The sequence below is a fragment of the Lontra canadensis genome, unplaced genomic scaffold, assembly GCF_010015895.1.
Source record: "Lontra canadensis isolate GAN:19392208 unplaced genomic scaffold, GSC_riverotter_1.0 scaffold45, whole genome shotgun sequence".
Lineage (NCBI taxonomy): Eukaryota > Metazoa > Chordata > Mammalia > Carnivora > Mustelidae > Lontra > Lontra canadensis.
Window position 1 is genome coordinate 10,479,261 of NW_022631039.1, and position 60,948 is coordinate 10,540,208.

Genomic DNA, 60,948 nt, shown 5'->3' on the forward strand with positions numbered 1-60,948 from the left:
CGTCCCAGAACAAAGCTCACTCCCTCTCTCTCTCAAGAGTGAGCTTTGTTCTGGAACGTAGTTAAGTTACTTGGAAATAGTTTGAGATATATATATATATACACACACACACACACATATATGTATATATATACATATATATGTATATGTATATATATGTGTATATATATATATATAGTTTGATATATATATATGTATATATATAAAGAGAGAGGGAGAGATATCTATAGATATAGATATATAGATATGTCTTATTGGAAGAATATCTAGCACCCAACAAGGTAAATTCACAATATCTGGCATCTAATTAAAAAAAAACTGTACATGCATAGAGGCAAAGACTACATCCCATCACGAGGAGACAAATCAATCCAGTGAAATGACACAGACAGAATGAAGAGATGAAGACATTAAAATAGTTACTACAACTATACTTGATATGGTCAAAAGATAGAGGAAAAATATAAGCAGACTTAGAGCAAGCACAAAAGCCATACAAAAGACTCCAACAACTTCCAGAGATGAAAAGTACGCTGGACTGGATTTTATGTAAAAATGAAATAAAGAGTACTAGGTGTAAAAATGACGTTAAAGGCATAAAACATCTTTAAAAAAGATTTTACTTTATTTTTTATAAGATTTTATTTATTTATTTGAGAGAGAGAGAGAGAGAGAGACCGAGACCTGAGCTGAAGGCAGATGCTTAACCCACTGAGCCACCCAGGCGCCCCTCAAGTGGGATATTTTGATTTTGTCTTCATCTTGGCTTCTGCTCCTTTTCTATTGTGCTAAAATACACAGAACATAACATTTACCTCCGTAACTGTTTCTAAGTGTACCTCTTAACTGGTAATCAACACCTTCACACTGTCATGCAGCCACCACAACTGTCCATCCCGTAACTCTTTCTCCTTGGAAGTCTGACACTCTGTCCCCATTAAACACTGACACCCCAGCCTGGCAACCGCCATTCTATTCCACTTTCCGTCTCTATGATTTTCACTCTTCCAAGTGCCTCACATAGATGGAATTGCTCAGGAGTTGTCCTTCTGTGACTGGCTTATCTCCCTTAGCATCATGTCCTCAAACTTTGTCAACACGATACCATATTGCAGGATTTCCTTCCTTTTTAAGGCTGAATAATATTCTACTGTATTAATAGACCCCATTTTGCTTATTGCTTCATTGGTTGATAGGCACTTGGGTTGCTTCCGTGTTTAGCTTTTGTGGATGTGACGTACAAACATCCATGATGAACATAGGTGTATAAACACCTCTTTGAGACCTTGCTTCAATCTTGGCTTTGGTCTGTTGGGAACTACCGAAACATGAAGTCCGAGAAACAGGAAATTCATGGAGGTTTAATTTCAGTTCGGAGAGTCTAACCTGCTTATTTCTAAGTTCAGTTGAGAAGAGGGTCTTTTGATATATTTTTAATCTTTGTTTTGTAAATTTCCAAACATACACAGAACTAGAGAGAAAAGGGATGCCTGGGTGGCTTAGTTGGTTAAGTGCCCTTCTTCAACTTAGGTCATGATCCTGGGGTCTAGGGATCGAGCCGCACCCACCCCCCCCGCCTGGGCCAGGCTCCCTGCTCAACAGAAAGTCTTGTTTCAGTATGCATGTGATGTTCTTTTAATAATACCCAATATCCTTAGAAGTTCCTGAGTACAAATAAGGAAAGCCCAGTGTTGTTTATATGGAAAATTTTAGCCCTGGAATTTTGCACAAATACATACAATATTCAGCAATAGCCCTTAAATTGACCTCTAGGGACGCCTGGGTGGCTCAGTTGGTTAAGCGGCTGCCTTTGGCTCAGGTCATGATCCCGGCGTCCTGGGATCGAGTCCCGCATCGGGCTCCTTGCTCGGCGGGGAACCTGCTTCTCCCTCTGCCTCTGCCTGCCTCTCTGTCTGCCTGTGCTCGCTCACTCTCTCTCCCTCTGTCTCTGACAAATAAATAAATAAAATCTTTAAAAAAATTGACCTCTAGTTTTGGGAATGCTTTAAAATCTTTACCTACACGGAGAGCAAAAACTAGACAACTATACCATCATTAAAATTTTGGCACATCTCAATGTGTGTATTGATTTTGTTTTCCAAAGATGAATAGGAGAACCCAAGATTTCAGAATTGTCATCCCCCCTTTATTTATGTTTATAGTTAGACTCACTTTCTCTCAGTGCACAGGGTATGTGCTGTCCAAGTGCCCAATTGTTATCACGGGCTCCCAGGGCACTGCTGAGTATGTTTTGTTTCCTGAATTTAATTTTCTTCTGTTAGCATCACCATCTTTCATTTGGGGAGCCATTGTGAATCGTTAGTAAAGGCTCAACTCCCTTAAGAAGCAAAACTCACCGCGTCCCGGTTTTCTAGACAGCATGCTGCAAGATCACCCCCGGGTGCTTAATAATTTAGTCTTTTGGGCGAAGTTCTCGTTAGAATAGGTCAAAAACATGAATAATTCAGGCGTTTGCCAATCATACTGCTCAGTTGTGCTGATACTGGCCAAAATACAGCTGAAGCACTCACAAAGAGGCTCCAGGTGACACGATCAGGTGGCTGGGTCACGATGACACCAAATTTGGTTAATGGGAATCCCAGGTCAGATCCAGTTGGTATCAAACTACAGACAGAGCCTGTCACATTCTGCAGGTCCTCCTAAGTCCGCAGTGCATCCTGCAAGGGACGTTTCCTGCTAGGAAACCATGCTCTACATCCCTGTCCCCCTCCTATCTCTCCAACAACACACCGAGATCACCCCAACATTCCTCAAACCTCAAACCTCTTCATTCTCCGCCTTTGGCCTTGCTTCTGCCTTCACTGAGAAAATAGAAACCATCCGAAGAGAGCTTTCTGCCCTCCATCAGACCCCAGCACCTGTCATCCACACACCTGCATCTGTGCCTCACCTCTAAGGACCAGCCACATCCTCTCTAGGCCAGGCCCTCCAAGCACACCTCGTTCCCCATCCCCTCCTGCCCACGCAAGTTCACCTCTCCACTCCCCACTCCCTCCGTCTCCTCCATCACTGGTTTTTTCACACGAACATGCGGTTCCTGATCCCATCTTTAAAACCAGTTCTCAATATGGATAACAGATAAGCTGTCCTATTCAGGTGGTTATGGCAGATTACCACAGACCAGGGGCTTGAACAACAGAAACTTATTTCTCATAGTTCTGGAGGCTAGAAGTCCAAGACCAAGGAGCTGGCAGACCTGGTGTCTGGTGAGAACCCTCTTCCTGGGTCACAGCCCGTCCCTTGGCACTGTGTCCCCGCAAGGCAGAAGGGGGAAAGGGAGCTCTCTGGGATCTCTTCTGTAATGGCACTAATCCTATTCATGAGGTTCGACTCTCATGACGTAAGGAATCACCCCTCAACGGTCCTGCCTCCAAATATCATTGTATTTGGGGATTCAGTTTCAACATTTGAATTCAGGGGGAGATGCAGACATATACAGTCCACAGCATAAACACATGAAAAGATGCTCGCCATCATTGGTTACTAGGGAAGTGTGATTAAAACCCCAACAAAGATGTTACTGCATACTGATGAGAATGCCCCAAATTAAGAAGACCAGCCATGCCAAGAGGTGGTGAGGGCATGGAGGGACTAGAACTCTCGCTCCCTGCTGAACTCTTTCTCTGACTGACCAGGAATGGGTTGTCCAAGCGATAACGGGTTCTCGTGGGCTCTTAGGTTCCTTTTCCGTAAGTTTCTCCCCGGAATTTAATATTCTTTGAAAAAGAGGCTGGTGACAGATACCCTATGACTCAGCTATGCCATTCCAGCCTCCTCCACTGAAGAACTGGGCTTCCTGAAGCAAGCCGGCCTCCCATCCTGGTAAAAAACAGCGAAAACTAGGACAAGCTCCTCTACCTTCATAGCACGTTTCCTGACAGCAATGGGGACCGGCCCCAAGGCTGCCATGTCTGGAGACTTGTCACCAAGAAGTGTCTGAGCGTTTTCCCCTAAAAATCTGTCCTTGAAGTTTTTGCCATCTGACCAGCTCTGTGCTGTATTTGATCAGTTTATTGATTTTTGACCAAGGGTAAAAAATATACATAAAAAAATATGTTATATTAGATATATCGTCTATATTAGAAGAGCCCCAAACTGCTCAGGCACGTATGAAATGTCAGAGGAGAAGAGAAACAAAATGCTTTCGAAGGCTGATTTTTTCATGAACAAGAAATGTGAGCATCTCCGTCTCCACTTACCGCTGGGTTGGAGGTAACATTTAATGAAGACTAAGTGAGTTAATTAAGGAAAAATGGCAACTAAACCCAACATAATAAGAAAGGGGCCATGTCTCTTGCTCCAGGGTGCACCTCCTGCCTTCTGTGAGGCAGGTCATCTGGGGATCCTCCTCGTGAGGAGACATCCCCTCGTGAGGAGACATCCCCTCGTGAGACTCAGATCCCCAGGAAAACAGTCCAGTAAGACACCCTGGAGGGAGACGACATTGTTACCCGAAGATGCCGCAGACCTCAGCGGTCAGACACTGGTTCCAATCTGAGAGATTGTTCTAAAGCCTCAAGAGCCTCTTCCTGTCCTTATCCAGGCATGGTCTTGAATAGAAAGGTGATCAGAAGACGTGGAAACCCATCCTCACCCTGATTTTTCCAGCTGTCTGACCTTAGGAGTTCCCCTAAGCTCTTAGAATGTCAGCTTACTTGTTTACTTGGTAAATTTTTAGGGAGTGCCTATTTGGTGCCTGGCACCAGGAATTAAAGTTGTTAGTTAGTTGATTGGCTAATTAATTAAATAGCCATTCATGTAGTGTAGAAATAAATGGAAATATAAAATGTGTATAAGCATCACAGAGGCCCTAAGGTCTCACCAGGTCGATCAGAGAAAATACATACTGGTCTCTGCTGCCTGTTCCAGGGACAGACCCAAAACCCTTGTAAATTCCTAAGTGACAAGAGCACTAGGAGCACGCTCTGTTCTAATATTTGTGTTTGACCCTGGTTCCTGACACCGGGCTCCGAAATCCTTTGGAATTTCCCGGGTGTTAAGAATGTCTTTTGTTCTAACAAGGGAGACTGTGGCTGGGTTTCTGGATGAGTCTTGCTCAGCAGAAAGACGCAACCATTTTTAGAAGTTTGACATTTTCAGCGCCCCACCCCTCTACCCCAATTCTCCAGAGAAGGGAGAGGGGCCAGAAATGGGTTAATGATTGATTGTGCCTACACGAAGAAGATTCCAATAGTGTGGGATTCAGAGAGCTTCTGGGTCAGTGAGCACACGGAGGTTTGGGGAGAGGATACACCTGGAGAGGGCACAGAAGCATGGTTCCCCTCCCCCAGACCCTGTCCTGTGCATCTCTTCCATCTGGCTGCTCCTGAGCAATATCCTTTCATTAATCTACTGGTGTTCTAGGAAGTAAAGGGTTTCTCTGAGTTCTGCGAGCCGCTCTAGCAAATTAGTCAAACCCGAGGAGGTAGTCGTGGGAACCCCTGATTTAAGCCAGTGGGTCAGAAGCACAGGAGACAACTCGGACTTGTGACTGCTGGTGCCTGAAGCAGAGGGAGGGGGAGCCTTGGGGAGCGAGCCCTTAACCCGTGGGCTCTGATGCGATGTCCCCGTAGACTGTGTCAGAATTGTGCTAAATGACAGGGCACGTAGGTGGTGCTGCCCAGAATTGTTTGGGACAGGGAACACCCCCGCCCTGGTGTCAGAAGCATTGTGTGTCATAGTGGAACAGCCAGGGCAACACGGGGAACTAAGGTTTGTCCTATATGGTGGGGGAGCCCTTCTCTTCCTGGGGCTGCACGAAGCCTGCCAAGCCCTCGTCAGCTAAAGGTTTATGTCCTAACACACTCAGATGCATTTGTCCTCAATTCCACTGAGTAATTAAAGCAAATTTCTAAGAGGAAGAAAAAGACATAGATGCTCTCTAATCTCCCGGAAGACTTTCAGGCATTCGAAGGGACGGCAAATCCTCTGAGTGCCCGGAAGGATGGGCTTTGGGGTGGGGGGTACAGGGTGGGTTGAGGCCTGAGGCCCTTTAGGAATCCAGAGATACCCAGAAGGCCAGCTGGGCCATTCCTGGAGCCAGGTGTGACTCATCCAAGTTCCAAACAGCTGGCTGATCTTGGACCGTTAGCCTTCAAACTATCAGGTCCTTAGAGAAAGCTGGAGGAAGAACAGAGAAGAACTAAAAAACCTAGCACGAATTAATGTTGCTGCAAGTGGGGTGCTGGGCCCTCTAAGATCGTCTTCTGACCTTGAACTTCCTGCAAGGTCACAGGGGTGCAGTATCCCAAAACACGACTGTCATCTCCGACTGTGGAACCTTGAGGACAGCCTCAGGCCTCGTCTACACCCCTCGGAAGCCACCCATCCCGCAGGCCTCGTCTACACCCCTCGGAAGCCACCCATCCCGCAGATCTACCCTTCCTTCTCTGAGTGCTTTTACCTTCACCCCTGGCGTTCGCTGGCCCAGGGTGAGAGCCCTCTCAACACACGTGGGAAGGGCAGGCAAGGTTAAGGAGCTGCAAAAAGGTACATTGGCACTGTCCTCCCACCTTGACAGGTGTGTTCTTATAGCACCAAAACAATCCTTACAGCATCTTTGTTTCTTAATATTTGTGGCAGGCTGATGTTTGCAGAATTCCTTACATACTCTCGGGACAGCCTCTCTGTTGGCAGAGACCGGGAAGGGCTGAGCATATGAGACTTAACAGTGGTTTATAAGTATAAAATATTATTGGTTTATATTAATACAATAATATTATTATTATATATAGTATATAATTATTATATCATAATAATTAATATATTAAAATATTAATATTTTAATAAATAATAATATTATTAGCTATTGGGTGGCTTTTCTTTCTTTTTAGAGACAGAGAGCAAATGTGTGTGGGAAAGGTGGGGCAGAGGGGCAGAGGGAGAGAGAAAGAGAGAATCTTTTTTTTTTTTTTTTGACAGAGAGCACAAGTAGGCAGAGCAGCAGGCAGAGGGAGGAGAAGCAGGCTTCCCGACAAGCAGCGAGCCTAACGCAGGACTCCATCCCAGGACCCTGGGATCATGACCTGAGCCCAAATCAAAAGCGGGCCAGTTAATGTACTGAGCCATTCAGGTGCCCCTTGATGGCTTTTTTGGCATGAGTGAAATAGAATATAAAAGATAATATTCTTTATTATTTTACATGTTTGGTGGTGTGTTGCTGGGTCAGCAGCATTTGAATGAGTAATAAAACGAAGACAGATATAATCCCTACATTGTTATATGTCAAACCCCATATAATTTTTCTCCCTTAATTGTAGCAAAAACAAATTTATGTAATATGATAATAAAATCTTCACATAATGAATCTTCTACTGTCAAGAATGAGCTCAATGGCTTAAAAAAGAGAATACGGTTGTATTCAAAGTATAGGACGCTTGAACATATTTTCATCAAAAATGTGTATGAGATGGGGTGCCTGGGTGGCTGAGTCGTTAAGCATCTGCCTTCTGCTTGGGTCATGATCACAGGGTCCTGGGATCAAGCTCCGCATTGGGCTCCCTGTTCAACTGGAAGCCTGCTTCTCCCTCTCCTACTCCCCCTGCTTGTGTTCCCTCTCTCGCTGTGTTCCTCTCTGTCAAATAAATAAATAAAATCTTTTAAAAAAGTATATGAGAGGTAAAAAAATTTAAACATCAAAATTATCCTTATGCCTTCATAAGATTGCTTTTCTTCCAAAAATTCAAAATTGGCCACTGAAACTGAAAGGTAAAATATGAATTATACTTATGGAATACCGAAAGTTTTGACCAAAATTATTTAAATAAAACTAAAATGTTTAATGTTTTAAAATGCCAATGGAATTTTGTTAAACTTTATGTTTTTCTAAAACTAAGATGATTCCCAGTCATAATAGTAGATGCTCGACTAGCTGCTGATGTAAAAAATCGATACCGTACTTCTCCCACGTTATGTGTATGTACATGCCTATCTGTAAACAAATTTAGAATAGCATGAGTCATTTGATCTTACAGATCTTCCTAAGACACACATCTTACTGCTGTAAATAACAAGCTAAGTTGTGAATACCTCTGGAACCGCACATTGAAACACCAAGAGAAGGGAAAAAAAGAGACATTCTGCACTACAGGGAAACAAAACTTTGTTATAAGAGAATCTGTCGTATTCACTGTGCTTGAGAGAAGGGATTTGATGACTTAGGATTTGATGTCTTCTCCTCCCCATACCCCCAGCTCTTACAGTTCCCGTCACTCAAATTTTCTCCTGCTTCCCTATCTCTGAGGTCAGGAGGGCACAGCCTTCCCGTCCTCACACGCTGTCATCTTTCATTCCGAGAACATGGAGCCAGAGATGTTAAGAAGCATTTCCCCGGGGCCTGAGCAGTGTTAGCCATGACTGTGGATGCTTACTCATGGGCTGCACAGGAACTCAAGGGACAGGAGGATCCGTATGTCCTTCAGGACATTTCAGTGTGTGCTTGTGATATGTGGGCACCTGTCATGCAAAGGGGGCTTCCTCCCCACCTACCTGGAGGGTACGCAGCTCCCTGGGTGTGTCAGCCTGCTCTGGGCACCATCGCTAAACACCGGCGGGGCGGCTTGAGCAATGGACATTTATTCTCCCACAGTCTGGAGGCTCCAGATCAAGGTTAATCAATATGTCAGCAGGGGCGCTTTCCGCTGAGGCCTCTCTCCTTGGCTTGGGATGGCCGACTTCTCTATGTGTCTTGGCATGGTCTTCCTTCTGTGCATACCCATTCCTGGTATCCCTTTGTGTGTCCCAATTGCCTCTTTTTTTTTTTTTTAAGATTTTATTTATTTATGCGACAGAGAGCGAGCGAGCCCAAGCAGGCAGAGTGGGCAGAGGGAGAAGCAGGCTCCCCACTGGGCAGGGAGCCCGATGTGGGGCTCGATCTCAGGACCCCGGGATCATGACCTGAGCTGAAGGCAGATTCTTAACCAACTGAGCCACCTAGGCGCACCCCCCCGATCTCTTCTTTTTATAAGGACGCTGGTCAGATTGGATTGGGCCCATCCTAAGGGCTTCATTCTAACCTAATTACCTCTTTAAAGGTCCCATCTCCAAATACACATTCTGAGGTTCTGGGGGTTAGAGTTTCAACGTATGAATTGGGGGAGGGGCTTGTTCCTGGGGAACACCTGGTCTACTTAGTACAGCCCTTTGCGGCCTGGCATCCCTGCTTCGTGGACCACTCCCACGCCCTCCGACCCTCCCCCAACCCCGGCCGGGGCAGGTGGAGCCGCACCCATGGCTTCACTAGTCAGCAATTCAAGAATGACTCAAAAATGTGCATGCCGTGCCTACACCTGTCCTCTGAGCTCAGACGCACGCATCCCCGTGGCTGTTTCCCTTCAACCTGGCCAGACCCTGGGCTCCCCGCCTCTGCGCAGGGCGACGCTGGTCCTCCTGGAGCCATCCCTGACACCTCTCTCCCTCCCTGCCCTGAGCCAGGACCAAACTCAGTCCATGTGCCCTCCTAATTCCTCTCAAACCCACCTACTGCTCTTCAGCTCGCTCTAGAATAAATAAGGAAATAAATCTTAAAAAAAAAAAAAAAAAAAGTAAATGCAAATCTAATTGGGTTTACTCCCTCCTTGGAAACTTTCATGGATCCCTTTTGCTCTGAGTGCCGAGCCCTTAACGTGGCCTAAAAGGTCTTGCAAATAACTCCTCATTTTTGTACGTATGCATTCATCAGTGATCAGTATGATTGTATTTTTCCTCTTTTTTTTTTTTTAAGATTTTATTTATGTATTTGACAGACAGAGATCACAAGTGGGGGGGGCGGGATCCCTGCTGAGCAGGGAGCCCGACTGGGGGCTCGATCTCAGGATCCTGGGATCATGACCTGAGCTGAAGACAGAGGCTTAACCCACTGAGCCACCCAGGCGCCCCCTCTTTTTTTTTTTTAACAGTCACATGTCTGGGCATTAGGGCATATGGGCTCGTGAGGGCCATCCCTCGAAATACTGCCAACCACACCAACCCCTGAATGGGTTGTTAGATGAAACGATCCAGGCAATCACTCAATAGCTCATTGTTTAAAACCCAGCACCTTGCACAATGCTTGGCCTGTAGAAGGCACTCAGCAAATATTGGCTAAACAAATGAGTATTGTAAGACATTTCCGGGAATCTACCCCAAAGAGAAAATAACTAAGGATGGTCTCACAGCTTTTGCTATGGGGATGTTCATCCCTGCGCTTCTTGTAAGATGTGAAAAAACCTAGAGGCCCAGTAATTGGGGGGTGATGACATTAGAGTCCCCCCCCATGTACAGAATTATACATAGCTCTTAAAAATCATGGTATATAGACTTATACTTACTGAGGAAGAAAATGTTCACAATATATTAAGCAAAAAAGCAGCTTACTGAAGTCATGGCTCCATTTCAATGTTTAAAATATTTTTAAAAATCAATATATCTTAAAGGATCTTAAAGGATATATATCTTAAAGGATCTCTGAACTATTATATCTTAAAGGATCTCTGAACTATTAGCATTGTTGTCTCCAGTGTGAATTACAATCATCTCTCTTCTCTCTTCTCTTTCTCCTTCTCCTCTTTCTTTTTTTCTTTTCTTTTCTTTTCTTTCTTTTCTTTTCTTTTCTTTGCTTCTCTGTATTTTCTACAAAAAGCAGATATTATATTTTTAATAATACTTTCAAACTCACTTAACCTTCATAAACACACATGGAAAAAGAGAGAGAGAGACTGCATATAAAACAGGCTTGTTCACTCATTTGCTGAATGTGTCCCAGCCTCACCACATACTGTGTTAGTGTTTGCAATCCTAAGTGTACATGGCGGTCGAGATAACATGTTTTGTTTAGGTCAAGGTAACCTATTTAAGTACGGTCCCCTGTCCTGCCCTTAGACAATCCCCCGCACCCACCACCGAGGAAACAAGTACAGAACATGCATGACCCTGAATGAGAAGGGAATCATCAAGGGGAACGGGTGGGTATACGCCCAACTTCCCAACTTCAGAAACAACCACCAGCTCCCTAGCTTAAAGAGATGCTCAGGACCACCCTGCCCCAGCGTGGCCGGAGTTAAGGGGGTGGATTGGGGTGACAACTTACCTATGCCGGAGAACCCACTGTGCTTTGTCTGATGGCTTAAAGCAAACTCTAACCTTTTCCTTTCCAAGTAGAAGAAGGGCTTGTGGAAACCCAGAAGTCTGGCTGGCTGTCTTGGGAATTTTTCTGTTGACACCAAGGAAAATTCTGAGATGAGTTCAGGTCCTGCCACTTAAGCAGCTAACGGACTTGTAGGATCTCTTAATCTCCCTTTTCCTCATAGGGATAATAATATTTCACAGAACTGTTGCAATGACTAATGCTGTGACATAACATTGGTAAACTAGGCAATGTTGAACAAATGTAAATCATAAGCCGGGCCGGCTTTGTGGGTGCGATCTGTACTTGGAAGGGTCCCATGCTTGATTTCATGCTCTGAAGCTGCCATATTGAAATTCTCAATTTGTGAACTAGGAAGCTTGCATTTACACTTTCCACTGGGTCCCACAGATAATGTAGCCAGTGTTGGTTCTGAACCTTATTTCATGGCCATACCCATAGGAGGTCACAAGGGATGTATCCTACCCAAGGTTTTGTAAAAACTCTAAATCCAGTGGAGGTCAAATCCTCAGAGACATGGACTGTCCTGCCATGCCTATGTTACTCATGTTGTTGTGAAACCTGCAAGCTGACCTTTTTGTTCAACCCTAAGACCTTGTAGTTTTTAGTTAGCAAACAGCAATATCTCCTCACTAATGAGTTTGTTCTGAGCTCCCACCGGAAACCTTATTTAACAAATTTTTGCCAAGTCTCTTTGGGTGGGAAAGGAAATCCTTCACTAGAGAAACATCTCATTTATAAATAAACACACCCCAGTAACTCTAGATGTCTCCCCATATCATCATACAGATGCATCAGCTAGATGTTAAAATTCAGATTTTGGGGGGTTTCCTACCTTGTCAGTCAGGTGCTGCTTTCCTATGCTCCTTGCTTTTTCATCACTGACATTTCAGAATCTCCGCTCTTAATGTTCTCAAATAATTTGCTATAGTCCTGTAAGACATTTCAGAGTCTTTAGACATTTTTTTAAAGATTTTATTTTTAAGGGGCACCTGGGTGGCTCAGGTTTTAGGCATCTGCCTTCGGCTCAGGTCATGATCCAGGGTCTTAGGATGGAGCCCCGTGTCGGACTCCCTGCACAGCAGGGAGCCTGCTTCTCCCTCTCTCACTCCCCGTGCTTGTGTTCCCTCTCTCACTGTCTCTCTCTCTGTTAAATAAATAAATAAAATCTTAAAAAAAAAACTGTGAAACTGAAAAAAAAATATTTTTAAGCAATCTCTCCACCCAATGTGGGGCTTGAACTCACAACCCTAAGATCAAGAGTCACATGCTCTTCCAAGAAAGCCAACCAGGTGCCCCTGAGACTCTTCTGGAATAGATGGGGAACAACAAAGCACGGGGAATGCTTTTAACCATTCTGGCCATTGTTTCAATAAGATTTCAGATTCTCACCCGGTCCACCTTATGACTAGTCATTGCCTCTCAGGTGAGGTAAGCCCTCTTATCTCCACTGCTGTACCCTTTGGTGCTAGTAAATGACAAACCTTGGAGATTGAAGGTGAAAATGACATACAAAGTCCCTACTTTCTAGGAGCTTCCATCTGGGGAGAGGAGATAAACAATAAGCAAGCAAGCAAAAAACAAACAAAAACAGATCATCTCACATTGTGGTAAGTGCTCTAGAAGAAAAAAATACAGAGGGATGAGATTGATGGGGCAGACAAGAAGGGCTCTTTGTGATGTGGCCAAAGGGGAGGAAGAAATTTTTCTCCAATCTCTTAGGCTCTGTTATTGGGACCTGTTAATTAAACCAATAAAAGAGACAGTGTAACAGGAGAAAAGGTGCAATTTTATCTTACCTGCATGGAATTCATAGAAAAGAGGCAAAACTCAAAAGAACAACTAGACATAGGGGCTTATATACCATTTAAGAAAGAGTAGCAAATTGAGGAGAAGTGGCTAGACCAAGGAAAGGGGATTTGGGCTCCTAGGGGTGATAAACCATGGGGAAGTGACTAGGAAATACATGGGGGAACTAATGGAGGATAAGGGGTATTTAAGAAAGTTCTGCTTATGCAGACTCCTCCCAGCATCAACTCTGTCCACAACAACGGGTTGCTCTCTCTTCCTGGTGCAGAGAAGTCACTTTCCTCTTGGGAAATATATGCTCTACTTTTAGGCAGATAAGCAGAGAGCAGCGATCTCTTCTTGCATTTTTTTGGTTTCTCAGTTGCCTTTGGCTCAAGATAGTCCAAATGGCAAATTTTGGGGTGGCCGAGTCTGATCCACTTTGGGGTCAGACTGGCTTCTCTTCGTGAGCTGTGAGGTCATTTCGCTCAGTCACAGGGTACAGCCACCTCTTAGCTCCTGTTAAACATCTTTCTCAGCCCTGCTGTGAATGCAGGAGGCATTCTGGGGCTCACCTGCTGGAAGTCCTGAGAGCCCTGTGATAATTCAGCCCAGAGGACAAAAGAGGCTGAAGCTGGCCAGTGCCTATTATTGTAGTAAAATACACACTACATAAAACTTACCATTTTAACCATTTTTAAGTGTACGACTCTGTGGCTTTAAGTGCATTTGCCCTGTTGTGCAACCACCACCACCATCCAGAACACTTTTCACCTTCTCAAACTGAACCTCTGGCCCCGTTGAACAGTAACAGAAAGAAAGGACTCAACAGAGTTTCTATGGCAACTTAATGTCAGCAACCTACATTCTTAGCAACCTACTTTCTTGCGACTGGTTTTCAGAAACGGCTTTTTTAAAAATTTGATGGAGAGCGAGAGCACTAGCAGGGGAAGCAGTAGAGGGGGAGGAAGAAACAGACTGCCCACTGAGCAGGGACCCCGATTCGGGGCTCGATCCCAGGACCCTAGGATCATGACCTGAGCCGAAGGTAGATGCTTAATCATCTGAGCCACCCAGGCACCCCTAGAAACTGCTTTTTAAGGGCTGGGCAAGCTGGTGCGGGTTGGTAATCCTGTTTTCAAATTCTTGTTGCTGTTTTTCTTTTCTTTTTTTTTTTTAATTTTACTTATTTATTTGACAGACAGAGATCACAAGTAGACAGAGAGGCAGGCAGAGAGAGAGGAGGAAGCAGGGTCCCTGCCGAGCAGAGAGGCTGATGCGGGACTCGATCCCAGGACCCTGGGATCATCATGACCTGAGCCAAAGGCAGAAGCTTAACCCACTGAGCCACCCAGGCACCTCTATTTTTCTTTATCCGTTCATCAAATAATTACTTAGCACCTAACTAGGTTGGGGACTGTGCCAGGCTTTGGGGCATGTCATGCGGGCAAGACAGGAATGGTGCCAGTCTGACGCTTGGTAACCAAGCAATGCCGGGGGTGTTCATGAAAGAAACTTCCCACTGAGGACACCAGTGAAAGTATGCTGCTGGGTGGGGGGGGTGGTAGGGGGATATATCTGGGGACAAACTGAAGATGACGATCTTGATATTACCCAGGGAAGATCTAAAGATCATGAACTGTCTACTTTGAAGCCACCGACTATTTCTGATTGCAGCAGGGGACTGGCTTTTGGCTTTTAAAAAATGTGAATGCAGCCTTAAAACATAAGGAAATCCTGTCACACACCACCACATAGATGATCCTTGAGGTTCTTATGCTAAGTGAAATAAGCCCATCACAAAAGACAAATACTGCAAGAGTTCACTTTTAAGAGGTGTCTAAAGTTATCTAACTTCCAGAGAAGGAAAGTAGAATGGTGGCTCCAAGGGGTTTTGTGGGGGGGGTCTTGTTCAATGGGCATAAGGTTCAGTTTTGCAAGACGAGAAAGTTCTGGAGATCTCTTACACAATCATGTGCATCTAGATAACACTACTCTACTGTATGTATATTAAAATGGTTTAGACGGTAAATTTTATGTTGCATCCTTTTTTAACCACAATTAAAAAAAAAAAAAAAAAGTCTAGCACAGTGCTGGCTACCCAAGGACTCAACAAATATCTGCTGAAAGCCCCAAACAAACAAAAAGCAGAAAAACTTGAGGTCTTAAATCCTGGCCTCGTGTTTTTCTTACACATTTTAGATAATGGGGTTTGGGAATGGTTGGTTGCTTGCCTCCTTTTTGTCTTTTTAGTGCGTGCGATTTAAGATATCGCTGGGAAAATCCGACTCAAGACTTTTTTGAACAGTCCTCCAACCAGCGCCACCCCTTTGATGGACAAATCTATGGGTCCATCTGACACTGACTTTGAGTCTGTCAACTCTGGACCAAGGTCGGCCTCTCACGTCCATGGCTTCAGAGGGTAACAGCAGGCCTGCTTCAAACAGCAGCCACTAACACCCGGGGGTCCTTTTACGGAAGGTCCCCATTTGTGTTCACCTCATTTTGGCCACTGTCTCCTCTTAACCAGCTTTTTGGTTTCTTCTCCACACTGCCAGCAGGTTCATTTGCAGAACTGAAACTTTAGTTAAAGTTTGTTGAGGTTTGTTTTTAAAAATTGGCTGTTCCCACCCACATTCCCTTGTGATATAAATAGAACAAAAAAGAGGTTAAATTAGCAAGGCAAGACATTCGAGCTATGGTCTACTTGATCCTTGAAAAGGAAATCTAAGAGGTTCTTACTATCACTTTTTCAATCCTATATAAGGTAGGTCAGTAAGGTAGCAAAAGCACATCTGTTTTGTGCTCCTTCAGCTCTTTTTCCTGATTCTTCTTGGGGAAAAATCTGAAAAGGTAAGTAGCTGGTGGACCTACAAGACCCCAGACTCTTCTTTCCTGCTTTCCTGCTTTCCTTCTTTCCTACTTCTTTCCTATGGATTCATATTAGGTTGGTGCATGCTGTGCTCAGATTTCCCTTTCCTTATGGACTTGACACATGAAAGGAGTCTCTTTGATCTCTGGTAGATGGGCTTTCCATGTCTCTGATTCCCACCCTTCAGAATAGAGAGCATCTTTTCCACAGAAGGTATCCAAGTAGTCCAAGCTACATCCTCTCCACATGGAATTGGAAACATTGCATTTCCAGTGTATGAACATAGTTTTATAGATGACTATGTAAGTGATCCATTGTGCAAATATCCTTTTTATAAAAAAAAAATGGGATCAAGTCATCCTCTAAGCTGTAGTTTTAAAATTTGTCTTTGAAGAACATTCAGGAGAAGGCAGAGACACAAAGGGGGCTGGAATCTTTTCAGTTTATGGCTTGTATGTGGCTCTTCTGTCCCTTCATTTAATACAACATCATGCTAATCGCATTTAAAAATTCCCCACAAACACAGTTTCCGTGGACCCAGACGCACATAGCGCCCCTGGGCGTGCATTTTCCTGCTTGTCATTGACCACATCTCGTTTATTCTGTGTGACTAGGTGGAAAATGAGCATCACAGATGTCCTTAGCGCTGATGACATCGCAGCAGCCCTGCAGGAGTGCCAAGGTAAAGGGCAGTGGGGGCAGGGGTGACTATTTCCCAGCTGTTCACACCTCCAGCAAAGCCTCAAGGATTAAAATATGGACTTTGCTGAAAATCCATGGGATCAGAGAGTAAAATTGTTGTCAATGAAATAACTAGTTACAGAGCCTATGATTCCATTGCTGTAAAGTGAAAGAAAAGAAATGTGAAAAAAGAAACATGTGGGTACCTTGTAGCCTGTTTGAATGCAATGACCTCATTTCACCCAGCTGATGAGACCAGCCCTGCTGGAGTCTTGGACACACAGGCTGTAAAAAGGGAAGCGGGGGAGGCACAGAAGAGGGAGGGGTAGACAAAAGCAAACGGACAGGGAAGGAGGGAGACAGGAGATGCTATCACAAAACCACCCCATCTTGGCTGCCTCATAGTCTTGCCCTAGTCACAGCCCTCTTTGTCTGTCTGTCTGTCTTTATTTATTTATTTTTGAGAGAGAGTGAGAGAGCGGGGTGGGGGGGCAGGGCAGGGGCAGAGGGAGAGGGAGAGAAAGAATACTAAGCAGGTTCCATGCCCAGCAAAGAGCCTGATGCAAGGATCGATCTCATGACCCTGAGATCGACCCTCAGTCGGTTTAGTGAAGGTTTGTTGAAGGGTCAAGGGTCTGAAATCAAGGGTCAGATGCTTAACCGACTGAGCCACCTAGATGCCCCGTTTTTTGTTTTTTTGTTTTTTTTTTTTTTTAAGTGAGAACTGAGTATCCCTGTAGCTCGAGAATATCATGAGGAGGGGTTTTGATAAACCTCTGTTTTCAGCACCTTGGCCCAAATACGGAATGTGAGCCTCAGAATAACCCTCTCTCTGTCCTTCAGACCCAGATACTTTCGAACCCCAAAAATTCTTCCAGACATCAGGCCTCTCCAAGATGTCGGCCAGCCAGGTGAAGGATGTTTTTCGGTTCATAGACAATGACCAGAGTGGATATCTGGATGAAGAAGAGCTTAAGTGAGTTTTGTTCTGAGCCTGTGTGCTGCCCTTGACATTGCTAGGTAGGTTGGGAGCCGTGGAGGCCAGTTTGGTCAGTATTTCTTCAATGGCCAGTGTTGATGCTGGTTGTTCTACAGAGCCTACAGAAGACCGTGGGTCAGTGGGCCACACTTCTATCCTTGTGAAGCACTAAACATGGGCACTGGAGACAGTAGGTGCAGAAGTTCATTCATTGTAGGTTTTTTCTTTGGCAAATGGACTTATCAACAAAACTCTGAAAAAAATTTTTAAAAATTTTTTAAAATTTATTTTTAAATTTTTAAAAATTTATCTATTTTATTTTTTAAATAAATTTTTAAAATTTTTTTTTAATTTTTAAAAATTTATCTATTTTATTCATATGAGAGAGAGACAGCATGAGCAGAGGAAGGATCAGAGGGAGAGGGAGAAGCAGACTCCCTACAGAGCCAGGACCCCGACACGAGACTCCATCCCAGGACCCTAGGATCATGACCTGAGCCAAAGGCAGTCACTTAACCGATTGAGCTACCCAAGTGTCCCCCTGGAAAAAAAAAACAAAAACAAAAAAAAAACTTTTAAAAACAGAATTCCCACCAGTAGTTTCTACAAGGAAGGCAAGTTTGGCTTGTGTAGACCTTTGACGGAATATCACAATGGTCAAGAACAGGTGGTTTGCTTCAAGAGGAAATGGGGAAGTGCAGGGACATGTGGTCTTTCAGAAAATTCCCATCAATCTTGGTTGTCCTGTAGGTTTTTTCTCCAGAAGTTTGAGAGTGGTGCTAGAGAGCTGACAGAGTCAGAAACCAAGTCCTTGATGGCGGCTGCAGATAATGACGGAGATGGGAAAATTGGGGCCGATGGTATGTTCACACCTGTACCCAGTACAAAAAATTTAGCTGTAGAAGCAATCTGGGAGACTTGGGTCGTGAGATCAGACAGACATGGTTAGTGAAAATCCCCCATTCTTAACCTTGCTGAGCTTCAACCTTCTCATCTGTAAAATGGGCCTACTGTGTGATACCAATGATGTATATAGAGACTAGTGTGATGCCTGGGAAGGAACCATTGAACCTGGTCCTGTGAGTTACTGTCTATGACCTGGAAAATACCCTTCACCCAACCGGGGTACTAGCTATGGTCTGGCTAATGATTTGCAAGACACCCTAATGCATCATGGCAATGACGTAAGGAATTTCTACCCCTGGGATTTGAGCTCTTCTGAATAAGGGAAGGATTGACATTCTCAAGTGTGTCTCATATCAAAATGTCTATTGACTTGAGTAGGAAAGCCTCCTAGCTTTTAAGGGTTTAAACAAACACATTTTATTGGACATTAGCCCACCAAGTGGACAATATGAGAGAGTAGATCAAACACGAGGTATGGAGTCTTTTGTGTGCAGAGCCCTATATTCAAATTTTAGTATAGCCGCATGGCTGCAGAATTATTTTCTTCCTATTTAATTATGTTGCTTACATGCTTTTTAGCTACACTGTGCATGCCAGCTCAGGAGAATTTATGCATGCTCTTTATGGTGATACTAACTCGATATTAAAAACTCCTATTAAATCCTCCCTTGAAAAACCTAACCAAAATTATACCACTATAACTTACTACACAGGCGTTCATGTAGCTTCTATTTATAGCTCAGAAAAATAGCTGAGATAAGGGAAGATTGATTTATTTAAATCTAGCCACCAGAAAAAAAAAAATTCCAGGTAGGCAAAGTATACCAATAAATATAAAGCAAAACCCCAGTTTTCAATTTCAATCAGTCACATCCGCTCATTTTTATCCTTACCCCTATCACCATCGCCTTTTAGTAACATAAACTCTTGGGGGTAAGGTGAGAGTTCAAGAAAAGTGAGTTCCGAAGCCCACCCTATGAATTGTTTCCTACATCTGTACAATGTAACTTCTGAAAAGAGGAAGAAACCCCCTTCCGCTGTTTTAAAGTAGCCAGAGAGCTGAGTGATCCCAGATTGCGACAGGGTATTATACCAAGTCTGTGCACTGTCAGAAATGCCTGGGCTCCCAGGTTCTAATACAAGGGGCTCTATTGCAAAGCAGAAGATGTTTGTTAGATTACGCAGGAAGATGGGACATTATAGACCAGCTCCATCCGCAGCCAGTGACACAATTTCCCCCCTCCTTTTGTGCCCTTAGAGGGGGCCAAGCCCATCATCTGACAATCTGCTTCCTTTCCTCTTCAAAACTCCCACCAGCCGCCACGACATGTCGGTAAAAATATCCAGTCATTTCCACTGATGCTTTCTCGCCTCTTCTGTTCTAGAATTCCAGGAAATGGTGCATTCTTAAAAGCTCCAGGCTGTGGAGATAGAGACAATCAGCCGGAAGACCTCCAAAGCCCTAGGAATGGGAAATCCCACTTCCTCCCCCTGGTTTATTTATTCATTACCCCCCCCCACCCCCACAGAAGTGCTTCTGCAATTGACTTCCTGTTTTAGCAAGGTAATAAGACAGTCATTTGTGAATTTTTGGTGGTTGGTGGTTGGTATACCTGATGACTCCTGCAAGGCCCTCGGCAGACAATGCCTTTAAAATTCAACCAATAAAGATGTGTTTCTCATCATCTACTGATGTGTGGGTGTGTTGTTTTCATCGTGGTGTCTTCATAGCAAGGTGCAGGGATGAAAGCACTTTGGGGACTGAGGGCTTTGAGAAAGACTCCTGGTCCCCTCGAGCACTAAGCCAGACATATTGGAGTATGCCAGCAAACAGAGAAAACAGGGTGGGGGGGGGAAATAGTCAAAAGCAAATGATACCGTCAGGCTGGGATTTTCTCAGGCAGTTCTCGGAGTCTGAAAGTAACATGAAGAGATTTATAAAGAGCATAAAAGCACCTTTGCTTATGCATTAGATGGCCAGAAGAGAGATTTAAAAGCCAACAGTACAGAAAAAAATGGGAGGCAATAATGGCTCTAAAACTAAGGAGACTTGGGGCGCCTCGGTGGCTCAGTGGGTTAATCCTCTGCCTTCAGCTCAGGTCATGATCCCAGGGTCCTGGGATCGAGCCCCGCATCGGGCTCTCTGCTCAGCGGGAAGCCTGCTTCCTCCTCTCTCTCTGCCTGCCTACTTGTGATCTCTCTGTCAAATAAATAAATAAAATCTTAAAAAAAAAAAAAAAACCTAAGGAGACTCACTCTACCGGATGGGCACAGACCCATTTTCAAGCTTGTTTTTGAAAAACAAGCCATCTGAGACTGCCTGCTCTGACCCTACCTCCTGCCACCACCCCCTTCTCTTTCTCAGTCTTCACTTTCCTGGCTCTCCTTGAAATACCACCTGAGCCAATTATACCAGGAATTGCCTTCACTTTGGAGGTGAGCCTCCGGGTCCTGTTACAGAGTTTTCGTGAGGGTGGGGCCCCGTCAAGCCAGGAAACTCTCCAGATGCTGATGTCCAGGTGGCAGGTTCAAGGTGTTATTTCTGGCTGACCCCGAGAGTTGAGGACTCCGGGGAGGAACTGAGGCATTTTCCTGGGACCCTGCTGAAAGGCTTACCTGTTTCACTGCACGCACAGGTTCCTGAGGCCTGGGGCTCTCCTGGATTGCCTCCTTCACACTTGAAGTAGCTCAGGGATTTTTGAACCCCGGCTATTTAGGGGGCCATGTTAAGGCAGCTTCTCGAAATGTGGGGTGTATACAACAAGGGGGCCTCCAGGATTCAACGTTTTTATTTTAATAACCATGTATTTATTTAATACGCATTCAGAAGAAACTCAACTAACACAACCACGGAATTTCAATATTGTTGTGTTAGAGTGAGGCTAAGGGGAATATGAGAGATTTCAAACCAGTTATCTTCAGCTGGAAGGATGACAGGACAGTGAGATAAGACTGAGGCCTTTGAAGAAACACAGCACAGGAACTCGGGACATGAAAAACAGATATAGAATTTACCCGATTTTTGTCACTAAGCCAAAGTAACAATTTTGATTTAAAAAAACTTTCATGCCAAAGATGTATCCCACACTCAAATGAATGAAAGCCCTACATACTATTCCATTCTGGAAATTCTTACTCATTTCTTTGGACTCATTTATGTTTTTACATACTGAGGAAAAATTTTAATTAGACCATATCCAGAGTCGAATCAAAAGTGGAAAAAAAATCCTGAAGTTTTAACAGTTGGGAAAAGGGATTGACAAGCATGTAAACAATTTTACTTTTGTGCTTGAGTTCTCGATTTTTAACTAATTTGCCAAAGACCATCAACCTACTTCAAGAAGGGGGTGTTCTCGGCAGTGGAATGATGTATTTTTGGCTTTGACATGAGGACGTAGAGTGCGTGACAGGTTACAGAAGTTTGTTTTTCCTACTTGCTTATAAAATAGTGCTGTGACAGTGGCTTGAATTTGAGCTATTTTTACTTAATTGTGATTTTGACTTACAGTTCAGTAGAGTAGTTTATAATTTAATGGAATGTGATCCGAAAGCTGGTTTCTTTTTTTTTTTTTTTTAAGAGTTTATTTATTTATTTGACAGACAGAGATCACAAGTAGGCAGAGAGGCAGGCAGAGAGAGAGGAAGGGAAGCAGGCTCCCGGCTGAGCAGAGAGCCAGACGCGGGGCTCGATCCCAGGACCCCGGGATCATGACCTGAGCCGAAGGCAGAGGCTTTAACCCACTGAGCCACCCAGGCGCCCCCGAAAGCTGGTTTCCTTAATGTGCTTCATTGTTGAGACTAATACGAAGAATGACTAAAATACTTCCAACATTTTTAGGTATTTTGGTTCAGCATCTGTACGTTACGAAATACTGAAGTTGGCTTTTCCAATCTATAGGTTTCCACCGAAGTTTTTCCCAGCTCAGACACAAAGCGTAGAAAAACACCGAAGATACAGAGTTCTGTCCATTCATTCAGGTTGACAAATGGCATAATTAATTCTGTGGGACAACGCAGTTTAATTTTGTGTAATGAGTACACAGGAATCCAGTTTCAAGCAAAAACCTATCTTCTATCTCTCCTGCTAATGTGGAGGGATGGTATTACTTTGCAAACACTTTAGACGACAGATGAAATTGGAATCATGAGGCTCATTTCCACCTGGCCTGTTAACTTATTCACTGGAAAGACTACTCATTTACATGAGCTTTTAACTGGTTTCAAAAAGTCAACATTTTCGGATAAGGAGTAGATTTTGAAATTGTTTTCCTAGGAGTTCTACAATGAAGGTAAACGGATTCACATCCTCGAGTTATTTTTGATTGATAAAATATATTTCGAGAACATAAAACACCTGCATCCCTACCCCCTCACTTTAACACATCTTGACGCTTCTTGTGTGGTGGCTTTGTAATATGTCAACTGGCTTGGGGCTGTAGGTCCCCAGTCTTTTTTTTTTTTTTTTTTAAGATTTTATTTATTTGACAGAGAGAGAGAGAGACACAGTAAGAGAGGGAACACAAGCAGGGGGAGTGGGAGAGAGAGAAGCAGGCTTCCTGCTGAGCAGGGAGCCTGATGTGGGGCTCGATCCCAAGACTCTGGGATCATGACTTGAGCCCCCTTGGGATCGTGACCTGAGCTCCCTTGGGATCATGACCTGAGCTGAAGGCAGACGCTTAATAACTGAGCCACCCAGGAACCCCTAAATGCCCCCAGTCTTAGATGGGTCTGAGATTTGGGGGGTGGGAGGAAGAGTGAAGTAATAGTCATTGTATTTATGCTCCAGAACTCAGCACGGGGTGATCACGTATCTGCTGGATCCCCGCCTTGGTGTGGGGTCCTCCTTCAGCCCCCAGCTCCAGGTGTGTCTTTCCTGCTCTGACAAAGTACACCAGCTTATCCTGAAGGAGCCTCCGTCATCAGGGCTGGAGGCTGGGAGAGACTCACGTTCGTTCCAGTCTGTCCTCAGTCTCCCCCCTTCTTCCTGTCTCTCTTCCCTTCCTGACTGCAGACCAAATTCAGCATGGAGGAAGGCAGCAGCCTCACAAAGACTGCTTAAGTCTCTCACTAGCACCTAATACCTGTAGAAGACACAGATACATACGGTTATCTCCTGCTTTTCAAAAGTTCAAGTTATGTCACTTCACTTTTACAAAAAAAAAACCTACATTAGTGGGGCGCCTGGGTGGCTCAGTGGGTTAAAGCCTCTGCCTTCAGCTCAGGTCATGATCCCAGGGTCCTGGGATTGAGCCCTGCATTGGACTCTCTGCTCAGCAGGGAGCCTGCTCCCCACCCCACCCCCCGCCTGCCTCTCTGCCCACTTGTGATCTCTGTCAAATAAATATATAAAATCTTAAAACAAAAACAAAAACAAACCCCTACATTAGTACCTATTCACCAAAGGAAACGAATCAAAGTCGGTTTCACTTTCACAGAAAGGAGGCGGGGATGGAAAGAGCATTCAGTGCTGGTTTTTTGGGAGAGCGGTGACAGAGACAGGATGGATCTTGTTTATAACTGAAAGTTTGTACCCTTTTACCAGCCTCTCCCTATTTTCCCCACCCCTTAACCCCTGGCAACCACCATTTGACTCTGTTTCTATGAGGGTTGGTTTTGTTTTCTAAGATTCCATATATAAGTGATACCACGAACTATTTGTCTGGTTTATTTCACTTAGCGTAATGCCTGGCCAGTTCCTCCAATTTTGTCCTGAATGGCAGGATTTCCTTTTCTCTCATGGTTGAATAATATTCTATCCTACAAATATAAACACATTTTGTTTATTCATTCCCCCATCCATAGACACTCAGGTTGTTTCCATACCTTGTCTATTGAGAATAATGCTACAGTGAAGATGGAGGGCAGATAGAAATTCTAGATAATGATTTCGTTTCCCTTGGATACATTGCCAGAAATGGGATTGCTGGGTCATATGGCAGTTCTATTTTTAATTTTTCTGAGTACCCTCCACACTGTTTTCCATAGTGGCTGCCCCAATTTACATTTCCACCATCAGTGCACGAGGGTCCCCTCTTCTCCATGTTCTGCCCAGCACTTTCCTTTCATCTTTTCGGAAAACTGACCTTACAGGTATCAGGTGATACCTCATTGTGGTTTTGATTTACATTTCCCTGATGATGATTGATGTCTAGTGTCTTTTTATGTACCCATTGACCTTTTTCTTTGGACAAATGTCTGTTAGGCTCCTTTGCCCATTTTTAAATCGGGTTACTTGGGTTTCTTTCTATTGAGTTGCATGAGTTCCTTGATTTTTTTTTTTTATCAGTTGTGTGGTTTGCAAATATTTTCTACCATTCCATAGGTCAACTTTCCATTTCATTGATGGCCTTTGCGGCACAGAAGCTTTTTAGTTTGGTTTACTCCCAATTGTTTATTTTTGCTTTTGTTGCCTTTGCTTTTGGTGTCAAATCTAAAAAAAATCATCGCTGAGGTCAATGTCAAGGAGCTGACCCAGGTTTTCTTCTAGGAGTTTTACTGTTACAGTCTTTATGTTCGAGTAAAGTTGTAGTTTTGTATTCAAGGATTTGATCCATATTGAGTTGATTTTTGTGTATGGAGTAAAATAGAGATCTCGTTTAATTATTTTGCATGGGCTATCCTGTTTCCCCAATACCATTTATTGAAGAGACCATCCTTTCCATGTTGTATATTCCTGGCTCCTTTGTCGTAAGTTAATTAGCAACATATAATGGGTTTATGTCTGGGCTCTCGATTCTGTTCCATTTGATCTATGTGTCTGTTTTATGTCAGTACTATAGTGTTTTGATTATTACTGCCTGGTAACAACATTTGAGACAAACTTTGAAATACATTTTAAATTCTGTAATTGGTCTATTCAGATTTTCTATTTCTTTATTATTCAGTCTTGGTAAGTTCTATGTTTCTTACAACGTCTCCATTTCTCCTATGTTATCTAATTTGTTGGTGTGTAATTATTCACAATAGTTTCTTATGACCCTTACTACTTCTGTATTATCAGTTGTCATGTCTCGCCTCTGATTTTGCATCTTCTTTTTCCTTAGTCTAGCTAAAGGTTTGTCAATCTTGTTTATCTTTTCAAAAACCCACCTTCTCGTTTCTTTGACCTTTTCTGTTGTCCTTTTAGTCTCTATTCCCTTTAATTCCCATCTGATCTTTGTTTTCCCATCCTTTTTCCTACCAAATTGTGGGCTTCGTTTGCTCTTCTTCTTTTTTTTTTTTTTTAAGATTTTATTTATTTATTTGACAGACAGAGATCACAAGTAGGCAGAGAGGCAGGCAGAGAGAGAAAGAAGGAAACAGGCTCCCCTGCTGAGCAGAGAGCCCGACGTGGGGCTTGATCCCAGGACCCTGAGATCATGACCTAAGCCGAAAGCAGAGACCTAACCCACTGAGCCACCCAGGTGCCCTGCTCTTCTTTCGTTAATTCCTTGAGGTATAAACTTAGGTTGTTTGAGATCTTAATCTTTTTAAAAATTATTTATTTATTTATTTGAGAACGCATGAGTGAGTGCATAAATGGGGGAGAGGGATAAAGGGGGGGCGGGAAAACCAGACTCCTTGCTGGATGCAGGGCTTGATCCCAGGACCTTGGGATCATGACCTGAGCTGAAGGCAGATGCTTAATCCACTGAGCCAGCCAGGCACCCCCCATTTTTTTTTCTTAATATAGATATTTATCAGGGGTACCTGGGTGGCTCAGTGGGTTAAGCCTCTGCCTTTGGCTCAGGTCATGATCTCAGAGTCCTGGGATTGAGCCTGCATCAGGCTCTCTGCTCATTGGGGAGCTTGCTTCCTCCCTCCCCCTCTGTCTGCCTCTCTGCCTACTTGTGATCTCTCTCTCTGTCAAATAAATAAATAAAATCTTTAAAAAATATATATATAGGCATTTATCTCTATACTTTTCTCTCTTGGAACTACTTTTGCTGCACTCTGTAGTATTTGCTATGTTGTTTTCATTTCCATTTGTCTCAAAATATTTTTTTATTTCCTTTTTTTAAAGACTGGTTTATTTTAGAGAGAGACAGAGAGAGAGCGTGTACATGCACACATGCGAGTGGGGAGCCGGGGAGAGACGCAGAGGAAGAGGGAAAGAGGATCCTCAAGCAGACTCCCTGCTGAACACAGAGCCCAACATGGGGATTGATCTCACAACCTTGAGATCATGACCTGAGCTGAAATCGAGTCAGACACTCAACCAACTGAGCCACCCAGGTGCCCCTTGTTTCCATTTTTATTTCTCCTTTGACCTATAGGTCCCTCAGGAGAATTTTGTTTAATCTCCACATATTTATGAATTTTTCAGTTTTCCCCTGGTCACGGATATGTAGTTTCCTATCATTTGTGGTCAGAAAAAATGCTTGATAGGATTTCAATCTTATTAAATTTTGGTTAAGACTTGTTTTGTGTTCTAACGTGATCATGGACAATTTTTTGTGTGGGCTTGAGAAGAATGGGAATTCTGCTGCTATTGGATGGCATGTTCTGTGAATGTTTGTTGGGGCCATTTGGTCTAACTTGGGATTTAAGCCCAATGTTTTCCTTCTTGACATTCCAGTGGGAGGAGGGCTCTCTCTGTGCTGAGCCCAGGTGCATGGCCACTGGAGGGCGCTCCTGTCCTATTTAAGACCTGCTTTTTGCTATGGCGCGGTAGGGCTCCCAAATGCCTCCTGGCTATCAGAGCCAGGTAATTTGGGGGCCCATATCCTTGGGTGGTGACTGTAAATGTTGGCACACTACATGTGTGGACAAGCTTCTTCCAGGGAGATACGGGGGACTTGGTTTTATTCTTCAAGTGAACAGAGGGGGAAATTGGGTGTAGTGCTAACCAGCTATTTTGGGCTCCAGGAAGGACAGCAGCCAGCCCCTAAATATGTGCTAAATTAGAAGCCAGACCCCCAGGCAGCAGCTCGCAAAGTATAGAGCCAAATTCCTTCCAGGGAAAGACTGACCGGCATCTTGCCTGCTCCCTCTGTACTGAGCTTTGAAGGGTTCGCCATGGTGAAGGTTCACATAACCATTAAGAACTCCCTTCTTTGCTATATAGTCCTGTGGTTCTAGTAAATGCAAGTCCCACTGACATTCAGAGTTAGGTGTTTTGAAGATAGGGCTGTGGGTTGGAGCCTTAAAAGTTGGGGTAGCTATATGTACAATCCAAACCCACAGAGAGGCTAGGAGTCCAAGGTTCCCTCCTCATTGTGTGATGCTGTGCTCGGGTGGGGGTTGTGATAAGACCATGTATCCGCCTTTCCTGCCCATTTCGATTGGGGTATTTCCTCATTCAACTGATGTGTAGGAGTCATTCAGCTTGTGTCTGGATTTCTCTCAGAAGGAACTGCGCTATGCGTAGCTGTATGTTGTATTTGCGGGAGAAGGGAAGTTCTGGAGCCTCCTCTATCACCACCCACAGTTACACAAGGAAGCAACTACACATCCGCTCTGCTCTGAAGTCTCCAAAAATATCTAAGTGTCTATCATCACCACTCCTCCCACACTGCATCCGTGCACACCCGCAGACTGCGAGAGAGAGGGGTGCATTAATGTCTGAGCTTTCTTCCCTCCTTGGCTTTTGAAACTTAAAAAGCACTTTGATTTCTGGGGCTTTGTTTCATTTTAGTTTTGTATCATCTCTTTCCTGTGGCAATTAATTAAATTGATTGAATGCATGCCAAGGAGGCAAAGTATACAAGGAAGTAGAAGTGTGCCGGGGAGAAAGCTTGACTAATGCTGTGAAGGGCTCTTGCCCCACATTTGTGTGGTACTTTGTACTTTACCAAGTGTTTTCATTTGGATCATCTGGTGTAATTGTGCAATAACCCTGCGAGGCAGGTACTAACCTTATTTTGCCAAGGAGGAAATGGGGATTGAAGAAGGTAAGTGATTAGTCAAAGTTCATTCAACTGGTAAATGGCAAAACCAGAACTAAAAATTCACGTGTTCCAACCTCAACCCTGGGCTCTTCTACTTTTCGAGAAGTATTTACTCAGAGACAAAGGAGAGACTTCTTTAACCTGGAGTTTTCAAACTATGTCCTTAGAGTCACTAGGTCCCAGGCAGGGGCTTTAGGCTTTCCAAGGGAGAGGGGAATGATGGGTAGCCCCTGGAAAAAGCCAAAAGGTATTCTTAGACCCCAGTAAATCATAGATGGTAGCTCTGCAGCTATTTTATGTCTTAGAACTCCCCACAGACTTTTCGGGGATAAAAGGAAGAAGAGAGGAGAGGGGATTCTGCTATCTTAAAAAATATTTTAAAATAATTACTTTAATACCAAAACACTGTATCTAGTGGAGAATTTCATGCACCAGAGCAAGTTATTTGGGAAAGTATTTCAAGAGCAAGTAATGATAACCATTTGTTGAATAATGATGAAGTGCTGGGCATTATATGTATAATTCATAATCCCATTTAATTCTTAAAGCACTATTCCTACTAGGTAAGCATTTACTATTAGTCATTTTACAAATCCGAATTAGAGGCAGTTGAAGGTAGGTAATTGGTCCAAGGTTTCACACCTTGTTGAGCGAGTGATAGGACTAGGATAAGTACCCAGATCCATCTCACCTCCAAATTCCAATGCATCTCCTCCCTAAACATGAAGGTCTATTCTGCCAGCTTGAATAAGAGGTCCAGTTTCTAAATTTGATCTGTGACAAATGAGTCAAACTAAACCAAGGTCGTTTTGAGTTCGGCCAAGCGGTGGGCTGCAAGGGTTTGAACTCCCAATACGAGAAGCCAGAAGTCACGAGCTGTTCCAGCCATGTCATAATCCACAGAGCTCAAAAGCAAGTGACTCCTCAAAACTACTAAGGAAGGGCGATGCCCTGCTCGCCAAGGTCCGGGACTGGGCCCTCCGCGGGGAATGCCGCACTCTGGTCCCGCTTTGACCACACACGCCTCCCCGAACCCAGAGCTTTCACATCCGCGCTCCATCTTCCCCCCCGGAGCCACTGGAGTTGGGGTAAGGCGCAAACCCCATCGGCTTCGTTTGATTCAGCAGTCACCTGAGGTGTCTCCAACAGGAATCAAGAAAACCCATACACGCCAAGAGGGACCCTGTACATGATGGAAGGGTGCAAATCGCCCAGCTGACCGCACATCACGCAGAGGCTTCCTTTGCGCCTCCACTCTCCCTTCCAAAAAAAAAAAAAAAGATACAAACCATGTCCGTTCTAATTTTCTTTAAATACGCAGCCCTCGCTGCAGCCAAACAAACAAACGAAAAAGTTTCACTTTCACCTTCACTCTCAAATAAGAAACACCTGCCAGAGAAACAAACAAGAAGGAACCCTCGCAGGTGCTCGCCAGAAGAGGACGCCGGGCGGCGGGTTCTTATTCCGGGCCGGCGGCGAGCACTTCCGGGGCGACCGCGAGCGAGGCGGAAGTGCGGTCTCCTCAGGGCGGCTGTCTCTGGGCGGGCAGAGGGAGGCTCCCGAGGCGGGGGCCGGGCCGGGATGGCGGCAGCGGCAGCCGGCGCTGGGGCCGGGACGGCCCAGGAGAAGCAGTTTCCGCCGGCGCTGCTGAGTTTCTTCATCTACAACCCGCGCTTCGGGCCGCGCGAGGGCGAGGTACGCGGAACGGGGCCGCGCGCCGGTGGCAGCCGGCGGTCGGAGGAGGACCCGAGGGCGGGGGCGGCCGGGCCGACCCGCGGCGGGCCCGGGGAGCCTTGGGGGCGCGCCCGGGGTGGGGTGGAAGGGGACACCGCGCAGCACCTGTCACTTCCTTCCTCGGGCGGCATGGGCGGAGGTTTTGTGTCCGGGGTGCGCCCGGGCCAGGGAATAAGTGGGGGCCAGACAGCGCCGGCAGGGTCTCTCTCGAGTCCTGGATCAAAGCCTGTGTGTTGAACGAGGGCTCAGCAGGCTAATTATCTCTCCGCACGGGTTGAGTCTTTTTGCGCCAATCCTGGGCGACTGAGATTGAGTTTATGTTTTTGTTCCTGGAAGTCCCCGACCAGAAACGTGGATCGAGAGCGGGGGACTGTAACCCTAAAATAACGCAAGCTTGGAGGTCCCTAGGAAAGTTTTTTTCCGAACTGATAAATAAATTCCAGGGATGGGTTTTTGTTTGTTTCATAGGTGGGGACGGTGACTTCCTCAAAGGATGTCCGGTTCTTGTTGGCAGCAAATCACGGTCCTTTTAAAGGCTGTCAGTCCAAATGCGCGTGAACCTGCTGAGTTTTACTCGCCCGGAGGCGTACGTGTACGCACGTGCGCACACGCTTATTTCTTACAAACGCTCATGTTTTGCAAAATTAGCACGAGGAAAGAAACCGTAAAATCGAGTTTTCAGAATAATTATCTTGTGTGCCTCCAGATGACATGTGACTTACGGAATATTACAATTGCCTTCCAGGCTGGTGACCCTTGTTTACATACCGAGGGGAAGATAATTCTTGATTTTCTGAGAAGGGTTTTTGTTTTGGTTTGCCGCTAGCATGTGCAACGTGAGAGGTTGACGTTAAACAGCATTTTCAACAGCCGAGATGGGAAGGGAAAAAAAAATAAAAAGCTTATATTAATGTGATTCTGTGTCTTCATATTTCAGGAGGAAAATAAAATTTTGTTTTACCATCCAAATGAAGTAGAAAAGAATGAGAAAATTAGAAATGTTGGATTATGTGAAGCAATTGTACAGTTTACAAGGTAACGCCTTTAAAGGCGCTTTTGCAGAGCACAGTGAGTCCTTAAAACTCATTCGACTTGGAGAACCATCCCCAACATGTTCTTTTTTAACCTTTTTAGGACATTTAGCCCATCAAAACCTGCGAAGTCTTTACATACACAGAAGAATAGACAGTTCTTCAATGAACCAGAAGAGAATTTCTGGATGGTCATGGTATTTACATACACAGTACATCTTTTTGAACTTGTGTAGTGAAGTTATGGGTGATCTTTACTGTTAGGACTTTAGGGAAGTCCTCTAGTTGTTGCAAAGTAGAATTACAACAAAGGTGGTTGGAATTTTAAAATCTAATTCCTATTTAGTGTATTCTTGGGCTCTTGGTGTTGTGGCATGTTCAGATTTTTTCATTTAAGGGAAAATTAAAAACTTACATAATTGGGTCATTGTGTAATTTCGTTCTATCAAAATTGTGTAGGTTGTTCGGAATCCTATAATTGAAAAGCAAACTAAAGATGGAAAACCAATTGTTGAATACCAAGAGGAGGAGTTGTTGGTAATGTGTCATTTTTCATTTCATATTTCCAGAAAATGTTTTACTGTCTATGTTGAGTGACTTGGCCAAATTTAAGCTATGTCATTTTGCAGAAGATTCTCAGGATATGCATAGTGAAGTTTCATGTCTATTTACACTATTTACACAATTGTATAAAAATGTGTATCTTGTGTCACTAATGCCTTCTAATCATCTGTTGAAAGCTCTCCTAAAACTGGATCATAACTGCGTTTAAATACATTTGATTGTCAACACATAACTGTCATAGGTCTAAGCTTACAAGCATTATATTGTGTTGCCAAGAATTACTGTATATTTGCTATGCCATGGACTTTTTTCCCCTTGAATTGAGATCTGTGTTTTTGTGTTTGCAGGACAAGGTTTATAGTTCAGTGCTACAACAGTGCTACAGCATGTACAAGGTAAGCATGACGTTCTTTCTGAATTGAGTCTAACCAGTTACCCCCTGTTTAAAATCTCAACTCTTGGGGCGCCTGGGTGGCTCAGTGGGTTAAGGCCTCTGCCTTCGGCTCGGGTCATGGTCCCGGAGTCCTGGGATCGAGCCCCACATCGGGCTCTCTGCTCAGCAGGGAGCCTGCTTCCTCTTCTCTGCCTCCCTCTCTGCTTGCTTATGATCTCTGTCTGATTTTAAAAAAATCTAAAATCCTAACTCTTTTGATGACTGTATGGTGACTATGTATCTATTTTAGGGGAGAAAATAATGGGGCCTTTGAAACAGCACTGAGGTTTATGTTATACTTATTCACTGAGTATTGAGTCTTTCTTGATTCCTAGCCTTGTACTAGGAATGTATCCCCATGGGCAAAAAAGAGAGTCCATGTCCTTGAGGAGAAGGCATACTGCAGATATTGTATGATTTAAGAAGTCTGGCGATAATTTTTTATGTAAAGTGAAACTTGGGTGTGAGTTGAGATTTAAAAAAAAATATAATGCAGGGCACCTGGGTGGCTCAGTTCCGTAAATGTCCAACTCTTGATCTCAGCGTCATGAGTTCAAGGCCAGTGCTGGTCTCTAGGCTGATCGATCATCTGGAAGCCTACTTAGAAAAACAATGCCCCAAAGGATTAAGTGATTACACAGAAATATCAGTTAACAAAGTATTGATTTTTGTGTGATTCATTTTATAATTCAGGCTTTCTCATGTAAATATTTTCTACATTTAAAAGGAATAGAGGGGATTAAATAAACTGAATTAGTTAATCTAAAAGGAAAAGAGGAATTTGTTAATGCTGGCAAATTGAAGGGTTTAAGAAATTGACTTTTAAAAATCTTTTACATCATTAGCTTTTTAATGGTACATTTCTGAGAGCCATGGAAGATGGAGGTGTCAAGCTCCTAAAAGAAAGATTAGAGAAATTCTTCCATCGGGTAAGTGTTTTGAATTTTATTTATAATCTCAGTAGTCTTCAAACAGATTTTTTAAAATATACACAGAAGTTTGTTTCTTATTTACAAAAAAATTTAGGACTTGAAAGTGACAAAGAAACTGAGATACACTGTGGCGATACCAGAACAGGGAGAAAATTCTTTCCATTCTTTTATCTTTCTGTAACATTTTGTGTTGGATCAAAGCATCCTGCCATTTTTGTGCACCCCTACATCATCTTGGAAACACCTTTCAGCTTCATCCTCGTTCTACCTGTGTCTGTCTGTGTGGGCTTACTCAAAAGGGAACTTAGCACATGCTGATTGGTTAATTAGCTGAATTTAAACTCTTTACCTAAGTCCTACATTCTTAGGCATTGATGATTATTCATTAAACAGAGTATTGTTTAATCTGTATTGATGCAAGGTAAAATTTTTTGCCTTGATAGATTTTATCACATTAGTGGTTACTAGTGAGATTTTTTCCCAAATGGTAAATGAATGTGCTAATATAGTTGTCACTCTGTTATATTGTAAGTTCAATTTTATATAGCTTATCTCTGGTAGAATTCAGGCTGGCTTTTAGAGAAATAATTCTATTTTTTTCCCTTTATCTGTTTTTGAATTATTTCATTTTTATGAATTACTTTTGTTTCCTGTTTGTTCCCGCACTTTAATGACCATAATTCTTTACTCTCATGCTGTCTCCTAATATCTGTTCTCTTCTTCATTGCTCTCCTACCTGTCAACAACACCTGTCCTTTCCATTTTATTTTAGTAGAAGGTGTCACTTTCTGTCCATGATATCATTGTATAGATCCCTAATGAGATTAATACAATTTGAGGAGCACTCATGTAAGGAATTAAATAACTCCAAGAGATAAGACAATCCTGAATAATTATTAATGACTTGTGTTTGAACCTCAAATTTTGAAATTGGTACCTTTATCACATCAAGTTCGCTGTGGCCCACATGCTTACTGGTCCTATCAGTGTAATCGTACCATAAATTGACTAATGATTCTCAGCTGTCAGACTGCTATGTTCAGTGTACTTTTAGTAAGATTAATGCCTTATTTTTTCCTACAGTACTTGCAAACGTTGCATTTGCAGTCATGTGATCTCCTTGACATTTTTGGTGGAATCAGCTTCTTCCCATTGGATAAAATGACTTATTTGAAAATCCAGTCCTTTATTAATAGGATGGAGGAAAGCCTGAGTATAGTCAAATACACTGCCTTTCTCTATAACGATCAACTAATCTGGTATGTACACCCTAAGGCTTGGCATATTAAAGAAGAAATTCTTTTAGGCTAATAAAAACAGCAAAGACCGGATTGATAGGAGGTTGTCAAACTGGAATAAATAGCAAGAGGGCAGGGTAAGAAGTATCTTTGTAGATAACTATCAAAATAAAGCAGTGATTATTTAAACCAAAAGTAGGGTAAGTGGGTTAAAATAATAAAGCAGGGGAGTTTAAAACTGGTTTCCTGAAAGGTGGAGAAAATGTTCCTGTCGAGTTAAGTTTAGGAATCCTATTTTTATTTCGGTGTTCTTCCAAAAACCTCTTTATAAAGAAACAGTATAGTAAATGTGGAAAGCATACTTATCATACTTTGTTTTAAAATTGGGTCTTTAAAAATATCCAGAGAAGTTAAATGTGCTATAAAACCAGGAACTTACCCACTGGCTATCAAAGGTACATCCCATAGTAAGAACAAAAACATAATTTCTCTGAAAGTGTTGATACTCAAGAAGAAAAGATAGACTAAAAATCCTCTCAGGTACCTAAGGTAACTCTGGAAAGCCATATGAACGTGCAGGTGCCCGTGACCGTATGGAGGCTGTGGCTCTGAAGGAAGCCTGGCTCCGGCTGATGATCTGAGATGGACTGCTGGGGTTCAGGAGCTCGTCCAGGGGCTCACCCGTCTTCGGTTTCCACGTTTATGTGGACTGTATCCCACTATCTGCCCTTCAGGTTGTGGCCCTGTTTGAGCCTGAAAACTTGAGTTCAGCTAACAGAAAGGGCAGTCATTGTTTCTGGAGACCCGTTCTGTCCCTGCTGAGATCTTGGAGCATCATTTTAGGAAGAAAAGGAGGCTAATCAAAAGAAATTTGAATCTGTTCATTAAACACACTGATGAGTTTTCATGTAGAACTTGTTTTCTCCTGTAAAAACAACATGAAGTTCAGATAGAAAGGCGTCTCCTTTTTTAACACATTGTTTAGCAGGACACTTAACTGCTGTATTAGCTGGCCCTCTTCTGGTTGCTTTTTATGATATTCACACCGTGGTAGTAAAATGAAATTCTTAAGGCTGCCTTGAGAGGTTGAAGGGGAGTTACTGGGGGTTGGAGGGTGTCACATCTGAGGAGGGAGCGGCCCTCTAGAGACAGAAATTCCAGGGAGGTGCTGAGAAGGCTGTACCCAGCAAGGAGACAGAGGGATGGACTAGAATTCCGTAGCAGCCCATGGCCTCGGCGCCCGTCCGAGGAAAGTAGCTCAGATTCCAATTTGCCTGACACAGCATAACCCCTGATGTAGGTGTGAACTCTGGGGGTGAGAAGGGATACAGGCCTAGAGCAAAAGAGTCCCCTTCAAAGTCCGCAGCTCCACTGACAGGCCATGAAGCCAGCATGACCAGCAGGGTTGAGGTCTGGAAGTCTCAGCTCACAGTGCTGCCTATTGCCCAACTCCTGGGGATCCTCTGGGCACCTTTGTCTTTGTGAAGGACATTCCCTGGAGTTACGCAGTGCCCAGCTCTGGTGGCTGCACAGGACTGCTCAGGGGTCCTACCCCAGTATGCCTATGGGGCAAGATTGGCCCCAGGCCGTCATCCTAAGAAGGAGCTTCAAGAAAAATAACACATTGTGGGAGGCAACTGTTACAAAGCTGATGTGTTTAAATACCAGTGAAGTATTTTATATCTCACGAACAGAGTATGTATTTGTTCTCATTGCTTACTATTATGTATGTGTGTATGCCCGTGTATTTAGTTTTGAATGCTCTGTTTCGTCAAGTGGAGCCCAATGTTGTTGTTTTCCCCCCACTCATTTTCATTTTTTTCATCATCAGTGCATTCTTGAGTTCCATCCCCTATTTCCCCCATCTCCCCACCCATCTCCCCTCTAGTAACCATCTGTTTGTTTTCTATAAAAAGTCTGTTTCTTGGTTTGTCTCTCTTTTTTTTTCTTTTGCTCATTTGTTGCTTAAATTCCACATATGAGTGAAGTCATATGGTATTTGTCTTTCTCTGACTAACTGATTTCACCTAGCATTATAGTCTCTAGCTCCATCCCTATTGTTGCAAATGATAAGATTTCATTCTTTTTTATGGCTGAATAATATTCCATTGTATGTATATACCACATCTTCTTTATCCATTTATTGATTTACGGACACTTGGGCTGCTTCCATAGTTTGGCTATTGTAAATAATGCTGCCATAAACATGGGGAGTCTGGGCGCATGTGTCCCTTTGAATTAGCGTTTTTGTCTGTTTTAGGTAAGTACTCAAGAGTGCAGTTGCTGTATCGTAGGGTAGTTCTATATTCAATTTTTTGAGGAAGCGCCATACCGCTTTCCACAGTGGCTGTGTCACCACCAGCTTGCGTTCCCACCAACAGTGAAAGAGGGTTCCTTTTTCTCCACTTACTTACCAACACCTGTTGTTTCTTGTGTTGTTGATTTTCGCCATTCTGAGAGGTATGAGGTGGTACCTCATTGTAATTTCGATTTGTATTTCCATGATGATAAGTGATGTTGGGCATTTTTTCATGTGTGTGTGTTGGCCATCTGGATTTCTTCTTTGGAGAAATGTTCATGTTTTCTGCCCATTTTTTAAATTGGATTATTTTTTTGGGGGGTATCGAGTTGTATCAGTCCTTCATATAGTTCAGATATTATATAGTTCAGATATTAACCCTTTATTGGATTTGCGGGTACCTTCTCCCATTCTGTAGGTTGCCTCTTAGTTTTGTTGATTGTTTCCTTCACTCTGCAGAAACTTCTTATTTTGGTGTAGTCCCAAGTAGTTATTTTTTATTTTATTTCCCTTGTCTCGGGAGACATCTTGAAAACTGTTGCTACAGCCAGTATCAAAGACATTACTGCCTGTGCTCCCTTCAAGGATTTTTATGGTTTCAGGTTTCACATTTAGGTCTTTAATCCATTTGGAGCTTTTCTTGTGTGTACGGTGTAAGAAAGTAGTGCAGTTGCGTTCTTTTGCATACTGCTGCCCCACAGCATTTGTTAAAGAGACTCTTTTTTCCCCATTGGATATCCATTTCTCCTTTGTTGATGGTTAATTGACCATATAATAATGGGTTTATTTCTGGATTTTATGTTCTGTTCCACTCTCCTGTTTTTATACCAGTACCATACTGTTTTAATCATTACTACGTTATAATATAACTTGAAATCTAGAGTTGTGATGCCTCCAGTTTTGTTTTTTTCAAGACTGCTCTGGCTATTTGAGGTCTTCTATGGTTCCATACAGATTCTAGGACCGTTTGCTCCATTTCTGTGAAAAATGCTGTCAGTGTTCTGATAGGGATCGTGTTAAACGTGTAGATTGCTTTGGGTCATAGAGACACATTAACAATATTTGTTCTTCCAGTCCATGAGTGTGGAATGTCTCTTTGTGTTGTCTTGAATTTCTTTCATCAGTGGTTTATAGTTTTCAGAGTACAGCTCTTTCACCTCCTCGATTAAGTTTATTTATAGATATTTTATTTTCAGCGCAGTTGTAAATAGGATTCTTTTCTTAATTTCACTTTCTTTTTCTTTCTTTTTTTTTTTAAAGATTTATTTATTTATTTATTTGACAGAGATCACAAGTAGGCAGAGAGGCAGGCAGGGGGGGAGGTGGGGGAAGCAGGCTCCCCACTGAGCAGAGAGCCCTATGCGGGGCTCTATCCTAGGACCTTTAGATCATGACCTGAGCTGAAGGCAGAAGCTTTAACCCACTGAGCCACCCAGGGGCCCCTTAATTTCACTTTCTGCTGCTTCATTATTAGTGTATGGGAATGGAAAAGATTTCTGTGCATTGAGTTTTGTGAATTTACTGAATTCATTTATCAGTTCTAATAGGTTTTTTTGTTTTTTTTTTTTTTTTGGTGGTCTCTAGGGTTTTCCATATATAGTGTCATGTCATCTGCAAATAATGAGAGTTTTACTTCTCCCTTACCAATCTGGATGCCTTTTTATTTCTTTGTTGTCTGTTTACTGTGGCCAGGACTTCAGTACTATGTTGAATAAAAGTGGTGAGAGTGGACATGCTTTGTCTTATTCCTGACCTTAGGGGAAAGCTCGCAGTTTTTCCTCATTGGATATGATGTTGGCTGTGGGTTTTTCATATATGACCTTTATTATGTTGCGATATGTTCCCTCTAGACCTACTAAGATGATCATATGGTTTTTATCCTATTTCTTACTGATGTGATGTATCACTGATTGTTTTGCAAATATTGTACCACCCCTGCATTTTGAGAATAAATCCCACTTGATCATGGTGAATGATTTCTTTTAATGTATTGTTGCATTGGTTTGCTACTTATTATATTGTTTTGAAATTATCTGAGGGTAGAAACATCTGTCTGTCCCAGGACATGGCCAGAACCTGGTACACTGTAGATGCTTGGTAAATGGTTGTGAGCTCAAAGTGGATGGTTAGTAGAAAAATCTTCTAGTTCTGTTTGCATTTAATGGATAGATTTGGTTTTGCAGTGGCCGTGATAGGATTAGACATAACTTCTGTTTGGTAGGAGGATGTCAGGCAACTTTCTTGTTCAGAGCTCTTGGCCTATTTTTTGGAGAATTTTCTTTTTAGTGAATTGATTTACTTTCCAGGAGTTAATACTTTTATGAATAAGTGCTTTAGATATTTCTTAAGTTAATCAAAGTTGACCATATCCTTGGATCTTGACTAGATTATTTTATATTTAATACAGGACAGTAACACCTGTGTTGTAAACAAAACTGATCCTGATTTGAAAGATTCTGCATTGCATTCAAATGCATCAGTTGAGATTAAAGCTGAGAAAAAGATTTTGTTTTGTTTTTTTTTCCCAAGAAAAAACTGTATAAATAAGAAAAAATTATTTTAAAAAATAAGCTTAAATAAGAAAAAAATTATTCATATTGAACAACCATATTTGAGAGGCTTTGAGAGAACACCTGTACTTCTGAGCACGGGTAGGCTATTGTCTGTCTGATGTGAACCCTTGATGGAGTCCTGAACCATTTCCTTTCAGTGCAAGAATTTTCTGCTTGTGTATTTATCTGTTTGTTTATTTGCACTAAGGAAGGAAGCTTTTAATTTTTTTAATGTTTTTCATAAGAACTTTCCCCCAATAGTAGCATCTTCCATAATTATAATGCATCATTAGCTCATTTATTTTTTGTAGGGGAGCTGAAGTAGGGTCGGGGCTGGCAGCCCCTGGAGAGAGGGCTGCTGTAGTCCGAGCTCATGGAGATCCTACAACTAGGGCAGGCCTCTCTGGAGGCAAAGTGGGAATTGCCTACTTGGGGTTTTGTGCTCTGAACACCTGGCTGCAACTTAGTATTTTTCTTTTTACGTTTTCTATCCAGATGACCAATACAAAGTATTTAACATCTGGCATTAAATCTGAAGCGAAATCATAAAACACAGCGCCAGTCCCAGTACACGTGGTGAGCCATTCAGCAGTGTAGTTTGCCATCTCCTCCTATAGGGTTTTTTCTACTTCATGTCCTATGGTCTAGAACAGCGGCGTTCAGTAAAAAATAGTGCAGGGGCTCCTGGGTGACTCAGTCAGTTAAACATGTGGCTCTTGAACTCAGGGTTGTGGGATCAAGCCCCACATTGGGCTCCACGCACAGAAGGGCGTATGCATGGGATTCTCTCTCTCCCTCTGCCCATCTCTCTGTTCACTGGCTTGCTCTCTCTCAAATAAAGTCTTTTTTTAAAAAAGACTATTCATTTACCTGAGAGAGACTGTGCTTGAGAGAAAGAGAGCACAAGCAGAGGGAGGGGCAGAGGGAGAGGGAAAAGCAGAGTCCCTGCTGAGCTGGGAGCCCTATGTGGGGGCTCAATCCCAGGAACCTGAGATCGTGACCTGAGCCGAAGGCAAATGCTTAACCAACTGAGCCACCATGTGCCCCTAAATAAATAAGGCTTTAAAAAAAAGAATACAATACAAGCCACATACATAATTTTAAGTTTCCTAGCAGCTATGTTCAAATGAAAAGAAACTAGTGAAATTAACATTTTGGCACCATATATCTAAAATTATTTATTTCAACATGTAAAAGCTTAAATTATTCATGAGCTATTATAAATTTATTATTTCAACATATTAGCAACGTAAATATTTTTTATTAAAAGATTTTATTTATTTGACACATCACAAAAGCAGAGAAGGAGGCAGAGAGAGAGGGGGAAGCAGGCTCCCTGCTGAGCAGAAAGCTTGATGCTGGGGCTCAATCCCAGGACCCTGAGATCATGACCTGAGCTGAAGGCAGAGGCTTTAACCCACTGAGCTACCCAGGCGCCCCAACAACATAAATTATTAATGAGCTATTCTTTTCATGCTAAATTTTAACAATCCAGTGTGTGTTTTACATTCATTTCAACAAGCCACATCTCAGGTGTTCGGTGCCCAGATGCTCAGTAGGTGCTCTTTTTTTTTTTTTTTTTTACATTCATTTTTTTTTTACATTTTTTACATTTTTTTACATTTTTACATTTTTTACATTTTTTACATTCATGTATGTACATACATACATTTACATTCATTACATTCATGTACATTACATTTACATTTTTTTTTTACATTCATTTCAACAAGCCACATCTCAGGTGTTCAGTGCCCAGATGCCCAGTAGGTGCTCTTTTTTTTTTTTTTTTTTTTTTTAAGATTTTATTTATTTATTTTTTTGAGAGAGGGAAGGCGAGCAAGAGAGAACGAGAGAGAGAGAGAGAGAGCGAGCATCAGCGGAGGGAGAGGAAGAAGCAGGCTCTCTGCTGAGCAGGGAGTCTGACGCAGGGCCCGATCCCAGGACCCTGGAATCCTGACCCGAGCCGAAGGCAGACACTTAACCGACTGAGCCACCTGGGCGCCCCCCAGTAGCTGCTCTTACCGGAGCCGCAGCTCTAGAAGACGTTGCCCAGCCCACAGTCGTTTATGTACTGCCTTCTACTACCTATCATCGACAGCCCTCTCCACTGGTACTTCGTACTCAGGTCTTAAAAGGAAAATAACATCCAGAACCTGTTTTGTTTTCCTCTTTCTGTCTTCTTCCGTCAGTTATTTCTGTAAAAGAAAACAAAACAGGTGACTTTTCATGCATTTGATGGGGAGATTTCATCTGCCCAGTTGGCTGCGTGGTACTTTGAGAGTTAAGAGTTGCCACAGGACATACTAAACGATCCTGCCAGCCCTGGTGGTTTCCGTTGAGGACGAGACCTTATGAAAATTGACCTGGAAGGGGGAGAGGCGGGAGAGGAAGAGGAGGAGGTGAGGCAACACTGGAAGAACCTCAGGAAGGGAGCAGCACGTGCTTGCCAGGGGAAGCCGAATTTTTCTAACAGATGGTTTCACTGGGAAAAGAAGAGACAGCCTCCGGAATATGGTGTAGAGGCTTGATTTATAATAAAGTTGGATTTCATCATAGGATTTTTTTTTTTTTTGGTTGCATTGAATAGAAAAAGAACCAGACACAGACCCATGGTCTGTTTATCTCCCTTCCTAGAAAACTGATCTCAAATAGGGTCTGCTGCCTGCTAGTGTCTCAGCCCTATTTCCACGTGCTACTCACCCCTGCCTCGTTTCAGATTAGACTTGAAAGGTAGACCTGAGTGTGTTTCATTCTCTCCCTCCCCTCTCCCTACATGGAAGTCATAGATTTAAAATCCACATCCGTTTCTGAGACCAAGCAGGAGCGTAGGCCCCATCGGCAGCATGCCAGTGTTCCCCGGGAGGCTGCGTGGAAGCATGTGGCATGTCTGTAGAGCCCGGAAAGCGAAGTAGAATCTGCTACCTGGAGTGGAGCATGGTGGCTGTTAATGCTCCCTGAAGAATTCCACCTCAGGTTCAAGCAGGGAATCGAGTCAGATCAAATCAGACCAGTGACTGTTTGTTTACAATGGCGTATAGAATACAAGATGACACAGACGTAGCCTTTGCCGGCTCAGGATAAAGTGCTAGCGGCAGACCAGTTTAATTCATTCCCTTCTGGAACTTCCCAGTCCAGGAAAGGGCTTCTGGGTACAATGTAAACAAGCAAACAAGAGGAGTGTTACTATGACCCGAGCCACAGGAAGACAGAAGACCAGTTCCAGGCTTTTAACACCATGCATTTCTGATGTTTCAGGAGTGGGTTAGAACAAGACGACATGAGAATTTTATACAAATACCTCACCACGTCTCTGTTTCCAAGGCATATCGAGCCTGAGGTACGGCCGGGCACTGGGCTCCCTCCCTCCCCGCCAACCCCTGCCTCTGTGTGTATGTTTGTTGTATGTATTATGTATGTATGCACACCCAGGCTGGAGGGCTGGGGGCTTGGGGGCGGAGGGTGGAGTAACGCGGTGGTCGGTGGGGCAGCTCTGATCTATATGTTAGATTGCTAGTGTGACATGTATGGTTGTGTACCCCTTAGCACAGAAAACCACATATGTCAGCTCTTCTTCCTTTCGTTACATTCCAATACAATAGCAAGGGTCTGTTTTTAAGAGGAGCAATTCATTGAGTAGTGGAGAAACAGGTTTTAGGCAGGGTTCTGGGAACTTGAAAACACCTGGGGTCTTTGACAGAAGAAAGGTGAATCCTATGGGCTTGTCCCCTACAAGTATGAGATGTCATTCAGTGGATGGTCCCTTGCCTGCTTGCCTTTTCCACTGGGTTACTTACTTTCCCAGTTTTCTGCAGAGACCTGTACGTAATACTGCAGCCTTCTCCCCAAAGTGTCCTTCTGCCACTCTCACTAGGTTGGAGATAAAAAGTATCCATAGCCCACGAATCATTTTGGCCCAGATGCATACATGCACTGGCTTGTTCTCTTCCCTCCCTCTGTTTAAGGTTGTGACATGAAACAAGAAAAAAACCTCTTTGATAAGAAATTGAAAGCCAGGTTTTAAGAAGGACCTGGTCCTGCACATAGGTCCTTTGTAGGCAGTCTGAGTACAGTGGCTCATGTTTCTTAAGTACGTACTGTGACCCAGCACTGTCCTGAGTGCCCCGCAAACATGCATTATCTCCTGGCATCCTGACAACCGTCCCGAGTAGAATAACTTCTCCCCACCTTACAGACAGGACACTCAGGCTAGAGGGGCTTAAATGGCACACCCGGGGTCACCTAGCCGGGAAGCGGCAGGGCCAGGACTTGATCTCGGGATCTGCCTGAGACTAAAGCACCTCCTTACATCCACGCCCTCAGGAGGCTTTTCCGTGTGTGACAGTGCGGCTGCCCCAACAGAAAACTCTGGCCCTTTATTTGCCCAAAGAGCCGGGCTTAGAAAGTAGGAAACCACAGGATTCAACACGGCAGTGTGAGTGTGGACGCATGAGGCCTTCTTTTTCAGTACAGACTGCTTCTGTGAGAGTCAGATACCTATTTTTACTATTGGATTTAGATCGTTTTTCAATCTTTTTTTCTGTGGTTATATGCTAAAATTTTATATAGACTAAAAGAACGTCAGAATTTTTTTTAGAAGAGTGAGAGGTTTCAGCTAACATGACATTGGATTTGGATTTTCCCCCCCTTTCCTGTGCCTATTGAGATAGTACATCTTCAGCAAGAGTGTTAGGCGTGTGCTACAAATACCAATCCGGGAGGAGGCGTGATGTCCTGGCTGAAAGCTTTGATGTCAGACAGTCATGGGGTTGACGCCTGGCCCTGCTGATTAGGAGCTATATATGCGGGGGAACTTCTACTAACTTGAGTTTCCACAACGAGAAAATAGGAAGAGTGTGCTGCCTCTAGGGTCCTATGAGGTGATCATTGCCTAGCATACATTAACGCCTTGGGAAATTTCGGTTATTGCTGAAAAAGGAACTAAATCATTAGATGGAGTTCAGGGTACAATGAAGTTTTGATCGTTCTGGTTCCTATCAATGCATTCTTTATGTAACTCTTGTAATCCCCTTCCCTTTTATTGGTGGGGAGGAATGTGCGTAAATGAGACCGGAAAATGGCATGGAGCCCACTAGTAGGTATAAATGTGGTTTTCAAAGCTTCAAAACGAGAAAATCTAATGAATCATTTCTCAACCTTGACTTTGTTTACAGTTGGCGGGAAGGGATTCTCCAATAAGGGCGGAGATGCCAGGAAATCTTCAACATTATGGAAGGTAAAACTTCTGGTCTTTGATCTACAGTATTGGATTTTATTGTCTTTTTTTGGTAAAGGTAAAATCATCAATTCTGAAATTACCTTTGTGCTATTTACTGGCAGTTGTTTACTGCAGTGGAAATGCTGTTGTTTCCAGTGAATTAAAACTTTATCACACTCTGATTTGGTGTTTTCCAAGTAGTGTCTGGCTTCCCAAAAAGAAAATGAATCTATATTAAGTGGGACTATATCCTGTTTTATGTATTCCTGTTTATCACTTACCTGATTGAGTTGAGTCATTTCTGTGCTTGCTTTTCAGATTTCTTACGGGACCCTTGAACCTTAATGATCCAGAAGCAAAATGCAGATTCCCCAAAATTTTTGTAAACACAGATGACACTTACGAAGCACTGCATTTAATTGTCTATAAGGTAACAACTGTTTTTCCCTCCAGCATTACAGATTAACGCGAAAGTAAATCTTTCTTGCGTGTATACACGAGTGTGTGTGCCTACACGCCCCTGAAATATTTCTCACAATAGATGTTGAAAGTTCTCATTGTTGGAAAACTCAGAATGGGTGGCCCTCTGGAACAGTAGGTTTATTTTCAGCTCCTTTTCAGTGCTTTTCTTATTAGTGAAAGAATCTCTGTCTGACACTGTCTGAAGCTGTGACTCAGAAGCATTTGGAAGTCCTGTGTGCTCACACACAGAGGCCAGCAAAGGTGGTGTTGCTTTGTCGTTAGATGCCTTCCGGTGTGGGACTGGCCACACTCCAGTAAATTCTGCTTTCGTGGATTGGAAAGCACAGACTTGGGGGTTCTGTTACGATAGTCCAGTTATAGCTCGGATACATTAGCTTTTTTTTTTTTAAGATTTTATTTATTTGTTTGACAGACAGACCACAAGTAGGCAGAGAGGCAGGTAGAGAGAGAAAGAGGAGGAAGCAGGCTCCCCGCTGAGCAGAGCCCGATGCGGATCATGAACTCTGGGATCATGACCTGAGCCGAAGGCAGAGTCTTTAACCCACTGAGCCACCCAGGCGCCGCCGTTAGCTTGGTTTTTGTAAAGGTGATTTTGGTTCAAGAAGGAAGGCTAAGCAAGTGTGTTTATCTTGTTCCCCACCTGAGAGTACAATATGTTTGAGTTTGTAAAGACCTAGAAATGGTGGCGTGTGAGCACCAGGCAGAGGTGAACCTCAGTGTGAGGGATTCGTCTCCCTGGACGGCAGGAAGGGGGTGTAGGTGGGGTGCTGATGGATGAAGTCTGGCCAAGGAGGAGTGGGGGGTGTGCACTAAGGCAAGAGCCTGCCTGCCCCCACAGAAGCCCAGAGAAGCCCCCACTTAGAGATAGCACCTAAGGAGTCTGGAGTGGGAGGCGAGCTTGGAAGGAAAGGGAGTGAGTGTTGTATATAAACCAGCCAGACACCCCTTTTCCCATCCTCACATACTCACAGGCAACCGAGCACCTATTCCTGGGTGAAAGTCAAGGCTCTTTATTTTGCCCCCGGGATTATGACCTGAGCCAAAGGCAGACCCTTCCAGGCATCCCTCAAGGGTCATTTTAAAGGAAAACAATCTGGGGAGCCAGATCGCGGCCAGCATGGGTGTGCGCAGCTGAGAGTAAGTGCCGATTGCGGGAGTCCGGTGACTGCTGCCCTCGTTCTGCCCTGGAGCAGGGCCTCCCTCCCTGGTCAGCCACGCATTCTGTTGTCCTTTAGTGTGCATGGAAAAACAAAACTAGATCTTGAGAGAAAAATTTCTCTGCCAACAGAGAGAACGTCTAAAAATTAGCATCCGCAGAGATTAGAGTGGTGTATCTATAAAACCAGAACAGGACAACCTGAGAGTCAGGGCTAGAATAAACTTAGGGTAATTGAAAACATAATTTTATTTATTGGGGCAAGTTATACATAGCGTAAAATTTGCCATTTTAACCATTTTTAAGTGTATGGTTCAGTACATAACCAGTATTGGACAAACTTACCACTGTCTGTTTCCAGAACTCGTCTTCACCCAAAATTCTGTACCCATTAAAAATAACGCTTTGGTCCCTGTCCCCTGAAAATACTCTTGTTGACACGAGAACTTCATTAGAAGGGTTAAAGATAAGTTGCCCTGCTTTGAATGTAAGATAACATGACAAGACATAAAAATATGGAGAAAATCATTGAACACTACATCAAAAACCAGTGATGTACTGTATGTGGGCTAATTGAATTTAAATTTAAAAAATAATAATTCCTTTAAAAAGCAAAAATTTTTAAAATAAATAAAATACAAAGAAAAGATGGGAGAGAGGGATCTCCACATCTGATTCACAGAAAGTTGAAGGTGAGGAAATTGAGTGTATTATGAGGACATATCTAGATGAAGAGGAACACATCTCCCAGATTGAAAAGGCCCACTGAATGTCTCACACAGTGAATCAAAAAGACCCACTCCAATCCAAAAAGTGGGCAGTTTCAGAAATATAAAGAGAAGATCCGAGAAGCTTCCAGAAGGAAAATCAGGTCATCTGTAAAGAAAATCAGTATGAGCAGCCTTTTCTTGACGGACAGCAGATACTAGGTGACAAGGGAAGGAGGACTTTGAAAGTTCCAAGAGAGAGGGATTTTCAGTGTAGAATTCTTTGCCGAGCCCAACTGTCCCATCGCAGGTGAGATCGAAGAGAGGTGTGTTAATGGCAAAAAGTCTCAGGAAGGTTACCCCATGTGTCTGGTCTTCGGGTTTGCGTGGGTTTTTATATCAGAATCAGTGAGGAAACCAAGAACGAGAATACCTCAGAATCCACACCCGTGGCCCGGACACTTGAGAACAGGAAGAAGGCGGCTTGTGGTGATCGAGCTCTGAGTTTGTGGTGGGGCTTAGCACCTCAGGGACTTCCGCGGTGGAACAGAGAAATGGGGGCTCTGTTCTGGGTGCAGGGACCCCAGACCAAAAAGATGTTGCATTCATAAAATAGTACGACTGCGAGCTTTGATTAAATGTTGGGTGTTCTAAGGAATGGCCCAGAAGGAGAGAATCCCAGGGAAGATGTACCGACATGTCTGAAAATGAACCGTAACTGGGGTAGGGAAAAGCCCACGTCTCTAGCAAGTGAAAATCAGTCTTTGAATGACTCAGGGTAATGATTTCGAACTCTAGTCAAGAAATAACCTGTTACTCTTTGTTGTTTGTTGGATTTCTGATCTTAGAGTCAATCAATAGGTAGAATTTTAAATGGGATGATGGCATCATAGTTATTTTAAAAAGTTAGCTTTTTTCCAAAACAGCTTTGTTGAGACAGAGTTCACATATTGTATAATTAGCCCACTTAAAGTATTCAGTTTAGTGGTTTTTCACTGCAAAGTGCAGGACTCCTCAAGACCACTCTTGCTTCTGACACACGCTGCTAGCTCAGGGGCCCCCAAGACCACCCAGGAGTTCACTAGAGGTGCTTGCAGGACTCAGAGAAGCTGGCCCGCTCCTGCTCACAGTTTACTACAGCAAAGGAGTGCAAATGAAAGATGGCCCAGGAAAGAGGCACTCGGGGCAGGACCCGGGAGTCACCAGGCCTGAGCTTGCCCCCTCCCGGTGGAGCTGTGCAGACAGCACGGGGCCTATTTCTCCCAGCAGGGACGTGTGACATGTGTGGAGTCTTACCATCCAGGGCAGCTCTCTCGAGCCTTGACATCCAGAGTTTTGACTGGGCCTTGGCCGTGCAGACACAGCTGATTGCCGGCGTCCCTGGCCTTAGTCGCCAGCTCTCTGGAACTCTGCTGATGCCGCACGGGCTGGGGGCCAGAAGGGATGTTGGCCTGTGGTTTTTCTCTCCTTCTGAAGTCATGGTCTGGTTTTGGTATCAGGCTACTACCAGCCTCAGACTGGGTCGGGAAGTGTTTCCTCATCTCCTGTGTTTTGGAAGAGTTTGTGAAGGATTGCTGTTAATTCTTTGAATAATTGGTCACCGTGAAGCCACCTACATCTGGGCTTTTCTTTGTTGGAAACCGTCCCATGATGAAAGAGTGTCTGTCCTCGTTCTAGGTCTTACTGTCTGTCTCTTGAGTTGTTTCAGTTGTTTGTGTCTTACTGGGAATTTGTCCTGCTTGTTCTTCGGTTGTTTGTATATAATTTTTCGTAGTATTACAGCCTTAAAATCCGTTCCCCCCCGTAAAACAGTAATGGTGGCTCCTCTTTTTTTTTTTTTTTTTTAAGATTTTATTTATTTGACAGCCAGAAATCACAAGTAGGCAGAGAGGCAGGCAGAGAGAGAGAGGAAGGGAAGCAGGCTCCCCGCTGAGCAGAGAGCCCGATGTGGGGCTTGATCCCAGGACCCTGAGACCATGACCTGAGCCGAAGGCAGAGGCTTAACCCACTGAGCTACCCAGGCGCCCCTAAAGTTTTGTTTTTTATAATTTTCTTCAGTTAGGGTGTTGGAGGATTCTGTGGAGCTCGTCATGCCACCATTTTGAACGGGCTCCCAGGTCCTGGTCCTCCGTATACAACCCATGATCTGTGCCTGGAGATGTGATGTGGCGTCTGAGATGAGCACGTAGTTAGGGGAGCAGGGTAGAGTAGGACTGTGTGTCCGCTGACGGTCACCGGGGAAGTGATGGCCTGCGGGGTTTGTTATGCTATTTTGTGTGCTTTTCTATGTATTGGAAATTCGTCAGGTTTTTAAACAGGGACTCGAAAGGCACATTTAAAAAAAACAAACTGTAAGGAGTCACACATGCAGCTGCTGGCAGGAAACCCTGTAGATGATAGACGGACGGGGATGGGGTTTCCATGTGGAGTGGCGCTGTGAAACACCGCGTGGCTCAAGTCACAAGGAGGCCAGAGGCCACTCACCTCCACAAGGTAGCACCTTGGAAAGCAGAACTGGTGGTCTCAGATGTCCTGATGTATCAACAGAGGCTAGAAGTTGGAATCTCCGTAGGAAACTAGTGGGCATCTAAGTGAAAGTTACAGAGAAAGAGACACATACTGAATGGAACTGGCCTGTGGGCCACCAATGTTGCGACCTGTTTATAAGCGGGTGAGAGTTACGATTCACTTACAGAATAGCGCACGTGTGCTTGAGTATGCCCGTGCGAAAACAGTTACGGCTGCCAGAGGCTGAGAGGGGGCTGTGGGGAGAGGTGCAGGGATGGGGGACAGGGGTAAGTGTGTTCGTATGAAAAGCAACCATCCAGGAGCTTGTCCCTGAGACTGGCGTGAGAAGTGGGCCATTTGGGTGTAGGGTCACCCGTGGGGAAGCTGGAGTGGCTCTAAGCAGTGGGGAGGAAAAGGAAGGCCGATGAGGGACTTCATCACTGTTGGGACGTGAGTAGGGATTCATGATGCCATCTGAAGGCCACAGTGGTAGAGCCAAGGTCTCTAAAACCGTTCCAGTGGCTGCCCACAGGGACGGGCCTCAGGAGGAGTTCTGTGACTTTTTCTCCTAAGGCCATATGTTCTGTGTGACTTTTTGCCACTGTGTAGTGTATGCAGTAATACATTTAACCATGTCTGGTTGTTTGATTTGTGGTTGCTGTAGCCAGTGTCACCGGTGCAACATTCACTATCATGAAAGGGGAGACAAGGGAACATTTATCTGCTGGGGCATTTTAACTGTGTTCATGGAAACTTTCAAAGATACACAAAAACAGACAAGAAGAATGAATCCCCTGGCTCCCATCACACAGCTTAATTTAATGAACAACATGCTTATCTTCCATCTGTTTTCCCTGTGTGGTTTTTATTTTTTTATGTTTTTTGCTTGCACATGTTAGATCCTGTCATTTCACTTGCAGACGCTGCAATTTGCATCTCTAATGAGGGCATGTGTTTTCACTTAACCACCATGTAATTAGCACACCTGGCAGGAAAAACCCTTTCCTTCATGTTCTCTGCTTTCTAGTCCATATCCAGATCTCTCCAGTTGACTAAAAAATATCTTGACCAAGTGATTCAAGTCAAAATTCAAGAAGAGCCACTGCACTGGGTCATCGAATTTCTTTTTTATGCCGTTTTGTAATCCTTGGTTTGTTTTCTCTTCCCAGGCCATGAGTGCAGCTGTGTGCTTTATGATTGATGGTAGGTACACACCTGTATCCAACTTCAGCCCGAGTAGATAAGCCTTCTCTCTTTACGCTTTGCTGTGCTCTGTCCTTAAACAGTAAACATGTTGTCATAGAGGCTCTATTAAGCACTGCTCCCCTCTGTGAGCTTTGCTAGAGAACTAGCTCTGTCTCATATTTTTAAAGTCCTGGCCTACCTGCTTCCTAGCAGCTGGCCCTGGGCACCTTTCTTCGCCTCCCTCCCTGTGAAGTGATAACAGGAGTACCTTTTTCAAAGGGGGCTTAGGGGGTTAAATCGGGTCATGTTTGTAAAGCACCAGAGGGCTGCTGGCCCCTGAGTACTGTGTGGTGTGTGTTAGATACTTAACCTTCTTCGGCCAACTTCCCACCCCACGGGGTGTGCTTAAATTGATATTCAGAGTGAGATAGGTCTTTGACTCTTGTACACCTTAACTATAACTAACTTTGACTCTCCTGTTTCTCTTCTCTTTGGGAGGGGAGGGAGAGCTTGTCATTTAATTGTTTTATTTTCCTGATCAGTAAAGTTTTCATTGGAATACTGTAAGACCGTTAGATGAATACTGACCTTTTCAACACAAAGAATTCTAAAACTTACTGGTATTTTTTAAATTACTCGTTAGCCTCTGTACAGCCCACGTTGGATTTTTGCCGAAGACTGGACAGCATTGTTGGGCCCCAGCTCACAGTGCTGGCATCTGACATTTGTGAGCAGTTTAACATCAACAAAAGAATGTCTGGGTTTGTACTTCGCTTCGTGTTTACTTTCTAGCATTTAACTGGTTTGGGAAGAAGAAGGGTAGTTTTTACTTAAGAAAATGGATGGTAATATCATTTGTGTTTTCTCTGACTCCGGAGAACAAACGTGCAGCTCAGTCCTATATGAAAAGCTCCCTGGGGAACTGGGGAACCGTTCCCGAGCTTTTCTGCTCCAAGATGATGGTGGGGGCCGGGTCTTCTGTGAATACCTTCCCTCAGCCCGCCCCCTGACTGTGGTGTCAGGAATGGGGTGGGGTGTGCTAGCTGTGCCTGTGGGCTGGACCCTGTGAGGGCCACCTCACATCCCACTGGACCAGCCCAGACTGTAAATTCACATTGGCCGTGGTGATCGGCAGGGCTTTGCCTCGTGTAGACAGAAAGTACCTTGCCTGTTGTACATACATGTGTGGTGGAGAGTTGGCCGTGCTGTAGGCCATTAGGGTGTTGGGCCAGAATCTGGTGCCTTGAAAGACACTAGCTCCAGGCGTGTATCGGCAGACTCCGGTTAAACTCATTTTGGTTCTAAGAACACTGGGAAGTCATTGAACCTCTTTCTACTCTTCCCAACGTAAAGTCATATGCCATAAAGATTAAGTGAGCACATGGGAAGTCATTTGAGAAACAAAAGCCCTCTTTATATGGACTTCCTGTATGTTTGAGAAGTTACTAACGTGTATGAATTTATGTATAACCAGTGTTCATAGTGGCCCCGTGCTGTGTGTATACGGTCTTCCGGAAGCCCCAGCCTGTAGAGAGGACACACACAGGGTCTGGGTGATAGTAGGTATAGGTTTTGTATCTGCATGTGGATTGTTACTGTCAACAGCTTACTTCGTATCAGAAAAGATTAAGCCAAGAACTAAGTGTGCCTGACCACTTTGCATCTTGAGGTTTAATTTTTTTTATTCAATTTAATTAACATACAGTGTATTATTAGTTTCAGGGTAGAATTTAGTGACTCATCAGTTGCATATAACACCCAGTGCTCCTTCAAGTGCCCTCCTTAATGCCCATCCCCCAGGTACCCCACCCCTGACCCACTTTCCCTGCGGCAACCCTCAGTTTGTTTTCTAGATTTCAGCATCTCTGTGGTTTGTCTCTCGAGGTTTCATTTTTTTCACCATGAAACTGTCAGATTTTCATTTCTGAAGGAAGCATAAGTGAGTCAGATCTGTTTAGTATCATGCAAGTTATAAACTGCTGAGTGGAGAGAGAGAAAGTCTAGTAAGTTCCCTGCTTTCCCAACCTGCGCCCCCCTCCCTGGGAGATTGCTGGATGTGTTAACCGTTCTGCCTGTGCTTTCTGGGGACGTGATGGATTTTCATGAGCTCACCAGCGACTCTCTGAGGAAGTCTTGCTTGTCAGGGACTTCCTATTCTGCAAAGGTCAACTCTCCTCAGGATTGTAGAGAAGTCATGTCACGTATTTTTCGTTTTTTAAACTTTGGTTTTATTGTTTTTTATAATATACAAGTTTGGGATTTATATAGTTCATTTATTAGTCACTTCTTCTAGATTTCTACCTTTGGTGTCATACTCATGGCTTTCTACCCTGATATAAAACTATGCCATTTTTATCTCTGGTACTTTTAGGGTTTTATCTTCTGTGTTTCAATCTTTAATTCACCGGGGATTTTCAAGGGCTAGAGGAAGGGCTCTGAGATTTTTTTTTCCCCCAAAAACAATAGTTTGAAGAAAGGAGAGGGCCATGGACATTAACAATCTAATTTCACTAGGAAGAAGTTTTCTCTCTGATATTTTATTATGGAAATTTGCAAACAGGAAGGTGGAAAAAATGACACCGTGAACACACACACAACCCCCCCCTCCCCCCACTTAGATTCTGTGCTTAACTCTTGGCTCTGTATGGTCTAGCGTAGCTCCATCGGGGGGGACAGTTACCGGTAACAACTGCTGTGTAGTATCCGTGGCCCCTGAAAGACAGACACCTGGAAAACTCGATGGTAGAACACACAACTTAGGGCAGTGCCAAGAACAGAGGCTCTAGAGGCATAGTTGTTTTTGTCTTTGAAAGTTGACCTTAGGTGCTCTCGACGCATCTGAGATTTTATACGTAACAGCGCTCTCGCTTGCCAAGCTGTTAAGTATCAGCTGACCAGGGGAAAATGTTCTTTAGTACCAAAGATAATGTGCTTTTCTTCTGGAAATCCTGACTCAGATCAAACCATTTTGTACCCCAGTCCTAGGACCTCCAAGACTCACATCCCAGCTCCTGCCCGCATTGCTGAGGGGTGAGGGGTACTGTATGAGGCAGCCATCCCCGTCCTGACCCCAGAGGTCAGCGCCAGGATCCTGGTGCCCAGCTGTTCTGTTAGCTTCAGCCCTCAGTGGACACCAGCCGTAGGGCTGACTCGGGGCATAAAGTTGAGTGTTGAGTCCATATGCTTAAGCTGCAGTTCTTTTAATTGTTCCTTAGAAAGTTGAGGTCACCCCTTTAAAGAATGGCGTGAAGGAGATTCGTTGGTCGTTTCTATTACGTGTGTGACACCTTGATTTTTTCTACTCAAGGACTTTGCAATTCAATTATTTTAAATTTTTTTCTTTTTTTGAGTGTAATTTTTGTCCTTAATTTTTTTTAAACATTTTATTTATTTGAGAGAGAGAGAGAGAGAGAGAGAGAGAGCAGGAACAGGGGGGAGAGGGAGAAGCAGCCTCCCCGCTGAGCAGGGAGCCCAATGCGGGACTTGATCCCAGGACCCTGAGATCATGACCTGAGCCAGAGGCAGATGCTTAACTGAGCCACCCAGGCGCTCCTATATCCTTAGTTTTTAAATTCAGAAATACAAATATTGGAAATCTTCTCTCATTTAGCTTGTATCTTTTTAGACTTGTACACATAGGAAAACAGTGACATATACACAGTGTTCTTTATGGATGGATTTCTTAAACTATTGTGCTGTAAATCTGTACCTTTTTAAAAATACATGGCAGAGGGGCACCTGGTGGCTCAGTCGTTAAGTGTCTGCCTTTGGCTCAGGTCATGATCCCAGGGTCCTGGGATCAAGCCCCAAACTGGGCTCCCTGCTCGGCGGGAAGCCTGCTTCTCCCTTTCCCACTCCCCCTGCTTGTGTTCCTTCTCTTGCTCTCTCTCTTTGTCAAATAAGTAAATAAAATCTATAAGAAAAAAAATATATGGCATGAACATCATTTTTTAGACCAATAAATATGGATCTGCCTCTCCTCTTTCAGGGCTGATTCACGGTACTTAATTGGATAGATGTGCTCTGTTTGTTGAATCATTGTGGCATTTGCTGAGAAGTCTGGTTCTACCCATTAGCGTTAAAATAGCTCCGTATTAAGCAATCTGGTGCTTACCGGTACTCATCCTCTTAGGAGATGTCCCTAGCATGGAGTTCTAGGGCAAAGGGAATGTGCAATGACAATGTGGTCACCTCCCACAGGAGCCACTCATTCTCTGTGGTGTGTCTTGACATCTGCCAGGTGACATCAAGGTTGGCATTTCTGTCTCTTCCACGAACTGCCTGTGTCCATTGGCTCTTCCCACTCAAGTGCTTTGTATCTTTGCTTTTACGTCCACGTTCTTCAGTCATGCCACGGATTTTTTTGAGTTTGGTTTTACGATTTTTGGTAACCTGTCTGGGACTTATATGTAGTCCATTTCATTAGGCACCTCCTTTAGATTTCTCTTTTCACTGGCCTACGTACAGTTTTCTGTCCCAACATCATTTTTAAAATGCCATTTTCATCTGTGGTACTTTTATGGTTTTATCTTCTTTGTCTCAGTCTAATTCACCTGGAATTTTTAAGGCCTAGAGGACGGGCTCTAATTTAAGACTTTTCCCCCTATAGCGATAGTTTTCTGAATCTGAGACATTTGTTTCTGTTTCTTTTACATATTCCCACTCAAAGCCGCTTTGAATGCTGAATTTTGGAAAGGTGTGAGGAGGAGGAGGAAGTACAAAGTTATTGAAAAGGGAGACTCTTTCCTGTGAGCAATCTGTGTAATCCTTTTTTGTTTTTAATTTTATTTATTTGACAGAGATCATAAGTAGGCAGAGAGTCAGACAGAGAGGGGGGAAGCAGCCTTCCCACTGAGCAGAGAGCCCGATGCGGGGCTCAATCCCAGGACCCTGAGATCATGACCTGAGCTGAAGGCAGAGGCTTAACCCACTGAGCTACCCAGGCACCCCTGTGTAATCCTTTTTCATCAGTCACTTTGAATACATTCGTAAACCAGCCCAGTTGCTTGGGAGGTTGACGGTGCTAGGATTTCTAGCGAGGAGCGCACCCGCTGACACAGTTTGGTAACGATGAGGCTCAGGACGGAATGCCAGGCAGGAGGGAAGCGAGAAGGGATGGGTTTGCCCGGCTGGCATGCAGAGGGAGAGCAGGAGCGGGGGAGCCTTCCTTCCAGGGTGGAGTTTACGTGCATAGTCCAAGGGCTCAGCTGTGCCCCACTTCCTGATGACCCTAGACATGCGAAAGAGCAAGAGCTGTACTGTGTACAGTCTGTACACCGATCAATTCAGAATCTTATTTTTCACTTCAGTTTGTTAAGTGAGGAATAGCCATCCTCACCTAGAAGCCACGTGTGTGGCAACCTAAGCTGTCTGGAGCGAGGCCCAGAACAAGTAAAGCCACCAGATGGTCTCGGTGCTCCCAGCCAGCCATTGACGTTGCAGGGAGCCTCCACAGGCAGTCAAGTGCCTGCTGAACCGCGGATTTCCTCCACCGGTCCAAGCCTTTCCTGGCACGCTCTTGGAGTTTGGGTGGGTTTTCACATACCTGGTCCTTAAACACTGACATCTCTAGCAGCTCAGTTAAACCAAAGCTGTTTCCTAATGGGGACCCTCCCTGTGACTCTGCCAATCACCGATACTTGGGTTTGCAGCCGATTGTAGAAGGAAGAGGCAAAGGGATGTGAAGCTGACAGAAAACAGAAAGTCCCCTCCAAAAACAACCACTTAAGACAGGCCCACCTTTCCGTGTTCTTTGAGGATATTGTTACTGTGCTAGGATATTTTAAGCCAAACTTCATAACAGATTGTCAAGGATTCTGTATTTCCATGTTCAGTGTATTTTCTATTGACGTAGTTAACTGTATTTAGCGTGTTCTTTTTTAAGGAGGCAGGAAATTTGCATTTCTGTGTTTAGAGAAAAAAATGCTTTGGTGTTTAAGAGGAATCGGTTTCCAGTCTTTGGAAAAGATACCAGGTGAATGTGGCTGCTACTCCTTCAAAACTTGCACCCTGTTTGTTACTTTTGATAGAACCAGTAAGCCTATAGGATGAACATTATCCTTGCTGTTTTCATTGTGATCTGGTCTCTCCTTTTTCTTTCATTAAGAGGACAAGTTAATAGTGGAAAAGCAAGTAGCTGTTTTTCTATTCCTGTTTTTATGTCCTCCTCGTGGAAGGCAGAGTGGAAAAAGGCCACATTGGTCCCTGTCTTAACTACTGGATAGCATTTGCCAAATGTAAATTTCCATCAGGGGTACAAAAGAAATAATTTAAATCTTCTTAGAAGAGTATCTTACATATACTCTAAATGAGGGAAAGAGGGAGGCCACAGCAAATGTTTTGGGGTGACACAGAACAGCCAGGACTGTAAGCCTGATTGCGGCTGGGTAGAAGTTTGCCCGGACAACGAAATTCCCAACTCTTTCCAGATGTCTTTTAAATGTTCCATCTTTCCAAACAGAGTTTCTTGTAGTTACACTTGCTTTTCTTAGTTTTAGGGGCTTACTAAAAACATATTCTGGTTTTGTTAAGAATTCTCTTTTCATTCTCCTGGACACTAAGCCATCCACATTCTTTCTTTGCCTAGATGTAAAGTATTACAGTAGTAACCCACTTTTCCGGAGGTCGGATTTCCGGTACCCTCAGCCCACCAGAACATGGCTGCTAACCCTGAAGTAAGCAGAGAAGCTTCTGAGCCCCCCAGTGGCAGGGCTGCTCAGGCTGTCACCACACCCCAGAGTATAACTGAAGTAAGGGTGCAGGGAGGGCGGGAGGCCCCGGGAGCTGTGGCCTCACTGTCGGAGCGGCTCCCCCAGGAGTCCAGACTCAGACCTGGGAGGTGATGTGTAGCCTTGACCAATCTTTTCAAATAATAGAAGATCTATTCCAATTAAAATATTCGTTATGCTTGAGTGGAAAAGCCTAATTAATAAGCCTTAGAACAGTCTCTCCCTCTCGGGTGGTGAAAGCTTTGTTACAGGAGTAAGCTTAGATTCTGTTTACATCCAGGGAGCGCGTTCATTCCGCAGCCCCGCGGGATCACGGAGCCATGACTCTCCTGAAACGGGTCAGCAAACAACTTCTGCAAAGGGCCACATAACACGCGTTTCAGATTTTGTGGGTGCATGTGTTGCAAGTGCTCCACTCTCCTTGAAGCGTGGAAGTGGCCACAGGCCAATGTGAAGGCATGGGTGTGGCCATGGGCTGCTAAAGCTTTATTTAGAAGAATGGCCACTTTTGCGCCCCAGGGCCACTAGTCGTTTGCTGACCTGTCTGTTGGAAGGCAGGTGGCCTGTGTATAGTTTGCATTTGTTTTTAAAAATTCAAAACGCAGAGCATAATCAAGTGATTGCCATTTCTAAAGCATTATTATTGAGAAAATCATCACAAAAATGGTTGTAATACTGGTTTTTCAAAAAGATAAATGAGCTTTCTGGAAAATTCCATCATATTGAATACTTCATGGTTATCAAATAAGTTACTAGTGAACGAGGAGCCTATTACATCTTAACTGAGATTCTTGATTTGAAGGCCCAGCCATGGAAAATACAAGGCCTTAGCCACATGGATTTAAGGTTTTAAGAATATAGTGCTATTGTTTGGATAATTATTCTCTGAGAAATATTACCATTTTAATGACATGTTTTCACAGGTCTGAAAAAGAACCCCAGTTTAAGTTTATCTACTTCAACCATATGAATTTAGCCGAGAAGAGTACAATTCACATGAGGAAAACACCTAGTGTATCACTTACATCTGTGCATCCGGATTTAATGAAGATTCTGGGTGACATCAACAGTGATTTTACTAGGTAATTCTGACAACTTCTCAACTTGGGCGTTCCCTTTCTAAGGAGAGAAGCAGCCCTGAAGGAATCCTCTTCAAAGTGGAGTGGCCCAGAGCTACCTCAGAGGGTCCCCCTTCCGAAGAGATCAGGAGGCCCGAGAGTCACTGGTCACTTGCACGTGACTCCCCACAGTTTCCAAGTGACTGGTTTCCAGTCTCTGATCTTAGAGTAGATGTGTCTTTTTGCTCCAGCTAACCCTGTAACAAACTTGTATTTTGGAACTCATGTCTTGCAGAGTGGATGAGGACGAAGAAGTCATTGTGAAGGCGATGAGCGATTACTGGGTTGTCGGGAAGAAGTCTGACCAGCGGGAGCTGTATGTCATTCTGAATCAGAAAAACGCAAACCTGATTGAAGTCAACGGTAAGTAGGCTTTGGTACTTGCGTACTGTCCGTTTGGTGTGCCTAGAAGCCTGCTAGGGAGCAAGTCATGACGGTGTGGATGTTGAGCAGATGCCTGTCGCTTAAAAGAAATCATGATCTGATCCATTGTGTTCTGTTGCAAAGTTCCTTGAAAAAGTGTATGAAAGACTTCCCTGTGTTACAGGAGATTTGGCAGTGGCCGAAGGAAAATTTTCTATAACACTAAAAAGAAATAAGAATCCCATGGCTTTATTCATTGTATATAAAAATGAATATATTTTTATATACAATGTTATATATTGGTGATAACAATATATAATTTTATTCCTGGTGATAAAGAGACAGCCCGAGGCGGAGCTATCAGGTTCACTGGGCAGGTCAAGGCCCCACCCCCCTAACCCCCACCCCCACCTTCCAGCCCTTGCGGTCTGGTCCCAGGCCAGTCAGTGCATTGTGGCTGATCCTGACAGCTGCTAGAGCTGGCCAAGAGGGCCGTGTCCCCTTCACTGCCTGGGGCTGCCTTGCTGCCTGATCCTGAGGGCTGGCTGGGGCAATGGTCTAGATAGGAGAAGAGCTGGTGTGTGGTTTCGTTTTCTGCACAAATCTGCTAGGACACAGGACATTTTTCTCTTCCTAGTACTTGTAGCAAGAGTCATGTGCATTAGCAACAGGCACCTGGCGCAGGGGGGACTGGGAGTCATGGTGGCGCCCCCTCTGGGGAGCACCGGAGCCCCAGCCCAGGTGGCAGCTCGGGTCCCTGGAGGGTTGCCTCAGTGCTCAGCGGTCCCTCAGCCCATGGGTGTGTCAGGGGTTTGCGCCTCCCCAGGCCCGGAGAAGGAATGCTGTGTGCCACAGCACTGAGGCCTTGGGGCACACTGGGCTTTGTTGTCCTTTCTCTTGATTGATGAACGCTTCTGACCTAGGCTTGGAGGGGAAAGGTCAGTAAATGGGGACATTTCTTCCCAACTGTGTTCCAGAAGAGTTGAAAGTACTAATGTATATCCTGTAACCTTTTAAGTGAAAACCTCGGTTTCTCACCTCCCTGTTTTCTGTTTTTTTTTTTTTCTTTTTTCTTTTTTTTTTGCAGAAGAGGTAAAGAAACTCTGTGCAACACAGTTCAATAACATATTCTTTTTGGATTGACCCATAATGGCTCGCCGGAACATCTTTTCAAAAAAACAACTCAGCAGGCGTTTTGTTTACCACTGCAGGTTCTCGGTCATATTACTGACTGAATTAATGACAATAGTAAAGCAATACTTGCTTTGAAGAATCAAATTTCTACTCAGTCTGATGATCCGCTGGGGTTTTTAGATTTTAAATATTTATGTGGAAATAATTAAAGGTAGTCGGCTACATCTCTTTCATTCCATTCTTTTGACATTATGTGAATATTTTACTGGAAAATAAGACGAATAAATTGTTAAGGTTTTTAAAATTCTGGTCTGGCTGTGAGTCTCTCAGCTGTTGCTAGCTTGGGGGCCACTCCATCCCACCGGCCCTGGGCTTGTCCTTGGGGATACTCTAGCAGCTACAGCTTCCCAGAGTTCAGGTCCCTTCCCAGTCGGTAGAGCTGCGGTGGCAAACCCGGAGCATTTGGCCAAAATAATGGCTAGACTTGGTTTCTCTCTTTAGTACTAATGTGATTTCTAGACCACGTACAATATAGAGGACTGAACGGAAGTGACCCAGTATGGTCTATATGTCAAGCATTCTTGATCTGTCGTGTAGAAGCCCGGAGTGGCCACAGCTGCTTGCGTCCTCACAGCGGAGACATCGCCTGGCTGGAATTTTTGTTGCCACTCTCATGTCTTCTGTAATTTTCTCTTTCCATTATGAAATCCTGAATCACTCTTAACCCACAAGTTACCGGAGACTGTGTGTGTTTCCGGCAATAGAAGGCGTTCTGTGTTGTGTCTTCGTTGCTGACTTAGAAATTGCAGCACAGTTAGATCATGGTCTCAGGTGTATCCTTTGAATTTGTACTTTTCAACTGAAAATGCAGGCCATATTTATTCGGTGTTGCAGTCTCCTTTCTGTGTATTCAGACTTCTCAGTTTCCTTGCTTAAATTATCCTTACCACGTGTTTGTCTTTTTGATTGGTTTCCTCCTTGTAATTCTGCTGGCTTTTGCGAGGCCATCATGTAAGGGGTTTATGAATAATGCATCTTTCGGGGGTTGGTCCTTTTATCATTATTTCTGGTTTTATCCCTATTCAGTTGTTTGCTTTTAATCTTGTTCTTTTTAAATTTTTTATTTTTTTATTTTTATTTTTTTAAAGATTTTATTGATTTATTTGACAGAGAGAGACCACAAGGAGGCAGAGAGACAGGCAGTCGGGGGGAGGGCAAGGGAAGCAGGCTCCCTGCTGAGCAGAGAGCCTGATGCGGGGCTCGATGCCAGGACCCTGAGATCATGACCTGAGCTGAAGGCAGAGCCTTTAACCCATTGAGCCACCCA

General features: G+C 43.9%; 2 protein-coding genes across 3 annotated transcripts; both read left to right on the top strand.

Moving 5' to 3' along the window:
* The first annotated feature begins 15,597 nt into the window (after positions 1-15,597).
* OCM2 (oncomodulin 2) lies at positions 15,598-20,023 on the top strand. Of its 2 annotated transcripts, none has more exons than XM_032872338.1 (5): positions 15,598-15,698; positions 16,418-16,485; positions 17,328-17,460; positions 18,214-18,323; positions 19,755-20,023. In XM_032872338.1, exons 2-5 carry the CDS (start codon positions 16,425-16,427, stop codon positions 19,778-19,780), a joined length of 330 nt encoding a protein of 109 aa, XP_032728229.1. In that variant the 5' UTR covers positions 15,598-15,698; positions 16,418-16,424; the 3' UTR covers positions 19,781-20,023. The 2 variants fall into 2 exon arrangements, with proteins under 2 accessions (XP_032728229.1, XP_032728230.1); XM_032872339.1 differs by having other exon boundaries at positions 15,692-15,784.
* Positions 20,024-29,753: 9,730 nt separating this feature from the next.
* CCZ1 (CCZ1 homolog, vacuolar protein trafficking and biogenesis associated) lies at positions 29,754-59,928 on the top strand. Its single transcript, XM_032872691.1, has 15 exons — positions 29,754-29,933; positions 30,910-31,007; positions 31,107-31,200; positions 31,463-31,540; positions 31,915-31,962; positions 32,846-32,929; positions 34,016-34,191; positions 42,280-42,361; positions 44,196-44,257; positions 44,558-44,669; positions 50,263-50,296; positions 50,922-51,039; positions 57,930-58,088; positions 58,360-58,487; positions 59,575-59,928. Exons 1-15 carry the CDS (start codon positions 29,820-29,822, stop codon positions 59,628-59,630), a joined length of 1,443 nt encoding a protein of 480 aa, XP_032728582.1. The 5' UTR covers positions 29,754-29,819; the 3' UTR covers positions 59,631-59,928.
* Positions 59,929-60,948: the final 1,020 nt, after the last annotated feature.

Excerpts from the sequence above, each read along its gene's own strand:
- OCM2 (XM_032872338.1), top strand. The coding sequence starts at position 16,425 with ATGAGCATCACAGATGTCCTTAGCGCTGATGACATCGCAGCAGCCCTG. Across the intron at positions 17,461-18,213 it reads CTGGATGAAGAAGAGCTTAA|GTTTTTTCTCCAGAAGTTTG; the intron begins GTGAGTTTTGTT and ends GTTGTCCTGTAG. Across the intron at positions 18,324-19,754 it reads TGGGAAAATTGGGGCCGATG|AATTCCAGGAAATGGTGCAT; the intron begins GTATGTTCACAC and ends CTTCTGTTCTAG.
- CCZ1 (XM_032872691.1), top strand. The coding sequence starts at position 29,820 with ATGGCGGCAGCGGCAGCCGGCGCTGGGGCCGGGACGGCCCAGGAGAAG. Across the intron at positions 34,192-42,279 it reads TATAACGATCAACTAATCTG|GAGTGGGTTAGAACAAGACG; the intron begins GTATGTACACCC and ends CTGATGTTTCAG. Across the intron at positions 44,258-44,557 it reads AATCTTCAACATTATGGAAG|ATTTCTTACGGGACCCTTGA; the intron begins GTAAAACTTCTG and ends CTTGCTTTTCAG.